Source organism: Lycium barbarum, chromosome 10 (genome assembly GCF_019175385.1).
Source record: "Lycium barbarum isolate Lr01 chromosome 10, ASM1917538v2, whole genome shotgun sequence".
Taxonomy (NCBI): domain Eukaryota; kingdom Viridiplantae; phylum Streptophyta; class Magnoliopsida; order Solanales; family Solanaceae; genus Lycium; species Lycium barbarum.
The window spans coordinates 57,176,778-57,248,866 of NC_083346.1; the positions used below are offsets into that span (position 1 = coordinate 57,176,778).

A 72,089-nucleotide genomic window follows, 5' to 3' on the forward strand; every position below is an offset into this window, starting at 1 on the left:
TCTTTAAGAGTAGGAACTTCTATACATCATTCATTAGTCAATCATATAGTAGGCTTGTGACAATATCATTAAGGAAATATAGAATCATAAGTCATGCATGGAACTAGAGAGTAGAATTTACCCCAAGATTCATATCGTTTCATACTTACGTCTAGGACATGCCAAAAGAAAGAAGGAATAGGCTTTACATACCTTTAGCGTTTAGTTGTATTCTAACTTGTACTTGCTGCCCAAAAACACTTATCCTATATCAAGATATGAAGAGCTATAATTAGTCTACAAGGGAATTCAATACGTATTTTGACGCTCACAATCCCTTTCTAACATTTAAATGACATTCAAACCAACTAGCGCTACAAGCTAACATTGCCAATCGTTCTTTCATGTATCAATCCAAACTTGTTTAAACACTACTTAGGGAACTTGGGCAGTCCATACATCATTCAAAACTGCCCCATACACACGGCTAAACAACACACATAACGTTTTCATTCTCGCTTAGCAATTTTCCAGTTTTAACTTGCAACAACAACAACACGTTTAATGACATTACTTTCATGGTTCTTGGAACTGTTTTAGCATCATCTTCATTCTTACAACAGTCCACAATTCATTTTAGTTTTAACTTGAATCATTGCACTTTACTTTCACTAAACGTTTGCAACAAGAATCAACATTCAACACACACAAATTAACTTCTAGTACCAAAACAGTCCACAGTTTTGGACTGCCTATACACTTCAACATAATTCATTTCTTTAACACCTCAATTCACATATTCAACATGCATACAATACACCACAATGTTCATAACAACAACAATCCAAATGTGACACAAAACAGTCCCTAAATCCCCCCCCAAAACAGTCCACTCACACAGCTACAACACCACTTCAACAACTTCATGATTTTCATCCATTTATCCATACTACAACACATTCAATTCACTTCCAATCCATGTACAAGAAGATTAAGCATGACTTCATTAGAATCAAGGGCACACGGCTCATTTTAATTTCAAGAAAACAGTCCAATATCCAACATGCAACATCACAACCAAACTTCTACAATCTTTGTTCATTTACCTATGTTGATACCTATTCAATTCATCAACAATACATGCAAAATGAAATCAATCATGACTTCACCACACTCACGGCTCACTCTCTACTTCAACCACAACAACAATCCAACAACAACATGCATGAACTATACATTCAAATTATCATGCAACACAAGAACAATAAGCATTCTTACCTTTCAATCTTGTTCTTCACCTTGGCCGAAACTTCAACTCTATTTAGGTGCTACACCTCCTTGTTTCTTTTCCACAACTACTACACGTTCTTGTACACTAGATGAGGAGTAAAATTGGTGAAGAAACTGATTTTTTTGGAGCAAATTTTGGACCTCACTCTCGGCTAGTTCTTGGCCGAGAGCTCCCCTTCTCTCTCTAAGTGTTCTTAGTTTGTAAGTGTTGAAATGAACTTGTGTATTGTTAATGAATCAGATTTGTTTTGTATATATGTTTCCCCCATGATTTGGACATGTGTATCCCACTAACTTGGGTCAAGATTCTTTGACTATTTCACTATAATGCACGGCCAAACATGGCTTAGAATAAAGGACTGATTTTTGTTCCCAATCCCACTTAATAATTTAACCATTGTTAATTTAATCCCATTTTGCTGCCCAAGAAGGCCTTACACATTCCCCCAACTAAGCATGGGCAAAAATCTGATTTTGTCATGTGTTTGTGGGGCCCACACGGCCACTAGTGAAAAATTTGTGAACATTTAAGTCTTAATACTCAGCCCAACTTGCATCGTCCATATCTCCTTATCCCGACATCATTTTGACGAGCGGTTTGTTGCATTGAAAACTAGACTCGATGAAATTTATTTTAGGCTTTTGAAACATCTTAAAACTACTCATATACTAGGAGATATGCCTCCTACAATATAGGCTAAAATCGGGTCTGAGATTTTACTGAAATTGTTCCGATTCATTTCGTTTAACTTCTTATCCTCTTCCAACCTCATGTAACCTCTTATACATACATATACACACTTATATACATCAATAAAAATCCATATACACATCTCGAAGGGTCCGGAGAATCACAATAACCTTAAACATAACTAGAGAACTCACAAAGCTTTGACGAAACTCCAATCGCAAAAGTATATTCATATCTTTTGTCCATCCTCTATATCATTACTAATAATCTCAAATACTTTTAAAAGGTCACTCGCATTACCTCATATACATACTCATAGCGTGATTTCAAATCCTTTAGGTAACCGTGTCACCTTGGGATACTTAAGGAAACCATATATATAACGACATTCTTACTAACTCGATTAACTTTCCTTGAACCTTCTTAACTCATTCTTTCTTGTTTTAATACAAGTAGCACGGATTATTATGGAGTGTAACATTTTGCTCATTGTCGGCCAATCATATCCATAGATGGCACACATATATATGGTGTATACGACATCAAGCTACTGATTGCAGTAGGAATGGATGCCAATGGGTCGATATTCTCTCTTGCTTTCGTAATTGCTGCTAACGAGAGCAACGAGACATGGGAGATGTTTTTGACACATTTGAGGCAGCATATTATTAAGGATCGTATGGGCATATGCGTGCTATCTGATCGACATCAAGGCATAATGCACAACATGTCTACTTTGGAGGGGTGACAGCCTCCCTTTACTTACCATTGCTATTGTTTAAGGCACATCAAGGCAAATTTTCAAACGAAGTTTGGAAACGGCACACTCAACAAATTGATGTGGGCGGCTGCGATGGAGCATCAACAAAAAAAAAATGGCTTGTGAGGATGGAGATGATCAAGGCAGTGAGTCCAGAAGCATATACTTGGTTGAAGAAAATCGAAGTTGAAAAATAGACATTACATGCTGATGAAGGCAGAAGATGGGGGATGCTTACAACAAACAGCTCGGAGTCATTCAATGGTTTGCTAAAATCTGCTCGGGGACTACCCGTTACTGCAATGGTAAGAATGACTTTCATGCAAGTTGTGGAGCGGTTTTTGATAAGAACAAAGCAAGCCAGAGCCATATTAGCAGAGGGAGGGAGATGGATGCCAAAACCTTTAAAAATTATGGAGCATCGCAAGAAAAATTGTCAGCTGCACAAGATGACCGAGTATAGCCTGGCTGAACATGTGTATGAAGTCAGAACAAGTTATTACGAGGGTAGGGGAGGAAACATACATACCGTTTATGAGGGCACGAGAACGTGTAGTTGTGGTAAGAGGCAAACATACCACATGTCGTGTTCTCATGCCATCAAGTGTTTCGAGGCAATGGGAAAAACGGTATCAAGTTATGTGACATCGAAATACAACGTCAAAAGTTACGCTAAAGCATATGCCGGCCACTTCTACCCACTTGGTGATCAAGCTTATTGGCCAAACGAGTCATTTTCAATGGTTGCGAACAAGGAGTATATCCGTAAAATTCGGGTTAACGCACGAACTCGGATTCACAATCAAATGGATGTTAATGATAGGACATACTCTGGCAGGTGCTCTACGTGTAAGGAGTTTGGCCATGATAAGTATTTGTGTAGCCTACGAGGTCGTGGTGGTGCAAGTATGTCTCGTAGTAGAAGAGCCTCTCGTACTTGATGTATTGTTTTAAATACTTTGTTATTGTAAATAATGATGCATTATTTGGTTATTGCAATGAATTATTTTGTACCTCTCGTATTGGGTGAATTATTTTTTAATGTAATATTTTTATTTGTACATTCGAAAAAAAGTAATGCCTTGACTAAAAAATAAAACACTTAAAACAAAATCTTATAAAATAAAAGACTTAAACCTAAAGATATCAACATTCAAACAAACAAAACTTACTTCGGGACACTTTACAACCCCTAAAACGACGATCCAAACGTTTAGATAAACTTGATGTAATGAGCTGACATTATTGTCCGCAAAAATAGATATCAAGTTCTATATAAAATATTAATATTTCAGAATTTTGAAACATGACTAATCTTAGGTCAAAGTATAAAAAAAATGTGATTTTGAAAGCTTTAAAATTGTGTGGAAAACAAATACTACCCTTTGCGCACTAAATTAGTGTGCAATAGGGCTAAACTGCAAAATTACAGTTTGATCCTATTACGCACTAATCTAATGCGCAAAGGGTACTTCGGTCACTTTTTTACTGGAGTATTTTGGTACCTTTGGATACTTTTTGGGTCATTTACGTTGTGGACTCATCTTTTCCTTCTTTTCGAGTCCAAAAAATGCAAAACCTAACTTCTTTAGTCGCCCGTTATTAGCTATAAATTGTCAAATATTTAGTTCACCTTTTTAGGCACCTAGAGCTATAAAATGTCTCTGATATCATTATTCATATCATATGTAAGAAGAAAAAATCGTGTCAGCTACCTCTAGGAGATCAGAATAACAATTATAGATCCCATCGATAAGGCAAAAATTCGATGACACAGAAAAAGAAAAGGTTATTCTCTTTTCACCCCAATTTCACATCGACCATATGCAAAAACCAGTGTGCAAGTACACTGTTTGTACAGAGACAGAAGCTTATCCATGGGAGATTTAAAATACAATCCACAAATATCAGTATCACTACTCATCACTGGTAATGAATAAGGTACCTTTGCAGCAGCCAACAGACTTAATTGCAAGGTAAGAAAACAGATCAGATTGTTTTGCAAATGATTTTTCGCATATGTTTAGGTTGGTTAGAGAAGGTGATTTGACTCGAATAAAACCGGGCAACACGTTTTGGAAAATTTTGCATTACAGCACTCCGGAAAGCATTCCGCTAGCTGGCGCACAGCAAGCAAGAAAGCTCTTAGGCAGAAGTAAAGTTCACAGCATGAGCATTAGGGTAGGCGATGGCCGCTGCATGGTGGAATTAAACAGATTAGCCCCTGATTGAATCGGAGAAGGCACGACTAGCTAGAAGGTGCGGCACCGCAACTTGGGTGATTTTCCATCATAAAGTGAGATGGTCAAAATGAACACCAGACATGAAAACAAATGTCTCAAGACACTTATTGAATTTAAACCTTCTAAAACTAATTCTGTTAGTAGAGCCTGAAAGATAGCGCTTGGCTTGATTCCTACCACGGACGGGTATACATTTCATCCATATTGCCGGCCTCACATGGACCAAGATGCTTAGAAGTGGAAAAAGGTCTGGTATCAATTTCAAAATTTTGATTAATAATCTGATACTCATCTTGATAAACTCTAATTTACAATCTAAACCGCAAAAAAAAATGTCCAATAACTTTTGCTATTCCTGGAAAAAATTAATGAACAACAGTTGATATTACAATAATGGGGTATAGAGAAGATACAAAGAAGCTAATAACCGAAAAGACCTGCCAAGAATTGATGAGCTCAGAAATTGGTTCTCATGCATTAAATAGCTTCCTGAACGGCCCATCCTTGCGATCTTTTGCAGCTTCTGTTAAAGCAAGGAATCTTTTAAAGCCTGTAGTAGCTGCACCTCTTCCAAGAGCAGCTGCTCTTGTCAGCACATCTTCTCTTGAAGTGATGACCCCAGGTGATGATGCGACGTTAGTTATTGCCGGTGCTATTGAGGTGTTTGGAGCAGATGGTACAGCTGAAGCAGACATGATGGTTGGCTGAGAGATGCCTGACCCACGTTTGTTGAAGTCATCCAGTATGCTCTGCTGATCAGCTTTTTTCAGGCCCTGCAACAAAGTGCATTCTAGACATTGTGAGAAGATGAGAAAAGCATGAGGACAATCGATAAACAAAAAGTGAGCAACTAGCGTTTCAGCTCTCATGCCCCAGGATATGAATGAAAATTCAAGATCCTATAAAAGCTAAGTAGTGAACTGATTTGAGTTCTGAGCTTCTTGCAGCAACTTATAGGCTATAATGTCTCTGTATGATTCGCACTAAATTTTGGGTTATAATCTCTTTAAATAATCTCGAGTAGCACTCCATCAAAGTTGAAAGCAAATAGAGTAAGACCAAGCAAAACCATGTCTAGGACCATATGACGTGATTTGTCTGGCATGTTAGGCATCAAAGCTGTTAGTTATTCTCTATAGCAAGAGTTAAATAGCATTACAAACCAAAGTAAACCAGTCAGTCAAACCTGATCATTTAACTTCAAATCTTACTCTTGGTATTATACTAAATGGAAAATAAAAACTTCCAGCAAACTGCTTATCTCTCATAGCAACCTAGGGAATAACATTTTAGATTTAGAAAAGCTGGAGAATAAAATGAATAGCAGAACCTTAAGCTCCAAAAGACGCTGAAACTCTGCGAGTGTTCCCTCTGGCAGCAGCGCACAGTATGTATCCGCCACAGAATCTATTGGAGACAGTATGACCTATTTAAATAAAGCAAACTCAGTATACTATCCAGAGGAAGGAATACAAGAGCATCATTTCAGACTGACATTTATCAATCACTGACCTTCAATAATGCTTCTGCTTTGCTCATCTCACGACTAACAAATTTTGAATAGCTAGCAGCTCCTGCTGTCTGTTCAAAATAGAGAAGTTCAAAAAAGTTTTAAGCCAATGTTCTTGTTTTAAACTATTGTACCAAGGGCATTCAGAGACTTAGCAAAAAGGCTTTTAGTGGAGCCAATAACTTCAAAAAGACGAACTCGGTGCACAAAATAGTAGTGACAATGGAGAAGACTTTGGGCGAAGGATTTAGAAATATTATAACTGCTTTTCTGTAACAGTGTAGTTTCATATTCATGAGGAGACTGAAGAGAGAATAGAGCAACTGTCACCTTTGCCTATTTTGCTTTCTACGACCAATCGCGTTGACAGTTTCAGCTACACTTTATTTCATCAAAATTACACATTCCTTCATGAATAAAGTGCAAATATGTGCTTGCCCCAAAGTATAAACAGACCAAAAAAAAAAAAAAAATGGAACAAACAAACAAAAGAAGGATATCCAAAATTCTGATATGCTGGCAATCTTACTTGTTTTCCGAGAGAAGGAATTTCCAGCAAAATAGTTTTTACCGCTTGCGTATCCAAAAGCATCTGCAATGATGTCGTGCCAGTTATAATAAAACTACATTAAGATGATCACCATTTGCTAAGCTACATGGCACTGACATTGCAACACTTAATAAGCCAGTCAAGCTGCTCCAGTAGTAAGAGAGCCAGCTTGGCTCACAGAGTCAAGATTTATGTTGATGAGAAAAACTGTATAATTGAAGCGATAGTAAATCAAGATTATCAGTACTTGCTGTGCTCCAGTCTCTGATATCTGTTTGCATTTGAAGATGTTGTGATAGAACCGTGGACCAAGAGATGACGCAAGCTGCATAATAGTGAAAACGTGAGTTTAATGTTTGAGAAATGTTGCAGAGATCAAGGTATTTACACAGATAAGGCCTTAAATCTTTTTTTTTTTTTTTAATTGTCTGAAAATAAAACTATAAAAACTATTTTCACCTTATCCAGGAAGAATTGGAAGTAAATGGGAGAGAGAAGGCTTCCGAGCACTGGAATGCTACTGGTAAGGATCAAATTGATGCCATTGACATAGCTGCAGGAAAATTTACAAGATTTGAAAAAATCATCACAAGTATTTCTGTCAGAAGGTGGCATTGTACTAGGTAGTTCACATACTCTGACTGATCACCAACACTTTCGAGAGTACTCCATGGAACCCGGGTCATTGCTAGCATTTCAGAGTCAAACTTTGTTTCTATTCCATGCACTAATGTAATCAATGATTTTGTGATAACTGCTGAAAATTCATCCTGAAAATGGATTCAAATGCTAAAGCAATGACACAACCTAAGAAAGTTTATGAATCTAACCAATAGAGCATGTTCTACCTGTACTTCAGACATATCCACTCTATCTGCAAATTGAGCATCAATCAGCTTCGACACATTATCCGCTAACTCTCCGCACTGCTAACACGATAAATTGGAGTTTGGCATGAGTTTGAGGAGACAGCAAAAAAATAAATGATATTTTTGGGAAATATTCTGTGAATTTCTATGGCAACTGTTTCTCATCACCTTATGTTGTAGTGTAAATTTCTTTAACCTTTACGAACTCAAAAATGCACTAAAGAAGTGACATAGTTCTGTACCTTTTCCCATCATTGGTTAAAGGAATTCCAATTTAGTACACAGAACTGGATATGTTATTAAATTTAATACCTAAATCACCCATAAAGGAGAGAACTGACCGTTCTGTGACAATACTCTGCAGTATTTACTATATAGCAGATAACCCTTTCATCCTTGTCCGAAGTCTGGAGAAAATATTTCATTGGTAGAAAGTGGAGAATTTAGTAGCAGAAAAAGATAGCCGCGCTTCCAGGTAACAATTGACACTATACCTTTATCTGTCCTTCGATTCCCGTGGCAGCTGCAACAATTCCTGTACCGCCCTTTGGCAATCTAGCGAAAAGCTTTGTAGCATAAGCTTTAAGAACTTTTTGAAATGCCTATTACAAAGAGATCAAGAGTGTTAGTTAAAGTAGACCCTTGGCCTAGCTCATTGATCCGGAAGTGTAAAGCCTCTGTACTCATAGATCAGTTTTGGATCATCATTACATGCATGAATATATTCTAGAGGTCTTGTAAATTTCTGCCAGTGAATTAAATAAGGTGTCATTTCAAATTTAGAAAGGCTAGGGTTCTAATCCTTTGTTACCAAGGTGAGTCACTGTCGAACACTGCCATATGACATTTCATTTGTATGTCAAAATGGATCAACTCTCCTCATCAAAACCATAAATTATACCTATTCCTTTTTTCCTCTTGTTCTCTTTTTTTTATTCCCGCTTTTGTGAGCTTATAAACGAAGATAGGTTCTTGTCAGCTCTAAAATTATTACAATCTTCTTTTATCAACTTTCACAAACTCAAGAAAGTATACTACGCCAAGAAACAAACTTATCATATAATCTAGCAAAAGCACCTTAAAGAGATTAAATAATGTCTGGTTTTTCGTCAAAGCACTGCATCGCTTCAAGCTCCTCCTGATTATTACAAAGACCTTAAGGAAACAAAAGGCAACAAGTCAGTGCAAGCAGAAGGGACGAGATAAAATCTAATTACCATATAGTTCACACTACAATTTTTAAGCATCTCCTCAAACTGAATATCAGAGCCTTAGAATATCATGTTCATCTGGCATGACTTGTTCCTCTTGTTGATATAATTTAGAAGTGATTAAAGAGTTGACTCTTAAGGCATCAAACCTCAGTCATGTTAGATAAAACCCATGATATATCCATGTAAACTGCTTATAGCATAAGGGGATAAATTGTCTAACAAATGACAGAACAGAGTAGAGAAATGGTGGGAATACAAAAGAGAGATAAAACACCGACACAGCAACCAAAAGCAACATCCTCACACTATCAAATGATGAAACGTCGCGGTGAACAGAAAAATCATATAACAGAGGGTTACCCAAAAATGGTACTCCCTCCGTCCCAATTTAAGTGTCTTACTTTCTTTTTGGTCCGTCCCAAAAAGAGTGTCTCTTTCTATATTTAGCAAGTTTTTCAATTCCAACATTTTAAATGGCAAGTTCAACACCACAAGATTAAAGGAGTACACTCATCTTTAATTTAAGACCACAAGCTTCAAAAGTCTCTCTTTATTTCTCAAACTCCGTGCCCAATCAGACTAAGACACTTAAATTGGGACGGAGGGAGTATAATGTACCATTTATGCAATCATATTGTTTCTGTAGATATGCCGTACCATTTATGCAATCATATTGTCTCTGTAGATATGCAATGTTTCTGCAATCATATCTGCTCTACAGATGATGCAGCATTTGATGATATAGAAGCTCAATTTAATATAAAAATAATCCCAAAAAACTGTTCGAAATTTCCTGGTGGGTGGGCCCCTGATGCGGAATTACAAAAAGTACTGAATACTTTACCTTAATACTGCTAGACAAAATATTAGTCTGACTTCCCTCATCAATTTCCCATGTCTCTTCCTAAGTATGAGACACAAAATTTTTAATCAGTAGGGGATATCTACTTGAGAAGAATTAACACAATGAACAGTTACTGGTATTAACGCTTGTACCAGCATTTCTTTCTCCAAACTATCCATAAGAGTCTTCTCTTCCAGCTCTATATAAACTGACAAGTGAGGTTCAAAGCACGACGAGATGATCCCTCGGAAATTGAACTGACATGCAACAAAACATAATATCATTCACCTGCTTGAAATCCGTAGAAAAACTAGACTGAAAGGATAATGTTTAATGTCTAGAAAGCAGAACAAGAAAACTTTGGCCAGACTATTAAGTGACCATGCTATTTTTAGCAGAGCCCCAAGTGGCGTTCCATAATGATATGTCAATATAAATGTAAGTTTAGAGATCTCTGCATGGACTATGAGAGCGAGTCTGCCTTCAATTCATCACAGCAACTTGTAGGCAGTAAAGACTATCAAGTTTATTAAATTCTGACTAAAAGAATGTGTTCAGGAAAATTATCGAAAATCTTGTGCAGAATGCAAATATGATTAGTGAAAGGAAAGATTCCGCAACAACATATCAAAACTCTACAGTAATGATCCAAGAAGTTCATCCCTCTCATAAGTCATGAGGAATGTGATGGAAGATAGAGATGGAGATAATCATGCATCTGAGTCTAACAAAATCCTAGTTTCGCATGACTACAAGACCATTTGTTACACCACCAACAACCAATATTTAGAAACTAGAAATACATACACCAGCTCCCGGCACTAATGTATCTTTTTGTCCATCTTGTTCCTGACAAGAAACACAAGCCAGTATAAGCGATTGTACAATATAGCATTATCAGATCCACCTTGGCATGATGTTACAACTAAAAGATAGAATCTCAGACACATACTTCATGTTGACTGCCATCATGAGCAGCAAGCTTTTTCTCATACTTTTTCCTAATGTCTGAAACTGTCTGACTCTTGTTTCCACTCCTTTCTGTTTCTTCATTGTCATCTACAGCATCTTTGCTGCGGGTTCCACCACCAAATTTCTCGGCTAACTCCTCCTCAAATTCCAAAGTGCGCTGCAGAGCCTAGAAGCGCCCACAAGAGTTTTCAAACAATACAAGCGAAAATCAATATAAGAACAAATTTTGATGTAAATTAATATGAAAAAGACAAAACAGTCAAGTTGCTTTTTCAGCTTCCAAAATCAGCATAAAGACAGATATTGATGTATAAATAATATGCAAAAGCTAAAACAGTCAAGTTGCTTTTTCAGCTTCCAAAATCAGCATAAAGACAGATATTGATGTATAAATAATATGCAAAAGCTAAAACAGTCAAGTTCTTTTTCAGCTTCCAATCCAAATTTATTTTCTTCTGATGTCTGATTTGTGATATAAGTCTCTGCAAAAAATGGAGGAAAAGAGAACTTTCCAAAAGGGAGGAGAAACAGGTATCGGGGTTTGTACTTTATACTTCTGTTTCGTGAATGGGTGAGCGAATTGTTGTAAAGTATATATCCACGGAGATTTCTCATGAACTATCATCCTCTAGTTTTGCTGAAGGCTCGGTAGAGTGTAGGAGCAATGATTAGTCCATTTAGTAAAAAGAGTCAAAAGCTTGTTTATCTCAAGCATCACATTAAATAACCAAGAAGCATTGAAAAATACAAGAGAATTCAGAAGTGACGAAGGCAATCAAAAAAAGCCATAGGCGAGATGTTTAAACGACTTGTATCAACAGCTAGGGATGCGGGAAAGGGACGAGAAAAAGTATAAACTATACTAAAAGCAAGATTTTCATACTTCCATATACAAGCTTAGCAAAAAAAAAAAAATGATTTAGGAAAGATTTTTTTTATTTATTACCTTAAAAGAATTATAGGATTTCGCTAAAGAAAGGCCACAATTTTATCTCATCCACACTGTCATGAAAAGAGAAAAGTTCAAAACAATTAAGCCAAAAGTTGAAAGAAACTTACTGTTAACAAGGTTGCTACATCTGGCTTTTCTTTCATACTAACAAGGATTTCCACAAGTTGAGACCTAGAATGAAAATAAGAGAGTGAGCCAAAAGAGACATCGAGACAGTAGGAGGAAAGCAAAGAAGACATCTTTTTTTTTTATGACAAGGGAACCAGCAGCCGCTACCCTTTGGATGCGCACTGGGTAAACCCAGCTCCTGTGCAATAGCCCGCATACCACATAGGAGAGGTGACCTGCACTAGGCAAGCCCGTGCGACGAGCTCGACCCAGAAGGCAAATCCCCTATGTAGGTAGGGGGTTTCGAACCTGAGACCTCCATTGTGGAAGTCTCATGCTCAACCAACTGAGCCCTCCTTGCGGGTGCAAAGAAGATAACATCTTACCAGTTAAAACGAAAGAATATGCAAATAAAAATCTTTTGAAAGAAAAATTACTGCAGTTAAACGTTCATCGTAGATTCTTTACTCTTGTATTTTTCAAACCTGTTTTGAAAAACGTTTTTCTTGAGCCAAGGGTCTATTGCAAACAGCCACTCTACCCCACAAAGGTAGGGATAAGGTCTGCGTACACCCCAACCTCTCAAACCCCACTTGTGGGATCACAATGGGTATGTTGTTGAGAAAGGGCATTGTTAGATAGGACAGGCAAAGTTAGTCTCCTCTTGGAATCAATGTCAGAGACTGTGTGTTTTTACTAGTAATAACCATGATGATACCATTGAAAATTCTTCTGAAAGATAGAGGAAGCAATGCAATTTGAGAAAAAAATTCCAGGACCATGTGAGCTTCAGGTATATAAGACGCTGGGGAGGAATCCCCACAGAAGAATTCGTTTCAACATGGTATATCCCACTACTGCTTAGATTCATCAAAGTAATCATGTTTTCTTCAGACAGCCGGAAAAAAGGTGAAAAGAAACCAAATATCAAACCTTGTCAACTTGCAGAACTGGATGCAGAGCAAATAATCAACGTGCCATGAACGAGGGAAAATTTTCCAAATCTCCTCATTTGTTCTTAGCCGACGCTTGATCCAAGCATATCTTCTTTCAGTTTTGTCCAATTTAGCTAGTTCTGTAGTTACAAATGCGATAGGCAGTTAGGAACGACAGACATCCAAATATCATATAGACTAATTAAACTTGGCAGTAACCAAGGATATAGTCAGTTGGACAAACCTGCTCCTTCAAATATCTGCTGGTAAGAGGTGAGCTCTCTATTACAAAAATTCTTCACCAACTCTTCTCTAACAGAAGGCTCGAGAGCATCAACAACTAAGCATGCGTCTGATAACTGCTGTAAAAGATTACTTTCTTCTGTCTCCTTCCCTGTGCCTAAACTGTAAGTAATGAAAGAAAGTTGAGAAAAATGATGGAAACAAGAAAGAACAAAGATGTGAAATATAGGTATTATTTATGTGTATATATATGCAGAGTATGTATATATGCATGCATGCTTATGTTTTATGATGCAAGTGTTACTTTGATTTTGGCATGCTTTAGCGAGTGAACTCATCTAGTTCAAGGAAGTAAAGCATTAGGAAAAAAAAAATCATTAAAGAAGAAACATCCAGTGAAGTTTAAAGTCCAAACTGAAACCTTCACTTTACTCATTTACTGAAAAATTATCGGAATAAAACTGTATCTTTGGTAATCATCTATACTATATTAAAAGTGGGAAGTCCCAAAGTAGAAAGTTGAATTACCATAATGCTGTTTGAAAATTAAAAGAACATTTTATCCTTCACGCAAATACTGTTCCTTTAATATTTTGTACCAAAAAAGTAAATAAAGTTCCCAATAACTGATAAAGTTGTACTAGATTGTCTCTTCAACAATAGTTGTTAAAAATTAAATTGCAATTGTGTTTGGGATTTTAATGTATATATGGAAAATTTAATTAATTTAATATAATTATGTATCCAAAAATTTATACAATTTTCGAGATTAACCCTTTAAATTCTTATGCTAATGAACTAGTAGTATAATTGATGGATTGTTTTAAAATTCATAAGAAAACATGGTAAATTATTGTTGATAAAAGGAGCAAAATTTCACTTAAGTTTTGCAATGATGGATGGACTTATTCAGCAACACGCTTTGGAGCAAAATGCAATTCAGATGTTGGTTAATTAAATAAGTTCAGTAGTTCAATATTCATTATTTTCAAGAATCTATAATTTTTTCTTTAAATTTTTTAAAAGATATCTTTTAATATTATTGATGTGATTTTTTTTAAAATATATTTATCGACTCAGGATACATGTCCATCGCGTGTGCGCAAAGACTAGTCGTTTATAAATATCTCTTGTAATTAATATCCCCTAGCCAATATTTAAACAGAACCACTTCTTTGACAAGGTGCTTCACAAACTCGGCAAGAAAGGAACTTGTGTGATTGTGCCACCCTACTAAAGAACAAGAAGCACAAAATTAAGAAGTTGGAAATCTTAATCAGCTCTTATTACTTTAATTTGGATAAAAGAATTCCAGAAACTTTGGTCAACGTTTCTTATACAATGTGTTTCACAAACCTGGCAAGACTGGAATGTGAAAAGACGTGTTAGTACTCGAAAACAAGAAGAATAAAATAAAGAAGTTGGGAATGTGTTACGAGTTCTATTACTTTGATTTCTAAAAAGAATACTAGACATGCTTTAACTCAAAGAGACGGTTTAAAGAAATAACAACTTGCACATTATCGTATCAGTGTCGTACTACCTGAATTTGTCAACAGAAAATTCCATGAGTTCTATGCATACTAGATAACCACAGATATACGTTCACTAATTATACTAGAGATGGAATGGAAAATTGATTGTTAGGTAATTACAGTAACTTTCTGGTGGACAGGGATAGAGTTGGGGATACTTAAGCCAGCAAGACACATGCCAACAGAGCAACTCAGACCCTTCATTTATATATGATTCCTATGGCACAAGAAGCAGTTCACTCATGCATAGAGGAAAGGTACTTCTAGCAAACAAGTCATAATCATAATGAGTGCTAAATAGAGAACTTAGAAATAATTTCAATGTGCTTGAAATCAAAAGTAAGAATCTTCTTCGGTCTTTTCTTATATCTAAGAGCTCTTATTCAGAACCTATCACAGCAACTTTTGAGAGAAGACAAGAACAGAATGTTGATTCTTGTACATCCGAGCTACCATGGGCGGTTAATTGAAGCCAATCCAATAGGATGCAATATTGTATTTTCTAAGATATACTTGCCAATCATGTCCGATAGTAATTTTACCAGAGTTTCTAGTACACACCTGGAAAAGTCAGAGAACACATGTGACTTGAGGACCTGTTTGATGCTCTTAAACTTTTCTCTAAGTTCTGTAATCTTAGGAATATCCCTATAGGCTTCAAAATGACTACAGAGCTGGTTTACAGCCTGAAACATCAGAAGACAGAAATTAGAAGCATATCCAACCTATTTGCGGAGAGCAACAGCATTAGTATATTAAAGAAGAAAGTGTGCGTTTGTTGGTTGCTTAAGGCATTTAGTGTGATATGTATAACTTCATATAATTGTTTCAGCCAATACAAATTACAACGAGATAAGCTATATCTAAGAGAGATAGCTAACATTTGCTAATAAATCAGTATTCAAGAAACCTACTGCATACAGACAACATAAATTCACCTCAGAAAAGAGGGAAGAGAAAGGGGAGGCACACAAGAACAAGTGTAGTTTCAACTGAAATAAGTCAAGTATAGAAGTAATTCTTCTCAAGAAAAACATATTTTAGAAATATATATTATTGTATAATTGTATTTCTAGGAATAATTATATTAGAGTTCCAACTTGTTACAGAGCAAAAATAAAGTTTGAGAGTAGAAACATATCATTTTAATTAAGCCACCAGATCCCAAGATTTGGTGGGAGTAAGGTCTGCGTACATTATACCCTCCCCAGACCCCAAGATTTGGGATTTCACTGGGCTGTTGTTGTTGTATCCAGAAGAAGTCTTAGGCTAAGTGAAGCCTATAATCATACCCCACCATATGACACTGACCACATAAATAGTAAATTCATGAGCCAAAAAAGTAATAAAATGAAATAAAGACTCCTTTCATACACCAATATTGTAAGAATAATGGGTCAACCCAGAACTTTTCTTATAGAATCCAGCTCCTCTGGTTTAGCAAGCATCTTGCAACAACAGAAGTTTCAATTATAACTAAACCTAGTGCACAACATGCATGGTTGTACAAGAAATAAATATAGTAGCAAGTTGGCACGCATCGGTGAATGTTAAACAATGAAAAGTTTTTACTGTGGAAGAGCAATAGTCAAATACCTCAAGCTGTGCAGCTGCCTCTTTATAGTGACGTTTGGAAGCCATTACTTGAAGTTGCTCTACTGCAGATACTGTTATAGGACAAAAGAATCGCATTGAAATGATCTCTTTTTTTATAAGGAGAAACGCGTTGAGATGATGAATCTTTTGGGCTAAACTAACCATGCACAGATGCGCTTTTGTTGATAATTCATATCACATAACTTCAATTATTAATAAAAGTAGAAAAGAATAAATATATTTTTCCTTTTCTCATTATCCATGATCACTTTTGAGAGGAAACGTGTGCTAGTATCCATGTTGGGTACAACACTTATGTCCTTCACTAAACATACATTTGAATTTCTACGGCCTTTCATAGCTAGTAATGTATCTGACGTCGATTCATCCAAAAAAAAAAAAAGTAAAGTATCTGATGCCGGGAACATGATATCATGGAACATAGACAAGATCTTTGTGCAGCATGAACCATCAGTAAACAGTCTTTAAGGTTCCCATTCATTTCAGTTATGTATTTACACCTACAAACCTTACCTCTGTGGAAGGGGAGCCTTGGCGTAACTGGTAAAGTTACTGCCATGTGACCAGGAGATCACGGGTTCGAGTCGAGGAAACAGCCTCTTGCAGAAATGCAAGGTAAGGCTGCGTACAATAGACCCTTGTGGTCCGGCCCTTCCCCGGACCCCGCGCATCGCGGGAGCTTAGTGCACCGGGCTGCCCTTTTTTTTTTTTTTTAAACCTTACCTCTGTGAACTTTTATTTTTCAACCAACCATTTGACAAAAGTAAATAGCTTTTAAAATCATACAAGGTGATTCAAATGCATCCAAGCGCTAGATGAGCCGCATCAAGCAGTGCTTCAAATGGAATCAGATCGTTATGTCATATGGGTAAAAGGATAAGACTCATTCAAGATAAGATAGATCTGAAATTAGAAAATTTGCATTACCTGCAAATCCATAGGACATAACTTGACTTTGAAGGAGCTAATAGATCTTCTGGATACAAGAGAAGGAGGGAAAGAGAGAGGAAGGGTAACCTTTTTTGTTTTGGATTGAATTTTAAAGAGAAAAAGGTAGAGGGTAAAAAGGGAGGGATAAGGTCATGAACTAAATGTTAAGCATTTCTAGCATTTCTATCTGCGAAAGAATCTGAGCATCCAATCCAAAACCTTAAGGCAACAACAACAACATACCCAGTGAAATCCCACAGTATGGGGTCTGCGAAGGGTAAAATGTACGCAGACCTTAGCCCCATCTCGGAAGATAGAGAGGTTGTTTCCGAAAGACCCTCGGCTCAAGAGAAAACATGACGAGAAAAGGTTAGATAAGCACAAACAGTTCAAAGCAATACGAAAATGAAACTAACGAAAGCGAAAAATCCCTTACACGACTGATGAAGAATAGGTGATATATCTCTAACACTCCCGAATGTGTAACCTGAATCTAATGATTAAACATGGACTAGAGACTTTTCTCTTTTTTTTCTTCTTTTTTGTCTCTCTTTTTCTTGGTTCTTTTTTTACTTTTACCGAGGACATGACCTTAGATAGGAGGTTATGGAGGACGCAGATTAGGGTAGAAGGCTAGTAGGTAGTCCCTCTTACCCTTTTGTACAAGTAGTCGTAGTTTTGACCTATAGTTTCTTGTCATTTGTTTTATGCTACTATCTGTTGTTCCTTGTACATCGATGATTTTATTTATATGTGGTAGCTACCGCTCATTTTCTCAGACTGTTTTATCATGATTTTCCGCTTTCGTTATTTCATTTCCAAACTGCTTTGAATTGCTTGTCCTTATCTAACCTTATTTTTGCCATGCTTTCTCTTGAGCAGGAAGTCTTTCGGAAACAGCCTCTTTACCTTCCGAGGTAAGGGTAAGGTCTACGTACACTTTACCCTCTCCAGACCCCACATTGTGGGATTTCACTGGGTATGTTGTTGTTGTTGTTGTTGTTTATTTTATAATTTATTTGGGTTGAGGAAGTAGGAGTGGCTTGACAGGCTGCACAAAGGATTGGAGTAGAGAGATAAGAGTAGCAGAAACAAGCTAAAGAGTGAGAGCATGCAACAGATAGATAGAGACTAGGCTAATGGGCCAAGGAGTGGGCTTCGAGTAGAGTTAGTTGCTTAGCATGCTGAATTGAGATAAAGAATCCCACAATAGCTCGATGGACAGAGATGCCCATCGCAATAGAATATGTAGAGAGACAACAGTTGTTAAATGAACTTACCAAAGTTTGGCTCTGATACCCTATGAAAGAATCTAGGTCTTCAATCCAAAAGCTTAAAACAACGGGTGGAATAACTCGAGAACATTAAACCTTTACACACCTGATGAGCAAGATGTATCAAAACCAGTGTTTACAAAGAGCCTTTTTAATCTGTTTAGAGATATGTACGTCGGGATCTTACTAAAAATGGTCCCTAGGTTATATCAGAGAATGAAGAGAGTTTTGGGGGATGGAACAATATGAAAAGGTCAGTCTTTTTAGTTTCCCAGTCACGATTCTCGAGGCAATGCCCTAGAAGGGTTTTTTGATTGGTGCTTACCACTCTGGTGATCCTTCTGATCACCGGAAAACACCCCTTTTCTCTCATCTTTTCCTCTTCTCTCTCTCTTTGTCTCTCAACCTTTCCTTCTCTCTCTTTTCTTTTTCTCTTTCCTCCTCCTCCCTCGTAATGGAGCAAAAAGCTTTTTTTTATCTCAAGGGATAAATCTTTTGAATTGATTAGCAATGGGGGCTCACAGATCAGATGGTATACTCTCATCGAAAGGAGCAGTCGATTTACTAGCAGAATTAATGTCAATGAAAAAAACTTAAGATGGATGTGCAGTGCTTTGAAGCAAGCTCCAAGGGGAACAAGGGATATGTACAGAAGACGGGGAAGAACTCAACAACAGTATCATTACAGGATTTATCAAAATTACAACATCTATGGTAGATTCATAAGACTGGAAGTGCGTCAAGGTGAAAGGAAATCAGCTATGATCGTTCCGGAGGTGGATTTCAACAGTGGTTGGGGAGATATTGCAGACAAAATTCTTTGATTCGTGGGAAAGCCCACCATTAATGGCCCATTCTGTCCAGCTTCTCCTCTGAGGAAAACCTTCTACGAAGCTGCAAAAATTGGAAAGTAGCCGGAAAAATCGACATTTACCCCGTAGACCATAATTGCTTTCTCTTTGAATTTCCATCTAGGCATGAGGCTATGAGAACATTAGTAGGGGATTGGTTCTGGAAAGGCAGACACCTTGCTCTTCAATGGTGGACTACAGATTTTGGCACAATCTCAGAGTCCAACAGGCCGGAAAATATTTGGGTTAAACCTTTTGGAGTTCCTCTCAATGCGTGGACATCGAAAACCTTCAAATCCATTGGGGATCAGTGCGGTGGGTACATCGGAGAAGATGAGAACACAAAAAACAGGAACCATCTTTTATGGGCTCGAAATTGCATCAGAAACACAGGCAAAAAAATTCCGGCAACAGTTAGAGTTGTCTGGGGGATTTGAAATTTGAAATTGTTGTTATTTCGGAGTTTTGGTCCAACCGGATATCCATTGGTCCCTACGGGCATTCGGTGATTTCAGAAGTGCCAGAAAGTTCACGTGCTGCTACAGTTGGCAGACAATTGAAGGGGTATTGGGCTCTTTTAATAGTTATTATTCGAAAGGCCCACACCAGAGGAGACAAAAGAAAAAGCCCGACTTTATCCCATCATGGAAAGCTAAAAGAAACACAGCCGACCCATGTTTACAGAGGTGTTCCTCCTTCGAACGGTGGAATTCCTTCGACCCTCTAGCAGCAAATCTCCATACGAACAATATTATGGATACTGAAGAAAGAGCAGAACCTTCCTTCAACCGCTCCGGCGCAGATGATGAATCGGAACAGACATCACACATGCCTCACCAGGTTGTTTCTAATATGGAATCAGAATTTTCCTTGAATTATTTCAATGAATTTCTTCCTCTTCTATGGCATGATAGAGAAGAGCTTTGCATGCAAGTGGTGGACAAGCCTTCAGTAATAGAAACATCGAGATGGTCAAAAATTACAATGGTCAAAGCTTCCAAAGCTTTTGGGATCAATGAAACAGGCTTCGAACATGATATCTTTCGATATTGTTTTAAGAATGGATGAGAGGCGAAAGACCCAATTACTGGCTCAACAACAACAGGAGGCTAGGAGTAGTGCAAAGTCCAAGTTCTAAAAAAGGGAGGAGTAAAGGGAATCAAAACTTAAAAAATTGGCTTGGGGACTTCAAGACAACAATGAAAGGAAAGGTAGGGGCAAGTTTCAAAACTCGTACCCCAAATGAAGGTAAAAAAGAATGTACAGGGCCTCAATGATAGGAATAAAAGGAGAATGGTGAAGTCTCTAATTCGAAATTGGAGAGTTGATTTTGTATGCCTACAAGAAATCAAAATTGGGGATTGGAATAATTCTTTGTCAAGTCAAATATGGGGAAGCAGATGGGCTTCAGGGGCTGAACTTAAGGCTAATGGGAGCAAAAAGGGGAATTATTGTACTGTAGGATAGGAGGATGTGGAATTGTGTAGATACTCAACAGGGGATTTTTTCAATCACTTGCAGATTTGAAAGCTTAACTGAAGAGTTCTGATGGGCATTCATAAGGGTGTATGGTCCACATACAAATCCTGAAAGACATGAATTTTGGCATGAACTTGCAGCTGTCAGAGGTTTATGGTCGGATCAATGGGTAATTACTGGTGATTACAGCGTTTGTAGATATGAAAGCGAAAGACTTAACTCCTCTAGGAGGTCCAAGGCAAAGGTGATTTCTCAAACATCATTCAGAAGCTGGAACTAATTGATCCTCCCTTAAATGGAGCTCAATTTACTTGGTCCAGGGGTGAGAACCACACTCAAGCCTCAAGAATTGATAGATTCTTATACTCAAATGACTGGAGTGATGTGGTCAAAGATGTGAAGCAGGTAGCAATGCCTAGGGCAGTCTCAGACCACAAACCAATTATCCTGGAATGTGGTGCTTGGGTACCAAATCCTTCTTATTTTAAATTTGAAAACATGAGGCTCAAGTATGAAGGGTTTATGGAAATGGTAAAGGAATGGCGGCAATCCTATACTATTTCTAGTTCTCCTGACTTCATTTTTATTCAGAAGCTTAGGTCCCTAAAGGAGGACATATCAACATGGAATAGGGAAGTGTATGGCATGCTGGCTAAAAACCCAAGGCTCTGGATGATCTCAAGATATTGGATCAGATAGCTGACCAGAGAGTACAAACAACTGATGAGAAGTTCAAAGCTTTTAATTTGAAACTAGAGCTCCACCAAATTGCTCTAGCAGAAGAGATATCTTGGAGGCAAAAAATCCAAGTGTTCTTGGCTTAAAGAAGGGAATAGGAACACCAAGTACTTTCAGAGAATTGCAAACTCTCAAAGAAGGTACAACTGCATTGACAGACTCTTGGTGAGGCAAGAACTTATGGAGGACAAGGATCAGATAAAGGGGGGAATTTTGAATTATTATCAGTCTCTATATACAGAAAAGGAGCCATAGAGACCGACAACAGCTTTTGAGAATGTGACCTCTCTAACAGCAGAAGAGAGCAAGGGTCTGGAGTTGCCTTTTGAAGAGGCAGAAATTTTGGCAAAACTAAATTCTTGTGTTCCTGATAAGGCGCCAGGGCCTGATGGGTTTACCATGGCCATTTTCCAAAAGGCGTGGAACTTTATCAAATCAGATCTAATGGGGGCTATCAACCACTTCCACCTCAATTGCCACATGGAGAGGTCCTTTTTTTTTAGACTGGTAACATGTATGTTTATATATATATATTAAACCTGCACCATAACAGTGCAGCCATACTTACAAAAACCCCACCATGCTGAGGACTACTGCTTCACAAGGAACCTATCATATCAACTAGTGATTCAGCCTCCTCTACATAATTTTCTTTACACCAAAAGTGAAACAAAATGACACAATTCATCTTGATTTTCTGCACAGAGTTGCATTTGTCTTCAAAAACTCTATTGTTCCTCTCCTTCCAAATTATCCACCAGATAACTGCTGGGACAAGTTTCCACCAACTCTTTTGTCTTACTGCTCACCCATTATAGTTCCAGCACTTCAATAGCTCACAACTGTTTGCCGGCATGGTCCAACTTAGTCCTACCATGTTCAAGAAAAATTGCCACAATTGTATAGTGAAAGGACAATGTATAAATAAATGGGAGTTACTTTCTCTGGCTGCATCACACAGAACACATCTAGTACATAGATGAAAACCCCTTCTCCTTAAGTTTTCCTGGGTGAGACATGCTTCTCTTGCTACCAGCCAAGAGAAACATGAAACCTTATACGGGGCCTTAGTCTTCCAAATGGATTTCCATGGCCACTGATCGGATTGTGTATATTGATTGCCTAAGCTGATAATTGTATGCTGATTTGACAGTAAAAACACCATTATTGCCATGGTTCCAGTACAAAGAATCCTCAGATTCTTTAAAACCTTGAAATTGTTCCAAGGTCTTGAATAATTCCACAGCTCTTTCTAATTCCCAGTCAACCACATGGAGAGGTCCTGTAATGCCTCTTTCATTGCCCTCATCCCTAAAAAGAAAGGGGCGATAGAGCTAAGGGACTATAGACCTATTAGCCTAATAGGAAGTGTGTACAAGATTGTGGCCAAAGCAATAGCAGAGAGTTTTCAGGTGGGCTGTAATCCAAATGACTCAATCAATATCTCACATCTGCTATATGCAGATGACACATTGAAATTCTGTGGTGCTGAAAGATCCCAAGTTACCAATCTCAACCTCATTTTGCTCCTTTATGAAGCTTTAACAGGCTTGCACATAAACATGCTCAAGAGCACTATATTTCCAGTCAATGAGGTTCAGAACTTGGATGAATTGGCAGAGATTCTTTGTTGCAGAATTGGTTCCTTCCCCACCACCTAGCTTGGGTTGCCTCTGGGTGCCAAATTCAAATCCAGTGGAATATGGAATGGTGTGGTAGAAAGAGTGGAGAAAAGGCTTGCAACATGGCAAATGCGGTACCTCTCTATGGGAGGCAGGCTGACTCTGATTAGTAGTGTGCTTGACAGCATCCCAACCTACACCACATGTCACTATATCCTATGCCAGTCTCTGTCCTAAAACAATTAAACAGATTAAGGAGGAATTTCTTATGGGAAGGAAGCAGTGAGACACACAAATTCTCTCTGGTGAAATGGCCTATAGTCACTCAGCCAAAAGCTAATGGTGGACTAGGCATCAGGAATCTAAAACTACATAATCAGAGTTTGTTAATGAAATGGCTGTGGAGGCATGGTCAACCAGAAGCAGGTTACTGGAAAAAGATAATTATTGCCAACTATGGAGCTCAGAATCATTGGAGTCCTAAGGATAGCACATTTCCACATAGGGTTGGCCCCTGGAAACATATCAGCAGCTTCCATCAAGCCCTCTTTCAGAACATATCCTATAAAGTGGGCAATGGTTTGAATGTGAAATTCTGGAAAGATAGCTGGATTGGAAATGAATTACTAAAGGACTCTTATCCTAGCATATTCCTTATTGCCAGCGACAAGGATTCTTTTATTGCTCAAAACAGAGAGCACAACACTTGGAGACCCTCATTAAGAAGGAACCTAAATGACTGGGAGATCAATGATTTGATTGCTCTCCTAGCCACACAGGGGGGTTTCATCTTCACTGATCAGGAACCAGACAGAATCTTATGGGGAAGTTCAAAGGAAAAGAAGTTCACAGTCAAAGAAGGATACAATGTTTTGTGCTCTCATAATGGTGTGCTTGAGGATTGGCCCTGGAAGCATGTTTAGAGAACAAAAATCCTGTTAATAGCATTGACAGTTTTATGGACTCTGTTAGCTCCATGGTATTAGTATAGCTTTAATGTAATGGAGACTAACATGTTTTTGCTTCAAAGGCCTGAAGGCTAACATGTTTTTGCTTCAAAGGCCTGAAGGCTAACATGTTTTTGCTTCAAAGGCCTGAAGGCTTTTGCTTCTGTAATATGGCACCTTCCAGTTGCCCTATATCAATGACAGCATCTTACTTCATCAAAAAAAAAAAAAAAAAAAAAGAAAGACAGATGAGCAAGAGGTAATAATGCTTCTAACACCATCTATAAGTGGCGCCACCCGTTTCGATGAATTTTTGTGATTTAAGCTTATTAACAAGAGTATTTTCCGTAACAATGGAAAATACTTCATTAAGGGTGCTAAAGTCGAATTACGCAATTACTTTCTTTTTATTTTACATAAAAACTCCTCTCTCGGCGCATGATAAGTGAGCTAACGTGCACCCTAGCCAGATATGGCGAAAGGAAGGCAGAGAAAGACCGGAAATAAAGCCGGTGGGAAGGCGGTGACAGGTACTGCAGCTAATACAAAGAAATCATGAGAAATTTCAATTGATTTGAACCCAGATTCAGTGGAACAATGGCCAGGTTTGCCGGATAATAAAACCCCAATAATGAATGCTCAAATTCCAACTCCAATTGATGCTGCTATGAAGGAAAAGGCGCAGGTGACTCAATCTCGTGCCGAGACACCACGCGAAATCAACTAGGACTGAGCTGTTCCCAGAACTAACTACAGCAGTTACAGGGGAAACCGAGAAATAGAAACGGGCGACTCTTTTCAAAAGTAACAGGTTGGAAGCACAAGGGATGACTTTGCGATATGTAGCTCCAACCATTGTTAATGGCGAAACAGTGGTTAAATTGTGCAAAGAGGAAGTTGAATTTGAGACTCTACGGTGGAAACATGCCCTGATAATGTACGTTGTCAGAGTTGAGCCCACCATAGCAGCAGTTGAGAGGTATGTTGTGGCAAAGTGGAAAGATATAGCTAATCCAAAGGTATATTATCATAAGGATGGATATTTTCTTGTCAAATGCAATAGTTTGGATGATAGGGATGAAGTACTTTATTCAGGGCCCCATATGATGAATAATAAGCTGATTATAGTGAAAGTTTGGTCATCTGAGTTCGACCTAAGTAAGGAAGTAATGCAGACTATCCCTGTTTGGGACAAATTTCCAAAACTCCCTTTGAATTGTTGGGGTGCTCAGTCCTTGGGAAACAATGGGAGTGGGTTGGGGATCCCCCTCTATGCAGATGAATGTACAACACAACACAGATTGATAGGGTCTCCTATGCTAGAATGCTTATAGAAATGGCTATTACAAGGACCGTGCCCACTGAGATTAAGGTTGAGGATCCAAATGGAAGAGTGTTCCCACAGAAGATAGAATATGAATGGGTGCCAATGTATTGTCCCACATGCTTAATCATAGGACATAAATGTAAACCAAAAGAGGAAGCTAAGCCTAAGGCAAAGTATGGCAAACAGAAACAGGAGTGGCACCATAGAGCAAATGAGGCTGAACCAGCAGGCAAGGTGAATATGAATGTTCCCAATATCCCTGAACCAGCAGGCAAGGTGAATGCTGAGCCTGAACCTAGTGGTACTAAGGATAGTGGTACTGCAGGGATTGTCCATACTTCTTCAAGGCCAGTGAAGAGTGTGAGACAGGTCAGTTTAATTCCTAAAGTTGGGGATATAATGCCACTAGCAACTCAGATTACTACTAAACCAGTGCAAGCAGATGGTATTGGTATTACTGAGATCACTATCAATCAACTCCCTAGTCAGCAGGAGCAGGTTGAAATATGGACAGAAGTGAGGTAAATCAGCAACAAAAGGTGTGCAGAAGCAAGCTTTGGCCAAACCCCAGCTCAAAACAACAAATGACTTTAATATACTACATATCATGCTACAAGACATGTGACAGGAGCAGGGAAGGGACACGCTGGAGCAGTGAAGGGGGGTGGTAGGGGTCCTGATTTGCCTCAATCTCAATGAAACTAGTCACCTGGAACATTAGGGTTTGAATAAAGTTCATAAGAAGAAGGAAGCAGCACTGTTTATTAGAACTAATCAAGTTAGTATTATAGCTATCTTAGAACACAAAATAAAAGAACATCATGCACCACAAGTGTTGAAGAAGATTGCACCTGGATGGTCATGTTTAAATAACTATGCTTATAGTGCCAGAGGAGAATATGGATACTATGGGATCCACAGATCATTACTTGCAGTTTACTTGATGCTTCTAAACAGTATATCCACTCAACAGTGAGGATTACTGCTTTGAACAGTAGTTTTAATTTTACTGCTATCTATGGATTACACACTATTGAAGATAGAAAAAGTATGTGTTGGGACTTAGGCAGCTCAGTAGTGCTCAACAGGGGCCTTGGCTATCCATGGAAGATTATAATGCTATCCCTAGAGCTGAGGATAGACTGATAGGATCCACTGTTACTGGAGCTGAAGTAATGGATTTTAAGACTTTTTTGGAGGATAATGGCATGACTATCTTGAAGTACAGTGGAAGGGAGGGAGTATACCTGGACAAATGGCCATACTTATAGTTGTATTGACTGAGCTCTGGTTAATGCTAGATGGATGTTGGATTTGCAATTGATGGAACTGTTGATAATGGATCCAGGGTGCTCTCACCACTCACCCTTGAGTATTAGGCTGAGGCAGAAGGAACAGAGAAGACCAAGGCCATTCAAGTTTCTAAACCACATAGCTGCTCATGAGAATTTTCAAGAGGTAGTTAAGGAAGCATGGCAACAGAGACAAAGGGCCTGTAGACTGTCAGGTACGTGGCAAAAACTTAAAGATGTGAAACTAGCTGTGAAGCAACTTAATATTTCTAAGTTCCCAGGTGTGGAGGATAGGATCAAAATCTATAGACAGAAGTTGCAAGATCTCCAAAGCTCCAGGAGACAGCCTGGGCAACCTCAAATCTTCATTAATACAGAGAAGGAGATTAAGGTGCAGCTGGAGAAATGGTTGACAATTGAAGAAAGTATTACAATAACAACAACATACCCAGTGTAATCCCACAAGTGGGGTTTGGGGAGGGTAAGATGGAAATACAGCTTGCTTCCATGCTAGTCTGAGGAGTAGGATAGCACAAAATAAAATAACTATCCTAATAACTGCTGCTGGGACAATTGCTAGTACCCTGCCTTCCACAAGTTTATAGGCAATTTTCTGAAGCCATGTTGCTAATTATTACTATAGGACAAAAGTATGACTACAAACTTTGGGTGGGGCTGATTATATTTTTTGGGTAGGGGCGGGTCAACTTTTGGGATATGGATATTTTTAATTAAATAGTTAATTTTAGCTGAATTAGGAATTTTCATCTTCTTAAGGGTACAAGTGAACACTTTATTAATGGGAGAGGTATATTTGATCACTTTCGCTAGCGGTGGCTATATTTGACCTTCGAAAAATGGCCAAATATACCCCTGAACTATCGAAAAAAGGGTCAAATATACCCCTCGTTATACTTTGGGTTCAATTATACCCCTACCGTTATACTATTGGATCAAATATATCCCTCATCCGTTAAGTTTGTCCAAGGTGGACATTTAATCCAACGTGGCACTAACATTTTGATGAGATAGATGCCACATGACATGCCACCTCAGCGCTAAATAACTGATGCTGTACTGGATTTCTTTAAAACAGGTTTACTCAATAAAGCTATTAATTGCACTACTGTGACTTTGATCCCCAAGACTGACCACCCCACTAAAATCTCTGAATATAGGCCAATTTCATGTTGTACTCTGTTATATAAAATTATTTCCAAAGTGATTACCAACAGACTACAAACAGTAATGGATGGATTGATAGACAAGAATCAATCTGCTTTTGTCCCAGGAAGATTGATTAATGATAATATCATTTTGAGTAATGAACTGGATAAGGGCTATGGTAGGAAGAATGTGTCCCCTAGATGTATGCTAAAGGTGGATATGAAGAAGGCTTATGATTCTGTTGAGTGGGCTTATCTCAAACAGATTCTAGTTCATTTGCAATTCCCAGCTAGATTTGTAGAGTGGATTTACCAGTGTATTAGCACAATGTCATACTCCATTCTTATCAATGGTCAGCCTAGTGTTCCATTCCAAGCTAAGAAAGGATTGAGACAAGGTGATCCAATGTCTCCTTTTTTATTTGCATTGGCAATGAAATATCTTACAAGAAACTGAGACATATTCCTGATTTTAACTATCATCCTAAGTGTGAAAGGATGCATACTATCATCCTAAGTGTGAAAGGATGCATACAGTTCAATTGAGTTTTGCAGATGATCTACTATTGTTTAGTAGAGGAGACACTGGTTCTGTAAAACTTTTACATGGGCTATTCTTGGAGTTCTCAGTAGCTTCTGGCTTGGTTGCTAAATGACAAGAGTTCCATTTATTTTGGAGGTGTCCCTAGTGAAGTACAAGAGGAAATTCTGCAAGAGTTGGGATTCTCGCAGGGGTATTTACCTTTCAGATACTTAGGTGTGCCCTTAGTACTAAAAGAGTGTCAATACTACAGTTCCAACCCTTGATTGATAAAATTATGGGCAGAATACAAAGCTGGACTTCTGGATTTCTTTCCTATGCAGGAGGAACTCAGCTCATCAAAAGTGTGCTATTCTCAGTCCAAGTTTTCTGGTCTCAAGTGTTCATATTGCCCAAGAAAGTTATCAAATGTATTGAAAGTCTATGTAGAAGATTTCTATGGTCAGGAGGAGTGGATACATCAAAAAAAGCTTTGATCTCATGGGAACAATTATGCACTCCTAGAATAGCAGGGGTCTAAATTTCTTGGACGTTCAGACTTGGAATAGGGCTGCCATATGCAAGTTATTGTGGAACCTGAGTAAAAAAAAAGGATAAGATGTGGGTGCAGTGGATTCATATGTACTATGGGAAACAAGGAACAACATGGGGTGTTATAGCACCTCAAGCATCCTGGATGATCAGGAAAATACTCCAAGCTTCTAAATACTTTGAAACTGCTGGATGGACTGAGAACAACGTCCAGCAAATTAATAAGTTCTCAATCAAACAACTGTATTTAAAGCTTAGGGGTGACTATCAGAAGGTTGAATGGAGGAAATTGATTTGTAATAATGCTGCTTGCCCTAAGTGGATCACTGGATCTTCATCTTATATCTGGCACCTCATAATAGGCTACTCACAAAGGATAGACTGGCTGGATGGGGCTGTGTGATAATGTTGAACATGTGCTATGTGCATCAGAGGGAGAGAGCATCATTCATCTGTTTTTTAGCTGTTCTTACTCAAATCAGATCTGGCAAAAGGTCTTACTTTGGCTCACGATAAATAGACAAGCATGCAGATGGGAGGATGAAACAAATTGGGCTGTAAAACACTGTAAAGGGAAGCAACCACATGCTGAGGTATATAGAATGGCCCTTGCTTCAACTGTGTATCACATATGGAAGGAGAGAAACAACAGGATTTTTCAAGAAAAGACTAGAGAAGGCTCAGTGTTGCTAAGCATGATTGTCCAGGGAGTTCATCTCTGGGGCGGAATGAGGCCAAAACTGGCTATGTTAATGTCCAACTTAAACTTCTATCCTTTGTAATAGCTAGTTTTTTCTTGTGCTTAGTAGTAGTTGTAGCTACAGAGCTGGGGGCTGCCCAGTTCTGTCTTTTTCTGATCTGTAACTCTCACTTTGGTAATAAAATCAATTTATTTACCAACAAAAAAAAAAAAAAAAACACCTCCAAAAACAAAAAATAATAATAATAATAATAATAATTTTTTTAAAAAAACTACCACTTATCTCCTCTCCTCCCTTTTCTTTTCTTAGAGTTCCATTTCTATCTTTATAAGGTTTTTTCTTGGTGCAGCACAACACAAACATGAATAAGTTGTGATCCACCTACTCGCAAACAAGCACTTAAAAGGATATAGAGTCTAAAGGAGGGAAAAACGCTTAGATAACACCCAATGGATCTCTCCTAATTCCTGCGAAAATATGGACAAGATTTGATTTTACATACTCTTGGGAAAAATGAAGGCTTAAGTCTCAAAACTCCTCCGCACCATTTCATTATTCCACAGCATCCACCTTGCTTAAAAGGTGTCAAACCGCATGCTCAAATTTGAAATTTTCCTGAATCCAGATACAGCCTAGCATCTAACAAAAAAACTTGTGCAGGTAGCGGATTCGTGTTCTATACATAAGAATGTCACCACTTTCCAAGGATAGCAAAGTGCATAGTATATGAAATAATAAGAGATTTATCGGTTTCATCAACAATGTATTTGTAAGCATGAAGAAGGAAGCGATCAGTCTGAAATCTTCTTACAAGCACAAAACAAAAACAAAAAAATCAAAAGAACCTTAACAGTGAAAGATGAGACCAACCTAGCATGGTTAGGCGGTGAAGGGCAGTAATTGTTGTTGTTATGTGCTTCTTTGCAAAATCCAATTTCTTAATATCGCGACATATTTCTTGAACCATTGTTTCACTTTGCTCTGCTTTGGTTTTAATTTCTCGAATCTTATTCATGAGTTCCTGGTTTAAAAAAGTCAAATAGTGAATACTAAGCCACGAAATATCTCACATAAATAGAAATTTCAGAATATTTTGCTGTATCTAGAGCTAATAGATTTATTCTTCACACATATTAAGCTTCTGCCATACAACAGAGAAGAGTGCAAGTCTAATGACATACCTGCACAGCACTCGTAGCTGCAGCAAGATCTTCTCTGGCTTTGGTTCCAGAGTTACTCTGAAATATGAAAAAGCGAAAGGCCAGAAAAACATAGTTCTGATTATGAAACTAAAAACGAATAAATATCATGAAGCTTCATTGATCAGGACAAATATTAGCAGCAATTACTTAAATAAGGTGATCTTGATGAATTTAACATTCTAGGTTTCTCATCTCTCCTCCCTCTCTTCTTCTTTTTCTCTACAGAGGGAAAGTCAAAATTGATGTATTTCTTACCTTCAAAATTCACCAAATAAAAAAAAATAAGTAAGAAGAAAGGAAAAGCATAACAAAATATGGTGCAGAAGGCTGTTAAGTTTACCTTATTGAAGAATTCCTAACAAACTCTTCAATGAGGTAAATTCCTAGCAAAATGTAAATAATTCAGATATTTAGGCACGTTGCTCCAGGAGAATGAAATGATAGATGAAGAATCACTCATAGAATTAAAAACGGATGGTTGAAATGGAGAAGTGTTAATGGGGTGTCATGTGATAGGACGATACCTACCAAAGTGAAAGGTGTGTTCTACAGAACAGTTATAAGACTAAATGTTATATGTTAGTGAATTTTAGGCCACTAAAGTGCAACAAACCCACTAGATGAGTGTTGCAGAGATGCGGATGCTAATATAATATGAATATGTAGTCATACAAGATTAGATATGATTACAAATGACCACATTCGTCAGAACGTGCAAGCAGCACGTACTGAAAATAAAATGGGAGAAAGTCATTTGAGATGGTTTAATCATGTCGTGTGTCAACCTCCAGAATCCAGATGCACCAGTACGTAGATGTGAAATTATGATGAGTGAAGGTGCTAAAGGAGACGAGCAAGACCTTATTACATGGAAGGAAGCTGTCTCAAAAGACCTATAATCTCTTGGAATTCATATAGACTTAGCTAAAGATAGGGCACAATGGAAGAAAAAGATCTATATAAAGGATATCAATTTTTTTATGATCGAGAAATCCGTCTGGAGCCAACACTTTGGGCCAACCACAGCCTTCCTAGGGGATTATGAGCCTGCTCTCTATCGTCTCTAATTAAATACTGAACTTAGTTCACTTGGCACAACGCTCGAACTTGTGACCTAAGACACAAGTCTTTCAGCCTTTGCCAATTGAACTAACCCTTGGGACTTAATGTATTTGGTATCAACTAGTTAGAAATATGCTTTAGTCATGTTAGTACTTTTATTTAGGTTCGATGATTTTCTAGGAGTATTTTAGATTTATTTGCCAGTAAAAAAGATAGAGAACTTCTAAATATCAGGGGCAATCTTTTCTTATAATCTTTTTATACTTGAGAAAATCAAAAGGTGAATATAAAGTACCTTTTTTTTAATACAAAGTACTGAATACATGATCTTCAAGGTCTTTTTTGTCTTAGCCTTGTCATTTGGGCTAGGCCTTGTTAGCAATAGTGGGCAATCATAATAACCACAAATCGCATTTAAACACCTCAAATCAACGCAAATAGTTCTTTATAATCTATCTGACAGTTGTGGAAAATTCTCATCTAGCTTTCGTCATTTATTGAAACATTAATCAATGAATATCAATTTTCCATTTGATAATTCCAGACATGATCAGAAACAAAAATGGAACCACATTATGGATTTTTTTTTCTTTTTCTTTTGAGATATAACATATGATGGACGTTCAGAATAACTTATCACCTTTTCCCCATTATCATTTATCCCAATATGGTTTGAATTGCGGAATAGAGTGGAAAAGATATAGAAGTTGCCCACACCAACTTGTTAGAATTAAGGCATAGATGATTGATTCATCACTTACTCCAATATGATAAAGAATTTTTTTATCTTATGCTTTTACATGGTGTAACACTAGAGAGTAGTTTTAAAAAAAAAATTAGAATAATCAAGATTTTATCAATTAATTGAGTAAAAAGTATAAGAACAGTGGAATTTTGGTGTCTGTTTACACTAAGCTTTCTCCTTGAATCATCAGCACTTACAGCCTAAAGGTTATAATCCGCAGTCATATAACACGACGTAATTGTATGTAAATATTTGTACTTGAAGAAAGCTAGGCAAAGAGTAGAAAATGAGAAAGGAGAGACAAAAAATTCACCTGTTGCCGAACAGCAGTCAATATTTCGGCATCAACACGACGAATTTCACTATGTATCTTCTGCATAAGGGGCTCAACACCAGATAGAGATGCTTCTGCACAACAACCATGTGTCAACTGATTATTCAAAACGGGACAAAATTGACTAAGATCAGCATGCCTAAGCTAAAGCATGACAATGACCCCAGGTCTTAATTATATTCGAGACATATGCTAATGAATAATTTTAGTAACAACTACACCTATCTAAAATTTTGAAGGTTATAAGCCTTACTTAGTATCCATTGATAAAATAAAGAAAACTAAAATAACTTATGTTCCTTCCAAGCTCTAGTATCCATTGATCTAACTGAGGGAGAAACTCTTTGATCTTTTTCACATAAAACCTGAAAATCATTTGCAATTTCTCTACTCTGGTCTTTCTAGGCAGATAATTTTTCTATTCTCATCAACCTAACTAACTCAATAATATTATATCTCATCATCCTCTTTAGAAATTTTGGTTGAACCGAAGAGAAAGAATACCAAAACTTTTAAGGGTTTAAAAAATCCAAAGTTAAGCACTCCATTCTGTTCCAAATTAATATGTGGTGTAAAAGAATAACCTGTATTGTGTAGAATATAGATTGTTGTTGTGAATCTATACTTTGTAATGCGAAATCAACCAGAAAATAAAAATACAATAAAATAAAGTAGCTCATGCTTAATCAGTCAATAGTGCAAGCCAAGGTTATATGTCCCAGCTACAAATCAAGCCCTTCTAAAATTTAATTCATATGCCACCATTTGATACTAAGGATCATCTAAAGTGAGACTTCATAGATATCAGTGTGATATAGCTAACGTAATTGTCTCAGATTAACGTGATTCCGTTATTCCTTATCTGTACATTGAACATACACTTGTTTAATCAACAACAATAAAGTTGGGGGATTGATTATTATGCAGTCCACTTCAGTTACACCAAGGCACGCTTGCTTCTATTACATTCCTAACAAACTTTCCTCCAACCATTTCGACAAGAAGAAAACACTCGTCTCTTCCTCAAAATTTTCACAGTACACACAGTTGTTGCCAAGAACAAGAAAAGTATAACAACAATTTTTCAGACTCAGACAGGGGCGAATTTATGTGCAAATTTTGGGGCACATGAACCCATGGTCTTTCCGTAAAACTAGATATTTTATGTACATATTAAAATTGATCTAATATGATGGTACCCATTGCTATAAAAAGGCTCAATGGTGCACTTGGTTATAAGCTTAGTTATTCAACAAGAGGAACAAGGATCAAGGTTATAAGCTTAGTCATCCAAGCATTCGATCAAACAGTTGGTGGGCAAGCTTTGAAGCTGCATTGTGGCAACGAAGGAATTTCTTTTTTTATAGGGATTTTCTATAAAGACAAGCATTTGGGAATCCCACATGTGTTTGTGCCAGATTAACAATTACTAGCAATCAAAGAAATTAATTTCCTGGAATTGAAGGCGAAATCTGAACCAAAAGCAGTAAATTCATAATTTCATTGTAATTAAGAAATTAACTACATCAGTAGCATAGGTTTTTGAAATGTAAATTCAGTAGTAAAAGAGAGAGACCTGTAGGAAACATCTGGTTGATGTAATCCAATGTATTCTGCTTTTCGGATGTCGCCATGATAATTACACTCCCAAGGAGAGATCACAAGAATGATTTGAGAATTTTCTGCAGAGAAAAAAGATCAGTAGTCCTGTCATTCCCAATTTATCAAGCTGTGCCTTTTAATACTATCAATTATATGAGACAAAAGAATTTTCAAGGAATTTGTACCTGATCCCTAGTCCAAATGGTGTTCCATTAACGAAAGAAGAAGAACCCAAAATCAAAGATCCTGAGCTATCAAGTATGGACTATTCTCACTATACCATCTTCTACCAAGATCCAACCGGAGTCGTAACCCATTTCTTTTTCTTCTTTTTTTCCTATTTTCTTTTAGTTAACTTTTTAGGACGGAATGACATGTTTTGCCCTCTTATAATTTAAATAAAAGAAAATAATTTTTTCAGATTTCTTATGTTTAAAAAATAAAAAATAAAAAATTATAAAAATATCATAAAATAAAAAAAAGAATAAAACAATTGTAAAGGGCTATAAAACTATGAACCCATTTGGCTTAGCTGATAAGCATTAAGTATTGATAAGTATTTTTAAATATTGAAACTGATTTGATAAATAAGCAATTATGTATTTGAATTGAAGTGTTGAAACTTATAATAAGTAGTTGAAGTGTTTGACAGAAAAAATGCTGATAATCAGGCTTTCTGTTAAAATGACTTATTGTCCTTAAAGTTGTTTTCACTAATACGAGCATTATTTTTACAAGATTATAAATTCCAAATTATTCAAAATGCAAAATAATTTATGCCTCATTTTTATTTTCAATACAAAATTAACTAGATAAGATTGTTTTATAAATATAAATTATTTTATTATAAGTTAAAATACAATCATAAGCTATAATTAAAATACAATCATAAGCTATAATGAAATAATTAGTAATTTGAAAACTCTCAAATGGTACACAAAAATATTTGAATGGAACAAACATGCAATTTATTTATTTTAATATCTAGCTATTGTTGAAAACATATATGTTCAACCTATATGTTAGTTCCTCTTAGACCAATTACTGTCTTGCTTAACATTAATTAAAGAACTGCTAGTTTACATGGATTTCGTAGCAACTACTTATTGGACGGACATCTTCATCTAATATTGATACCATCTGTCGTCTACATATCTATTCAAAACTACCGCAACGTGGAGATAAAAGTTTGTCACCGAAATCAATTCGTGCAATTGCTTTTACGTAGAAGAGCTTCAGAATCTTGTTATATGCTGATGAAACCGACAGGAGTTGTTGTATTTGCGGAGATGTCTTGAACATGGTGAGAGATTGACTTGATGAGGGTTAGGATTTTTTTATTTAAGTAAGGTATTCTAGGAATTACAAAATAATATTAGGGATAGAATAGTAAATTTTTTTGGTCAAACTAAGAGTACTTATAAGCTGAAAAACAATAAGTTTGGGAAGACCAATTTATAACTTATGGCTTATTTTAGCTTATAAGCATTTTTATTTTTACCAAACGCAGAGATAGATGAAAAATGCTTATAGGCTAGTTTGACCAGCTTATAAGCTTAGCCAAACACTCTCTATTTCTTCCAATTCAATGGGAGAAATGGTTTTTAAGCCCTTTATAAAAAAAAAAATAGTTTTATGGCCCTTTTACGAGAGATGTTTATTTTTTACAAATAAATGATTCGAAAGAAAATACATAAGAGATTTGTAAAAGTCATTTTTTCCTATTTAAATTGCAAGAGGACAAAATATCTTATTAACTTCAATTTAATCATACTACCCACAAGTGCTGTTTTTAGCATAAAATTTCGAGAGCCTCTAAATTTGCCATTATTATTCAGTGCATATTTAAACAATTTTTATTTTTATTTTAAGTACTCCTTATATTTAACTAGTAACTAGTAATTTGATAGTCTTCATCCCTCTGGACGATCTCAGGTGCTGTGATGTACTCGCCGCTATGTGAATATTTTTGTCCACGTGATATTGTACAAATAAAATATATCTTTTGACCCTCTTTAAGCCATTAATTTGTTTGGATATTTTTTATGGCTAAATTTGTAAAAATATATATTTAGAACTCTATTATTTAGGCTAAATATTTTTATTCGACTAAACATTAGAGTTTAATCCAATTTTTTTAACAGTTTGGCACGAAAAGAAAGAAATTAACAGTTAAACTAAATCCGCATTGTATCTAAAGATGAAATAAAAGGAATAGTTGAAATTTTATTATTTTGGCAAAAATAATTGTTAAAAATAATGGAGCTCTAGCAAATTTTGCCAGAAAAAAAAAGGCACAGTTAGAATAAATAGTCGTTGCTTCTAAATAAGTAATAAAAAGAAAATTCACAGTTGGGACTCTATTATATTGGCTTAAGCTTTTCATTTGGCTAAAAATAATGGAGTTCTAGCTAAGTATTTTTTTTCAAATTTGGCCCGAAAGGATACACATTTAGAATAATATTTATTGCATATAAAGAAAAGTTAAAATAAAAATACACACCTGACACTCCATTATTTTAGCTAATAGAATTATCTCGCTAAAATTAGTGGAATTTCAGTCAAGTCATTTTTTACAAAGTTAGCCGAAAAATAAAAATACACATTTAGAACAAATAGTCAATGCTCCTAAAAAATACGAAATTGAGATAATATGTGTAGTATATTACGAAGGAGTAAGAATAAATACACAACTGAAACAAATAAACTATTGTATATGGCTAAGTTAATGATTGAAAATCCCGCTTGGAAGTTGATTTTCGATTTTCTACTCTAACGCACCTAAAAGAGAGTGTATCCACACTATTTGTCATGTTAGCGTCAAGGGGGTGAAGGCTATCAAATTGTCAAGTTCAAGGGAGTAATTAGGATTAAAAAATAATTTAATTGTGCATCGATAAATGAGGCCAAATCCAGAGGTCTCGAAGTATTATACTATTTTCCTTAATTGCATTAAGGGATCAAGTAATAGGGAATGAAGGAAACATGTACTAAGAGGAAAGAACGATGTCACGATGAAGGGAGGGGGGAGGGGTGCACAAATAGCCGCTTCAGAACTCCTATTTAAAGAATAGTCGAAGTTTATAAATTTTTGTAAATTTAACCGTTTCAAAATCAATTTCGGACTCGTGCGTCTGAAGTCTCAAAAGCTTTAGACATATTTTAAACAGTTGTATATGTCTAAAGCTAGCATATAGCTTGAGCAGTCTGAATCACAAACATTTATGTTTGAAGGTAAGCCTAATAGTCATCAACTTCATACATACATGTCTGAAGTTCGAACTACGGAACCTATATTCTTTCATTTGAGTTTGAGATTTTTGTCTATCCTTCCGCTTGCCTGCAAACATTATTCATGTTAAGTCCCTGATGATCATGCACTGTAACGACCCGTTTGATCGTTATTGCGATTTCAGCCCTTTTAACCCTTTTCCGGAGCTTGGTTAGCTCCCTTTTGACCCGAGGGGATCGTTTACACGCTTCCCGAGGTGTTTAGATTTGGTTCGGGCAACTTTTTGTGAAGTTTGAGCTTAAGTGAAAAAAAGTTGACTAAAAGTTGACTTTTGGGTAAACGGACATTTTTCGGAAATTCGTCGATTCCGAGAGGTCCGGATGGTCGTTTAGAAATTTGTGCGTATATCTGGTTCGGTTCCGAATGCACTCGGATGCATTTTGAGACTTGGGTTGGGAAATTGGAATTAAGGTATCGGAGGTTGACTCGATCAATGAGACCTCTGTTGGGAATTCCGAGGCCACGAGCACGTTCGTAGCGTGTTTTTATGTGTATCTATGTATGTGGTATGTGAGCATATGGCCTCGGGAATTAGTCGGAAAATCGGATTGTGATGTGAAAACTTGGTATAGTTTCTAGTGTCTGGTGCCCGCTTTGGCGGCCCGCTTTGGCGGCACCAGCACCGCGGCAGCAGTACCGCTGGAGCGGCCACCTGCCGCTGGAGTGGTCCTGGCCATTTCGGCTTGACCGCTATAGCGCTCAAGGCACTGCTGGGGCGGCGCCACTGAAGCAGTCTGAGTGATCGCGGGAGCGGTGATCGGGCAGTGACTGGTGTATTTAAATGATATAAAACTCTGAGTCTTTTCATTCATTGTTATTCCGAAAGCGGTTCATATTGGGAGCATTTCTAAAGGATTATTGGTCAAGATTATTGGTGGTAAGCTCTCCTAATTAATGTTCTTACTATTTTATTATTCCTAATCATCTTAAGGATTCCTCTTTCCTTGTTAGCCCTTAGATTTGGAAGATTGGAAGTGGGTTTTGATAGATTTTATATCTAGGTTTATTAATGATGAAATTGATGGGTTTATGGTAGATTATGATGTATCTAAGGTTATTAATCATATATCTTCCATTATTAGTGTTGAATCCTTGAATCTAAGAGTTAGGGTTTATACCCAAAATTGGAGGTTTTTCTTGAAATTCGAAATTGGATGAATCCTTGAGTTAATTTAGCAAATGGTTGATGGGTTTTGATCACCTAGTGTTTAATTTGATATTTTACCCCCGAGTTTCCCGTTTTGCCCTTGTGGGGCCCGTTTCCCCAAATTCTAGGGTTGATTTTGACCTAAATTGAATGACAGCAATATTAGTATCGATCATCATGATTTCTAATCTAGAATTCGAATATGCCTAGATTTCTTGATCTTGAGGCTCAGCCGAAGGGCAAGGCTATAGAGTGATTGTTGATGTTGTTGTTCGGCCATCCAGGTAGGTTATGGCTTACCCTTGGTGAGACTTCATGTAGCGAAGCACATATTTAGATGATATTGTCGGAGAAAACATGTAAACCTTCGGGTATGAAGTTGGGTTGGATATTGTCTTAGGTTGGGCTCTGTTGCGTGATTGGGGCTAGCCACCCCTTTGTGTTGTGACTTGATTGTTCTATTATGTTGGCTTGATGCCACGTGTTGTTAGTAGATATTGAAATCTGTTGTTCCATCTTGATTGTGATATTGTAGTATCTTACGGGTTGATGTTGATAAGAGGATAAAGTTCTATATAACTTGTGTAGTCTTTCCTGATATTGTTGGCGTACCCATGTTGGTACTTGTGATACTGATATTGTTGGCGTACCCATGTTAGTACTTGTGACACTAATATTGTTGGCGTACCCATGTTGGTACTTGTGACATTGATATGTTGTTAGCGTACCCATGTTGGTACTTGTGATATTGATCAGATTATTAATGTTGACACATGCATTGCACGCATTCTCATCTATTCATGATACACTGTTGATACCTTGATGATACTTGATGAAACAATGTGATGAGTTAGGCTCAGTTTTTACTTGAGTGACGTGAGAGTCCGATATCCGATGTTCGTTCCGGAATCGTGGATTGAGTGAGTTGATACTTGATGAAACACTGTGATGAGCTGGGCTCGGTTTTTACTTGAGTGACGTGAGAGTCCGATATCCGATGTTCGTTCCAGAATCGTGGATTGAGTGAGTGCATGGACTCTGCGGGTCCCCCAGGGTGATGCCGGTGAGAACCCCCGTGGGCAAGATCCGAGTCTCGTCTGTCTGTTGGGCAAAGATCCAGGACGAGTGGCATTAGACTTCGCGAGTCACCTTGGGTTGTGCTACCGAGATGTCGATACTTCCGTCCGGAGTACATATGTACACAACATTGTATTGCATTCATACATTAGTGCATTGCATTGCATCATGACTTATATTGGGATGATTTGGTGTTTTACTTGTGATGTTGGTTTCGGATTGGACATATTGAGACGCGACACATTTGGGTTTAGATGCTCTACTTAGGCGATGACGTGTACTTGGTTTCGATTATGTTTGACTTATACTTGTTGATTTATTCGCCTATCTTGCTTTATTGTCTGAATTATGTTAGCTATACTTAGTTGGCGGATGATACCTACCAGTACTGTAGTTTTGTACTGACCTGCACTTGCTGCATTCCTTTATGAATGCAGAGTTCCATGTTGGGTCTGCTTCTAATCTCCCATGGCCGATAGTCGCCACCAGCATAGCATCGAGTTTCTAGCGTGAGCACGAGTCGTTTGCTGCCTTGAAGACTCCTCTTATTATTATATCTTACTTTCTACTCTGAGACATAGACAAATTGACGTATTATTATATTCCAGACTTGTATAATTTCACTTAGATGCTCTTGTATGGCTTAGACCAGACCCTGGAGGTATTTTCCTTATTTCCGCACTATTTCTATTTATATATTAATGTGAGACTTACGTAATTATTCTTTTTTGCTTGATTTATTTATGTCTTTACTTATCGTTGGGTTGAGGGTTCGCTTACCGAGGTGGGAAAGGTAAATGCCCACACAACTTAGTCAAAATGGGTCGTGACATGCACCTGATGGGTGTGAAGCATGGCAATAGTAGGTGAGGCAGAGTGTCAAAGCCCGCTTAAAATTTGCAAAAATTATAGTTTAGGTAACTGCATTTTAAAATTTTCGTCAAGTCCTAACGTGGTGAAAGTTGAGAACTATTTGAATCAACTCTAATATAAAATGAGGTATCTTTAAAGCAAATTCAATCAAGATACCAATGGATATCGTAAGAATCCAACCCATCATTTTATGTATTTGCGTTTCAATTTATATTTTGGGCACTTATACAAGTTAATATTACTACCTGGGCTTGTAAAAATGCTTTAGATTAAAAGTTTCGACACATTTCAAAACTAAGAACATCTGCATTTTTTTGTTGTCATATGGTTTATTGCGATTTTAAAGCTAAGCTTGTGATCGCAAAGAAGTTGACAAGATTTTGGTTACACAAATGCGGAAGAGGGAGTCGCGAAGGAAAAGTGTGCTTGGTTGACCAAATATAATTGAACTCCATGAAAGCGAGGTCCAACTTACAAATGCGTTTTGAGTTGACCGGTCAACTCCCACGAACACGAGGGAAGGGCTAGTTTTAATTGACAAAAATTTCATGTTTTTTTGTATCTTTATGTCCCATGTCTTGTGTGATTTGATAAAGATGTCATGGTTATTGGATGGATTTCACTCAATACATGCTTTTCTAATGTAGGAATCAGTTTAGGTGATAATGGTTGAAAATGAGGTGGTTTGGAGTGAAACAAGACAAAGAAACGAGAAAAGAAAAGAAAAGAGAAGCTAGCTTGTCTAAGCTCCTGCATTGCAAGAGAGGTGCACGAGCTAAGGGACCTACAGTATAACAAAACAATGCAGTCTTGCGAAGGCTACAAGCGCACATCTGTTGAACCCTGGCGAGGAGGTGCTCATCAACCTCTTCGCATCATAAGCCCATATGTGATATCTATTTTTCCAGTCCAACTTTGGATGGACTTGAACAATCTCGTACAAAACCTAGGTCATATATACCCCCCAACAAACGTCTTTTTGAACGGTTACACACCGCTTTTGGAGGCAAGAACACGCAAGGAGCGGAAGCGATGAGAACTCGTCTTAGAGTTTCGATTTCTTCCATTCTTTTACTTGTTCATTATGTAATTCTATGATATGTTGTTAAAAAATATTACCAGTAGTTAGATTTCTTTTCTAGGATTTTGATGGAATCATTTGTTGGATAAATTCGTGATTGTGTTTAAATATAAACAACTTCTTCTTCTTCTTCTTCTTCTTCTTCTATTTGTTCAACTATGTGTTTATTGTTGTTAATTGAAAGGTCCTCGATTAATGGTGCCACTATATCTTGTTGGGATCGAAATAATCAAGGCGTCATACGGAAGCTTATAATTGATAACCTTGACGGTAATAAATCAGACAATAAAGAACTATACTAAAAAAGCATAATATTATAATATGATTTAGTCAAGTGACCTACATATTGAAAAAACCAATATAGAAAATCATAACCTATTGAGAAAATAATATCCCCCTAAACAAGACTCTTTTAAGAACTACATTATGGATACTATTGTGTTTTTGTTTGAAGGGAATAACTTATATTTATAGAAGTGCAAAACTTCTCCTCTAAGAAAAGAAATAAATATGGTAGAGTCCTTTACACAAAGGAAAGCTTTTCTTCCAAGAAATCATTTTTAAAGTAAAGCACAATTATGGTAAATTTCAAATAAGATAGGAAATTCAGGGCAAACTGTAATAAATCTCCCATTGGCCTGAATTTTCTAGAAAAATGATCTTGACTCCCGATCTTCATATAATCTTCATCACTGTTGCTTGTCATTGTTAAAAGTAGGTATGGTTGAAAATTTGAGCTTTGTGCTTTAAAAGTGAGCACAGGTTGAAACTGGAGCTCATGCGTTAAAAGTGAACATGGGTTGAAATTGCCTCAAGCGTTTAAAGTAAGCAAGGGTTGAAAATTTGAGCTTATACGTTAAAAGTAAGGATGAGTTGAAAGTTGGAGCTCATGCATTAAAGTAAGCATGAGTTAAAAAATATTTTTATTTTAAAAATATGCAGCACATGATTGTTGAAAATATGATTAAAAATTGTCTCCACATGTAGTACTCCAGATATATTTGTTTTGGGTCAAAATCTTCAATATCGTCGAGTTGGTTGCAACTTGAACTGATCCACCTTGAACCTGTCTTCAACCTCGTTGAACTATTGGCTCTGATACCACTTGTTGGGATCAAAATAATCAGAGAGCCATGCGGAAGCTTATAATTGCAAACATTGACAGCAATAAATCAGACAATAAAGAACTATACTAAAAAAAATAATATTATAATATGATTTGGTCAAGTGACCTGCATATTGGAAAAACTAATAAAGAAAATCATAACCTATTGAGAGAATAATGTCCCCCTAAACAAGATTCTTTTAAGAAATACATTGTGGATACTGTTGTATTTTTTTGAAGGGAATATCTTATATTTATAGAAGTACAAAACTTCTCCTCTAAGAAAAGGGATAACTATGGTAGAGTCCTTTCCACAAAGGAAACGTTTTCTACCAAGAAATACTTTTTAAAATAAAACACAATTATGGTAAAATTTAAATAAGGTAGAAAATTCAGGGCAAACCCTAATATATCTTACATTACTTGAGAAAGATCCAAGAAAGAATAGGTGAACTAAGTTCAATTGCACATCTTAAATAATCATTGTCATATTTATACATGAGTTCATAGCTGAAAAACCTAAAGAAAATGTGTAAAATAAGTCAAATATTATTCCAACACTTATAGCCTAAAAATGTGCAATAGATAAATTAAATTTCGCACAATATTGCAATATTATTTATTTGAACTTAATCCTAGTTTGTTTAGCTATATTTTAAATTACAACAGAAAATGCAACTAATCTCCAGCTTTTGAGGCACTAGTTTCAACAGTAACGAACTTCAATTCATATCTCTCGACCTGGTTTCATCTAAATCTAAATGAGAAGAATGATAAAATTAGGGAGAGAAAATTTAGAGAAAAGAGAAGGGAATCATGGAATGATGAGGAAGAAGAGAGTGTAGGCTAGGAGTGAGAAGATACCAGATATAATTCACACTTCCGACTAAGTAGGCATTTCGCCATGCGATATGAAATCATGATTTCATATTTTGATTTCAAATCTGCGTTTGTTTATATAATTTGCACAAAAGTTCAGCTTCAACTTCAGATTATGATTTCAAATCCCAAATTCTCCAAAAAGGTGTGATTTGAGATTCCAAATCATGATTTTAATTTTTTTTAAATGTAAAACTTGACCCATAAGTTGGTAGGTATATTTACCAACCATTTATGTGAAATATTAAAAGATCCGATCAGGAAATGAATGCTCGACGTGAGGAGATTGTTCATACCATGTGGGAGGATTATATTAAAGAGTAGTTACACTACAACTCGTGTTCAATTTTCCTTTTACTGAACTAAAGTTAGATCAATTGATGTTGTATTTTTTTAAAAGGTCTTCTAGTAGTGTATAATTTGTTATGAATTATTATTTTCTCATTTGGTAAGATTGTATAAGAATTGAGAAAATTTTGATGGTATTCATAACTTGTGGGTTTTTTATATCTATTGGAAAAAAATATAACTTAAGAAATCCAATTTGCATGTCCAAACAGCTCCCAAAACAATATTTTGGGAAGATTTCAAAGACCTTCCTTAGGTTAGGTACCATAACACTAAGGCTGAAGTGGCTAAAATACCCAAAACTTGGCACGGATTATTAATTTAGTCCCCAAACTATGCCTAGTCTTAAAACACCCCCAAGCTTGGCTAAGAGAATTTAAAATATAGAAGTAATAGGAAAGAAGGATACAGGTACTAACAGGAAAGAATGATGTCACGAGGGAGAAGGGAGTGGGTTAGTGCACAAATAGCCGCTTGAGAACTCCTATTTAAAGAATGGTCAAAGTTTATAAATTGTTGTATGTTTAATCGGTTCAAAATCAACTTCAGACTCGTGCCTCTGAAGTTTCAAAAGCTTCAGGCATACTTTAAACACATGTACATGTCTGAAGTTGGCATATAGCTTGTGTAATCTAAATCTCAAACATTTATGTTTGAAGTTAAGACTAATAGTCCTCAACTTCGTACGTACATGTCTGAAGTTCGAAAGACAAAACCTATATTCTTTCATTTGAGTTTGAGATCTTTGTCTGTCCTTCTTTTTTTGCAAAAAATATAATTTAGGTCAGTGTATTTTAAAATATTCATCAAGTCCTAACATGGTGAAAGTTGAGAAACTATTCTAAATCAACTATGATAGAAAACGAGGTATATTTAAAGCACATTCAATTAAGATACCAATGCATATCGTAAAAATCCAACCTATCATTGTGCGTATTTGCATCCTAATTTATAGTTTGGGTTTGTACAAGTTACTATTACTATGTGGGACTGGTTGAAATGGTTTAGTTAAAGCCCGAGGGGCTGATATGAGTTTCGACACATTCCAAAGCTAAGAACAACTTTATTTTTTTGTTGTTATTTGGTGCATTGCAATAGTACAACTAGGCTTGTGATCACAAAGAAGTAGGCAAGATTTGGCTACACGAACACGGGGAGGGAGTCGCGAACAAACAAGTGTGTTTGGTTGACCAAATATAGTTGACCTCCGCGAAAGCAAGGTCCGACTTACAAATGTATTGGGGGTTGATCGGTCAACTCCCACAAACACGAGGGAAGGGCTAGTTTATAATTGGCAAAAAGTACATGTTTTTGTGTGTCTTAATGTCCCATGTCTTGTGTGATTTGATAAAGATGTCATGGTTATTGGATGAGTTCCACTCAATACATGCTTTTCTTGTCTAGGTATGAGTTCAGATGATAATAGATCAAAATGAGGTGATTTGGAGTGTAACAAGACAAAGAAAAAGAAAATAAAAGAAATGCTAGCTTATCTAAGCTTGTGCATCATGAGAGAGGTGCACGAGCTAAGGGACCTGGCAGTTTGACGAAACAATAAAGTCTTACAAAGGCTACCGCCATAGCACACATCTGTTGAACCTTAGCAAGGAGGTGCTCATCTACCTCCTCGCATCGCGAGCCCACAGGCACTTCAGTTTTTCCAATCCAACTTTGGATAGGCTTGAACGATCTCCTACACTGCCTAGCTATGTCGTGGATATATATATATATATACACACACACACACAGACTGATGGAATCCATGCATGCAAACAGCGGAAGCAAATAGCCAAGATCAAACTTACATGTAATCTAGACAACATAAATCATAAACCAGATTGGAATACTAACCTCTTGAAGCTTTTACGCAAATCTTCCACTGCACGCTATTTCCGCAGTCTTCTGCTATGTATCCTAAGTATTCTATAAACAAGAATACTCGAGTGGCTAGTATTATGGCTAGGTAAGGTGTATATCTTAGGGCTGAAAAGCCTTGTATATATAGCCATGCTTTGGGTGTAAAACCCTAGCAAAACCATGTGAGCTTTTCCTTCCCCACAAGAATATTGTTTTTCCAGTTCTAGAATATTCAGGCATAACAGGGACCACATATTTAATAACGAGGCTCCATACTGTGGTATTAATTCGGAATATGAATGATTTAATCCTACCACAATAAATTAAAATTTATTCCACTAAAAAATTGTAATTGCACTCCTCAATTTAATTTCGAAATCTTTCACTTAAACTTATTTAACTCCCTGTGTTAAGATTACAGATATCAATCAATTAAATTAAATTACTGACAATTTAATTTATTGACTAATTAATCCTTTGTACTTCGGCTTAACTTATTTCATGTGATGGATACAAAATCCACTCTCTTAACTTAGGCCGATAAGGCCTACCTGCAATACCAACAAGACGGCGAGGCCGCAATCTGGATATATATATATATATATATATATATATATATATATATATATATATATATATATATATATATATATATAAACACAGGCTATCACACAGACACACTATATACAGGACTCGTCTACAAGACTCTAAGAAAAGTATGACTGCACCTTGATCGGGACAAGGCCCCGGCCTGCTCATCCAATCTCTAGTAAAAAAGGAGAGGCTCCAAAAGACCTGGCAACTCTGAACAAAAAGGGAGCTCACCAATCAGCTTATAACAGATCCTGCCTTCTGGGGAGGTCTATCAATCTGTCTATCTGTACCTGCAGGCATGAATGTAGCGCCCCCAGGAAAAGAGACATCAGTACGAATAATGTACCGAGTATATAACGCAATAGATATTGAAACTGAAATACAATTGAATCTGAAATACATAAATCTGTTGAAATAAACAAGGATTTGAGAAACCTGAGAAGTACATCTATATGCCTCTACTCAACTCACAAGTAAACCGTATTATCGAGTCTACCCGGCCACATCTGAGGCTCGGTGCAAACAACCCGCCATGCGTGGCTTGGTACATCTCTACCCGGCCATAATTGGCTCGGTGCAATCTCTACTCAGCTGTCGGAGGCTCGGTGCATCTTTACCAGGCCATAGATGGCTCGGTGCAATCTCTACCTGGCCGTTGGAGGCTCGGTGGCGTTCTTAAATAACAACCCAACATGCTATCAACAACATCTATACCAAACTATCATTATTCCATTACACAATCACGAGAGCTAACATTGAAAATACTCCTGACAAGGGACCAATCTGATAATGGCAATATAATTCTAAAGTAATGGAAGTGGAATTCTTTTGGAAATCAAGTTCTTTTGCTAGTCGTTTTTTATTCGAAACATGTCAAGTATAAAATGAGATACGTGAAGACGACAACATGTCTCCTTATACCTTTCTCTAGGATCATGAACACAAGAAGCTAATAATAGTCTTTCGGAAATACAACACAACACTAGTGAGGTTATAAGCCTCTAAGACAAGCTCTAGTCGATAATATCGCTTTAAGAAGTTCGTTAAGCTCTTACTTTATAAAAACTCACTAACCATAAGGCCAGACAAATCTGTCTCACTGACCCGTAGACCAGGCATATTTGTCTTACTGACTAAGTGGCCAGGCATATCTATCTCACTGACCAAGTGGCCAGGCTAAAGAAAATGTATGCATATCATCCACGTGCTTACAAAAACTGATACTGTAACATGTCTCTTTTGTCTATCTATAAGCTCAAGGACATAGTGAGGGGGTATGGACCTCAGAAAGACTAACATAACACTTGGAAGCTATGTAACAATAGGACAATCTCTACTTTGACAAATCTCTATTCATAAGGTTTGTTACGCTCTTTTTATATATGGAATCATGCCAAGAAAAGAAGAAACAACCTTAACATACCTTGCTGCTAGTCTACCTTCCGAGCCTGCAAACACAAACAATACCAACCGGCCAAGAAGGCCACAATCTGGATAAACATAAACACTTGGTACACACACCCAAAACATACACACACACACACACACACACACACACACACACACACACATATATATATATATATATATATATATATATATATATATATGTAACTGAGCAAGCCGACGAGGCTCATATGATTGTACAAAACCAATAATATCGAAATAGGTATATACAAGTCGGCAATGCTATCACACTGCACACTATATATAGGACTCATCTACAAGCCTCTAGAGAAGCATAATTAAATCATGGACTGGACAGGATAGAGTCCCGGCTCACCCGTCATGTCTATAAACACAAAAAAAAAGACTCTACATAGACCTGGCAACTCCGAACAAGGGGGAGCTCACCAATCAACTAATATCAAGTCCTGTCTTCTGAGGAGGTCTGTTAGTCTGTACCTGCAGGCATGAATGCAGCGCCCCCCGGCAAAAAGGGCGTCAGTACGAAATAATGTACCGAGTATGTAAGGCAATAGATAACTGAAACTGAATTATAACTGAATCTTAAGAGCCTGTTTGGATGGGCTTATGCCTATAAGCTGCAAACAGCTTATAAGCTAAAAAAAATAAGTTAGGGTAGTCTAACTTATTTTTTTTTTGGCTTATAAGCTGCTTTAGCTAAGCTAAGTCAAATGGGCCCAATTATTTTTTTGAGCTTATTTTAAGCACAAAATGACTTTAAGCTGGCCAGCCAAACACTCAAAAACGCTGAAAACAGCTTATAAGCAACTTATAAGCCAATCCAAACGGGCTCTAAATACATAAATCTGCTGAAATAAATAAGGATTAGAGAAACCTGAGAAGTACATCTATCTGCCTATACTCAACTCACAAGCAAACTGTACTATCGAGTCTACCCAGCCATATCTGAGGCTCGGTGCTGACTACCCAGCCATGCGTGGCTCGGTGCATCTCTACCCGGCAATATATAGCTCGGTGCAATCTCTACCCGGCCGTTAGAGGCTTGGTGCGCTGTCTACCCGGCTGTACAGACTCGGTGCTTTTCTCTTATAACAACCCAACATGCTATCAACAACATCTATACCAAACTATGATAATTCTATTACACAACCACGAGATCTAACACTGAACGTACTCCCAACAAGGGACTTAGATAATAGGAATATAATTCTAAAGAAATATAAGTGGAATTCTTTTAGAAAGTAAGTTCTTTTGCTAGTCATTTCTGATTCGAAACATGTCAAGTATAAACTGAGATACGCGAAGACAACAACATGTCTCTTTATACCTTTCTCTAGGATCATGAAAACGAGAAGCTGATAAGAGTCTTTCGGGAACACAACACAACACTAGTGAGTCTATAAGCCTTTAAGACATGCTCTTGCCGATAATCTCGCTTTAAAAAGTTCGTTAAGCTCTTACTTTACAAAATTTCACTGACCATAAAGCCAGAAAAATCTGTCTCACTGACCCGTAGGCCAGGCATATCTGTCTCTTTGAATAAGTGGCCAGGCTAAAGAAAATATATGTATATATATCATGCTGAATATCATGCATATGCTGAAAAATACTGATACTGTAACATGTCTCTTTTGTTTCTCTATAAAATCAAGGACATAAGGAGGGGATACGACCCCTCAGAAGAAAAACATAACAGTCGAAAGCTATGCAACAATATGACAAGCTCGACTTGACAAATCTCTAGTCACAAGGTTCGTTACGCTCTTACTATATATGGAATCATGCCAAGAAAAGAAGGAACCACCTTAACATACCTTGCTTCTTACTTAGCCACTTAAAGTGTACCTTCCGAGCCTGCAAATCTACATCCAAGATGATTCATACAACAATCAAGCCATATGAATACTTATACACTATAACTTAGCTATAATAAGTTAACGGAATTCGGACAGCATTTCCCCTATATCATCTACTTCCTCCAAATTCCAAAACAACTCCCAAACATCATTAAAAAAATCAAAAATAACATAATCAAGATACTACATGACAAACAAATCCGTCCAAGACTTCATTCGAAAATCAGCCCATAAGCTAACAACGTCAATATATCGAACTGCGACCTTTATACTATGTTTTCCTTCACTTTAAACCATTAAAATCCTCCAAAAATAACTCAATATCAAAGTCAAGATGAAGAACATACCTTATACTTAAAGAACTTAAACTCACACAACTTGTTTGAAGACCAAACTCACCACAACTTCAAGTAGAAGCAAGAGCAATCACTTTTCAGTATTTTTCAGCATATGCATAATATACTGCATGATATACATATATTTTCTTTAGCCGGGCCACTTGGTCAGTGAGACAGATATGCCTGGCCTACGAATCAGTGAGATAAGATTTGCCTGGCCTTATCGTTAGTGAGATTTTATAAAGAAAGAGTTTAACGAACTTCTTAAAGCGAGATTATCGACTAGAGCTTGTCTTAGAGGCGTATAGCCTCCTTAGTGTTGTATTGTATTTCCGAAAGACTCTTATCAGCTTCTTGTGTTCATGATCCTAGAGAAAGGTAACATGTTCTCGTCTTCACGAATCTCTGTTTATACTTGACATGTTTCGAATCAGAAACGACTAGCAGAAGAACTTGCATTCCAAAAGAATTCCACTTCTATTTCGTTAGAATTATATTGCTATTATCTGATTTGTCCCTTGTCGGGAGTACTTTCAGTGTTAGATCTCGTGGTTGTGTAATAGAATTATGATAGTTTGGTATAGAAGTTGTTGATAGCATGTTGGGTTGTTATAAGAAAACGACACCGAGCCTGTACTGCAGGGTTGACAGAGCACCGAGACTCCGATGGCCGGGTATAGATGCACCGAGTTATCTATGGGCGAGTAGAGATGCACCGAGCCAAGCATAGTCGGGTAGTTAGCACCGAGCCTCAGATATGGCCGGGTAGACTCGATAGTACAATTTGCTTGTGATTTGAGTCGAGGCAGATGGATGTACTTCTCAGGTTTCTCTAATCCTTATTTATTTCAGCAGATTTATGTATTTCATATTCAGATGTATTTCGGTTTCAGTTATCTATTGCTAGACATACTCAGTACATTATTTCGTACAGACGTTCCTTTTGTCGGGGGGCGCTGCATTCATTCTTGTAGGTACAGATAGACAGATTGATAGACCTCCCTATTAATCAGGATCTGATATGAACTGATTAGTGAGCTCCCTTTCGTTCGGGGTTTGTAGGACTTTTGAAGTCTCTCATATTTTACTACAGATTGGATGGGCAGGCCGGGGCCCTGTCTCGACCATAGTATAGTCATACTTTCCTTAGAGGCTTGTAGATGAGTCCTGTATATAGTATGTCTATGTGATAGCCTTGCCGACTTGTTGTTACACCTCATAGTTTTGTACGTTACGACTCGTTAGGTGTTAGTTGTGTAATTGTGGATACTGGAGTACCTTCTAGGATATATGAGATTATATTAGCCTACCTTATGATTATAAGGATTTACGTTCATATAATAAGCTAGGGAAGGATTGGAGGGCAAGTGGATTAAGGAAATTAACTTGTTGGAACTTTGGGAAAAAGATGAGTGACAATTTTGGTCCAACTTGGAGAAAGAATATCTTTTAGCATATGAGGAGTTTTGAGGTAAAGTAAAATCCTAAATTGAAGTCCAGGATGTCTAGTTTCCAACGCAACGATCCGCGCGTCAACCCGACATCAGAATTAAACGTTATGAGCATTTTAAGACAGACTGCCACGACAGGGAATAAACCTGCCCGAATGCGCCGGAGAGTGGCGCGAACGCGTAGAGGAGCAGGCAGCAACTTAGTGCGAATGCGCCCCAAGGTGGCGCGAATGCGCTTAGCAAATTCTAGGTCAGTACAACTCGACTCTAGAACATTATAAAAGGGGCTTACCCCCTCATTTCTCATCAAAACACCCCCAAACCTCCTCCAAATATTTTGGAAATTTTCCCTAACTTCCAATCATTAATTTTGAATGCGAATTAAGTATAAACTCCGGATTTAGGATCGGACAGTGTATAGTTGCTATTATAATATCATATTATGGTGAATCTGGGCTTGGATACAAGGTGAGAGGTGAAGATATTGTGGTTCCAGCGGAAGTAAGGTATGAATCTTCCCTTATTAATATTGGTTTAGGTTTATTTACAGAAGTAGAGCTATTAAATGGTCATATAACAAATTTGTTGGTTGAGAAATTGGATAAACATCATGTGGGATGTTTTATGGAATATTTTGGTGTTGATGATAATGTTATTGGCGTTAGTGTTGTTGTTGTTGTGTTGGTTATTGGTCTTGTGATTTCGGGCTAGGGAGATAAACAACGGAGATGCTGCCCGAATTTTTGCAGATTCTAAAGGAGTTAAATTTGAAGATTTGAGATAGGCATATGACGATAAGCCTAATAGTAGTATGAATCATTTTGAATGTAGATTTACAAGCTTGGGAGGTTAACGTTAAGTAGTAGGAGACCGAACAGGTATGTTAAGGCTATTCCTTCTTTTCATTGGCATGATTCCTACTATTGAGACATTCTTGACTACTCGTACAAAGATGTGCTATTCGCGAAGATTATTCTTGGGTTACCATAACCCTGTTGTAGTACTCCTCTCTAGTTAAGAACGAGTATAAAAATGGTTGAGTTATATAAGATGATCGAATGTCAGAAGGTATAAATAGTGTATATGTTGCCTATGGACTATTATGTTGCCTGGCCTACGGGTCATGGAGTTGTTGCCTGGCCTACGCTTCATGGAGTTGTTGCCTGGCCTACCGGTCATGGAGTTGTTACCTGATCTATGGGTCATAGAGTTTATTATACCTGGCGTATGATTCATGGAGTTATCTATGCCTGACCCTCGGATCGCGGAGTTATATCTATAGAGTTATGTTATCTTGCCTCAGATGAAAGGAAGCCTAGGTAGAGTACCTCCAGATGCTTTCTTGAAATATCCAGAGTATAGCTTGTTACTTTATTTTAGCGGTTACCTTGCCTTATATATTCAGTATATTATTCGTACTGACGTCCCTTTGTCTGGAGGTGCTGCATTTATGCCTGCAGGTACTGATCGACAGACTGATAGACCTCCCGAGTAGGCAGAATTGGGTATCAGCTGATTGGTGAGCTCCCTTTTTGTTCAGAGTTGCCAGGTCCTTGGAGTCTCTCCTTTTGATTACTGACTATATGGTATAGTCATATATTTCCTAGAGGCTTGTAGACGGGTCATATATATATAGTGTGACTGTGTGATAGTCTTGTCGGCTTGTATATGCATGTTTGGACACTGTTGGCTTTGTACGATCATAGCAGCCTCGTCGGCTTGCTCAGTTGTATATATACATGTTTTGTGTGTGTATGCCCAGTTTAGACGAGATAGTCAGTATCTATTTATATATATCCAGATTGCGGTTTGCGGGTATTGTCTGTGTACAGGTAGGCCTTGCCAGTTCAATCTGGGGGATTACTCCCCCAGAGTTCCAGATGTAGAGTGGTTCGCTCGGGCCTGGTTTGGCTTCAGTTGCTGGTCACGCCGCTCTGGAATTGGGGTGTGACAAACTTGGTATTAGAGCAGGTCTGTCCTTGGGAGTCTACAAGTCGTGTCTAGTAGAGTCTTGTTTATAGATGTGTTGTGCACCACCTCATATAAACAGGAAGCTACAGGGTATTTAGGGATTGGTTACCCTTCTTCCAAATCTAAATCGTGCTGTAGAGCCAAGTCATAGGAGATTTGAGTGAAACTTACCCTTTCATATTTGTGTGCAGCTATGCCAGTGACTAGGAAGACTGTAGCTAACCGAAGAGGTGATGCGGCAGCTGGCGAAGGGAGTAGTATGGCACATCGGACAGCTGAGGCCCAGGGTATGATCTTATCCCAGCCATCATCGACGACTCCACCGCTCGAGGAGCTCCCGAGGGAGACAGTACCTCCAGTACTCCCTCCTGCACAGACAAACCAGGATCTGAGGAGAGCGATGCACTTATTGACCTAGATTGTGACGACACAAAGACCACCGAGAGCACCTACTGGAGCAGTAACCGCTTATGTGTCCCACAGTTTGAGGGTTCGTGAGTTTTTAGCACTTGACCCTCCCAAGCAATCAGGTGTTAAGCGGGACGAGGATCCGCAGAACTTCGTTGATAAGCTTCAGCGTATATTCAGGGTCATGCATGCTACCGATAACGAGGCAGCAGAGCTAGCGTCTTTCAGGCTTCGTGATATAGTGGTCTTATAATATGAGTGGTGGAAGCATGCCAAATATTCTCAAGCACCTTGAGCGCATTGGTCTGAGTTTTCAGAGGCTTTTCTTGATCATTATTTACCCTTGGAGGTACAAGAGGCGAGGTTAGATCAGTTCTTGACTGTGCAGCAAAGTAGTTCCAGCGTACGAGATTATTTCTTCTGATTTGATTCCTTGGCCGGATATGCTCCATCTTTGATTCTTCGAGGGCCATGATTCACAGGTTCATAGCGGGTTTGCATCCCGACTATGTTGAGGCTTGTACCACTGCGGCGGTGAATGATAATATGGACCTTGCTCGTATCCAGGCATTCGCACAAAACTGCAAGGATCGTAGACTTCTGCGGCGGGCGACTAAGAGCATGGACAGGGAGTATCATAAGAGGGCTAGGACTACTAGTCAGCGAGGTGAGAGTAGTGGGAGTTTCAGACCCGAGCACCAGGGTAGGCCATTTAGGCCACCATCAACTCAAACTCAGGGATATAAGTCAGGGTATTATATTCCATCTGGACCAGGTGAAAGCTCCTGTATGTCAGGGTCACAGCAGAAGAGGAGTTCAGGACAGATCAGACATGTGGTAATTCTGGTAGAGCGCATTGCGGACGTTGTCAGTTTGGGTCAAATGTCTTCTTTGGCTGTAGTAGCCCGGATCACTTTGTACAGGACTGTCTGCAGAAGGGACTGGGTGGTATGGCTCAACCGACAGGTTATATAGCAGGGTCATCCACATCCGTGCGTCCCTCTGGGCGCGACCCTCAGTCTTCAGCCGGTAGAGGCAGAGGTAGGGGAGGAGCTTCTGGTGCATGCGGTGCTCAGAATCGCATTTATGCTTTAGCAGGTCGTCAGGACTTAGAATCCTCACCAGACATTGTAACAGGTACGTTGACAGTCTGTTCATATAACGTTTACGCGTTAATAGATCCGGGGTCCAATTTGTCCTATGTCACTCCACTTATCGTGGGAAAATTCGGTATAGCGCCAAAATTGTTAAATGAGCCATTTTCTGTGTCTGCACCTGTTGATGAACCTGTTATTGTTAGGAAGATTTATCGTGGTTGTTCTGTAGTTGTTTGTGGTCGTCAGACCATAGCAGATCTCATAGAATTGCAGATGGTCGATTTTGACATTATTATGGGAATGGATTAGTTAGCTTCTGTTTATGCTAATGTGGGGTGTTGGACGAAGACTGTCACATTTCACGTCCCGGGAGAACCAGTGTTAGAATGGAAAGGTAATACGGCTTCGCCGCGAGGTAGGTTTATTTCCTATCTCAAGGCAAAGAAGATGATTTCGAAGGGATGTATCTATCATGTAGTTCGAGTTCGAGATACAGAAGCAAAACTGCTAACTCTTCAGTCCATTCCTGTAGTTAACGAGTTCCCAGATGTGTTCCTAGACAAGCTTCCAAGTCTCCTGCCAGAACGAGAAATTGACTTCGCTATAGATGTACTACCGGGTACTCAGTCAATATCCATCCCTCTTTATAGGATGACCCCTGCTGAGCTGAAGGATTTGAGGAATAATTGAAGGATTTATTAGAGAAGGGCTTTATCAGGCCTAGTACGTTACCATGGGGAGCTCCAGCATTGTTTGTCAAGGACAGTTTGCTACGGATGTGTATCGACTATAGGCAGTTGAATAAGGTGATGATTAAGAATAAGTATCCACTTCCGACGATATATGATTTATTTGATCAGTTGCAAGGTGCTTGATATTTCTCGAAGATAGACTTGAGATCAGGTTATCACCAGGTTAGGATCAGAGGGGAGGACATTCCAAAGACAACATTTAGGACTAGATATGGTCATTTTGAGTTCCTTGTTATGTCTTTTGAGTTGACTAATGCTCCATATGTATTCATGGACCTAATGAACTGTGTGTTTAGACCCTTCCCAGACCTGTTCGTGATTGTGTTTATAGATGACATTTTGAGTTATTCCCGATCGGAGACTGAGCATGCAAACCATTTGCGTGCGGTACTCAGAGTCCTGAAGGACCAGAAGTTGTATGCGAAATTCTCCAAATGTGAATTCTGGCTAAACTCCATGGCTTTCTTAGGCCATATTATTTCAGATAAGGGCATCATAGTGGATACTCAGAAGATAGAAGCTGTGAAGACTTGGCCTCGACCTACGACGCTGACGGAGGTTCGTAGTTTTCTGGGTTTAGCAGGGTATTATAGAAGGTTTGTAGAGGGCTTCTCTTCTGTTTCTGCCCCATTAACGAAGTTGACTCAGAAGGCAGCTAAGTTCCAATGGATAGATGCTTGCGAGCGGAGTTTTCAAGAATTGAAGGATAGGTTGACTTCAGCACCAGTTCTATCATTTCCAAAGGGATCCGAGGGTTATGCTATCTATTGTGACGCTTCAAGGGTCAGATTGGGTTGTGTATTGATGCAGCACAGCAAGGTGATTGCTTACGCTTCTAGACAACTCAGGAAGCAAGAGAAGAACTATCTGATTCACGACCTAGAGTTAGCAGTTGTGATTCATGCACTTAAAATCTGGAGACATTACTTATATGGCGTTTATGTCGATATCTATACAGATCATAAGAGTCTTCAGTACATCTTCAAGCAGAAGGAGCTAAACTTGTGGCAAAGGCGGTAGTTAGAATTGCTGAAGGACTACGATGTTAATATTTTTTACCACCCAGGGAAGGAGAATGTGGTAGTAGATGCCCTCAGCCACAAATTTATGAGTAGTTTTGCATACATGCGGGCTGGAAAAAGGGAGCTGGTTCATGAGCTTTTTCAACTAGCCAATTTGGGGGTCAGAGTGATACATTCAGGAGATGCCAGAGTTACTATTCAGACTACAGCAACGTCATCCTTAGTAGCCGAGGTGAAACGGCGTCAGTATGAAGACCCTTCATTGACCCATTACAAGGATACAAGTCGAAAAAAAAAAAAAATCACCATTCGAAATTTCTGGAGATGGAGTCCTCTGATATCGAGATAGGTTGTGTGTTCCCAATGTTGTGGGGTTACGTCAGAAGGTTATGGCGGAGGCTCATTGCTCCCACTATTCCATTCGTCCAGGGTCCACAAAGATGTACCGCGACATCAAAGAGGTTTATTGGTGTGATGGAATGAACAAGGATATAGCGGAATTCGTAGCCTAGTGTCCTAAATTCCAATAGGTAAAGATTGAACATCAGAAGCCAGGCGGACTATTGCAGGCTATGGAAATCTCGACCTGGAAGTGGGAAGTAGTTAATATGGATTTCATCTCAGGCTTACCCCGATCTCAACGTAGGTTTAACTCTATATGGGTAATTGTTGATAGACTGACAAAATCAGCACATTTTCTGCCTGTCAAGACTACTTACACTGCCGAGGATTATGCGAAGCTTTATATTAAGGAGATAGTATGACTTCATGGTGTACCTGTATCCATTATCTCCGACAGGGGTGCGCAGTTTGCGGCTAAATTTTGGAGATCTTTTCAGGAGGGTTTAGGGACTCAGGTGAATCTTAGCACAACATTTTACCCCCAGACAGACGGTCAGGCTGAGCGTACTATTCAGACCCTTGAAGATATGTTAAGGGCATGTGTGCTCGACTTTAGAGGTAATTGGGATGACCATCTGCCACTTATTGAGTTTGCGCACAATAATAGTTACCATACTAGTATTCAGATGGCCCCGTATGAAGCTTTATATTGTCGAAAATGTAGATCACCAATTGGATGGTTTGAAGTGGGAGAGACAAAATTAGTAGGGCTAGATTTAATCCAGCAAGCGGTAGAGAAAGTTAAGCTTATTCAGGATCGATTATTAACAGCCCAAAGTCGACAAAAATCTTAAGCGGATAATCGCTGACGAGACTTGGAGTTCCAAGTTAGTGATTGGGTATTCCTAAAGGTGTCGCCAATGAAAGGCGTTATGAGATTTGGTAAAAAGGGTAAGCTTAGCCCTCGATATATTGGACCTTATAGGATTATTCGTATAGTGGAAATGTAGCTTATGAGTTGGATCTACCTTCCAACTTAGAGTCCGTACACCCAGTTTTCCATGTATCCATGCTCCGTAAGTGTGTTAGAGATCCTGCGAGAGTTGTGCCCATCGATGATGTTCAGGTTACCAAGCAACTATCATATGAAGAGGTTCCCATTGCAATCCTGGATAGACAAGTTCGAAGTCTGAGAACTAAAGATGTAGCCTCAGTAAAAGTTCTTTGGAGAAACAATAATAGGGAAGAAATGACTTGGGAGGCTGAGTTAAATATGAAGTCCAGGTATCTACATTTGTTTCCCCTCCTGGAAGAAGTTCAAACAGAGACGTCATTGTCTTTAGGTGCATAACGCTTTCCTTCTTATAGTTCCGTGGTAGTGTGGGGCCATTATTGTCGTTTTTGTTGTAGCCCTGTGAAGCACTGTATATTTTGGGTTGTTGTGACAAGATGGTAGTGGTATAGTTACAGGGAAAACTCTTATTAAATTCTCGTAGAATTCTTAAAGAGTTTAACATTCAAGGGCGAATGTTTCTAAGGGGGGAGGAATGTTACACTTCATAGTTTTGTATGTTAGGACTCGTTAGGTGTTAGCTGTGTAATTGTGGCTACTGGAGTATCTTTTAGGATACATGAGATTATATGTGCCTACCTTATGATTATAAGGGTTTAAGTTCATATAATAAGCTAGGGAAGGATTGGAGGACAAATGGAGTAAGGAAATTATGTTGTTGGAACTTTGGGGAAACGATAGGGGACAATTTTGGTCCAACTTGGAGAAAGAATATCTTTTAGCATATGAGGAGTTTTGAGGTAAAGCAAAATCCTAAATTGAAGTTCAGGAAGTCTAGTTTCCAACGCAACAAACCGCGCATCAACTCGACATCGGAATCAAACGTTATGAGAATTTTAAGACAGACTGCCAGGGTAGGGAATAACCCTACGCGAACGCGAAGAGGAGTAGGCAGCAACTCAGTGAGAACACGCCCCAAGGTAGCGCGAACGCGCTAAGAAAATTCTAGGTCGGTGCAACCCGACTCTAGAACATTATAAAAGGGGGCTTACCGCCTCATTTCTCATCAAAACACCCCCAAACCTCCTCCAAATATTCCGAAAATTTCCCCCAACTTCCAATCATCAATTTTTAACGCAAATTAAGTATAAAATCTGGATTTAGGTTCGGACAGCGTATAGTTGCGATTATAATATGATATTGTGGTGAATCTGGGCTTGGGTACAAGGCGAAAGGTCAAGATATTGCGGTTCCAGTGGAAGTAAAGTATGGATCTTCCCTTATTAATATTTATTTAGGTTTATTTATGGATATAACTATTAAATGGTCGTATAACAAATTTGTTGGTTGAGAAATTGGATAAACATCGTGTGGGATGTTTTATGGAATATTTTGGTGCTGATGATGATATTATTGGCATTGGTGGTGTTGTTGTGTTGGTTATTGCTATTGTGATTTTGGGCTAGGGAGATAAACAGGGGAGATGTTGCCCGAATTTTGGCATATTCTAAAGGAGTTAAATTTGAAGATTTGAGATAGGCATATGATGATAAGCTTAATAGTAGTATGAATCCTTTTAAATGTAGATTTATAAGATTGGGAGGATAAGCTTTAAGTAGTATAAGATCGAACAGGTATGTTAAGGCTATGCCTTTTTTTTATTGGCATAATTCCTACTATTGCGACATCCTTGACTACTAGCACAAAGATGTGCTATTCACGAAGATTATTCTTGGGTTACCATAACCCTATTGTAGTACTTCTCTCTAGTTAAGAGCGAGTCTAAGAATGGTTGAGTTATATAAGATGATCGAATGTCAGAAGGTATAATTAGTGTATATGTCGCCTATAGGCTATTATGTTACCTGGCCTACGGGTCATGGAGTTGTTGCCTGGCCTACGAGTCATAGAGTTGTTGCCTGCCCTACGGGTCATGGAGTTGTTGCCTGGCCTACGGGTCATGGAGTTATTACCTGACCTACGAGTCATAGAGTTGATTATACCTAGCCTATGAGTCATGGAGTTATCTATGCCTGACCCTCAAGTCACGGAGTTATATATATAGAGTTATGTTATCTAGCCTCAGATGAAAGGCAACCTAGGTAGAGTACCTCCAGATGCTTTCTTGAAATATCCAGAGTATAGCTTGTTACTTTATTTCAGCCGTTACCTTGCCTTACGTATTTAGTACATTATTTGTACTTACATCCCTTTGTCTGGGGGAGTTGCATTCATGCCTGCAGGTACTGATCGACAGAATGATAGACCTCCCGAGTACGCAGAATTGGATAGCAGCTGTTTGGTGAGCTCCTTTTTTGTTCGGAGTTGCCAGGTCCTTGGAGTCTCTCCTTTTGATTACTGACTATATGGTTCAGTTACATATTTCCTAGAGGCTTGTAGACGAGTCATATATATATATATATATATATATATATAGTGTGTGTCTGTGTGATAGCCTTGCCAGCTTGTATATGTATGTTTGGACACTGTTGGCTTTGTACGATCACAACAGTCTCGTCGGCTTGCTCAGTTGTATATATACACGTTTTGTGTGTGTATGCCCAGTTCAGACGAGATAGTCAGTAGCTATATATATATATATCCAGATTGCATTTTGCGGGTATTTTCTGTGTGCAGGTAGGCCTTGCCAGTTTAACTTGGGGATTACTCCCCCAGAGTTCCAGATGTAGAGTGGTTAGCTCGGGCCTAGTTTGGCTTCGGGTGCCGATCACGCCACTCCAGAATTGGGGCATGACAGGTGTATATGTCGGCTTGGGTACCGTTGGCTTTGTACGATCATAGCAGCGTATACGTGTTTTGGGTATGTGTGCTCAGTTCAGATGAGATAGCATATATATATATATATATATATATATATATATATATATATATATCCAGATTGCGGCCTCGCTGGCTTGTTGGTATTATTTGTGTACAGGTAGGCCTTATCGGCCTAAGTTAGGGGTTACTCCTCTAGAGTTATAGATTTAGAGTGGTTCGCTCGGGCCTAATATGGCATCGAGTGCCTATCACGCCTCTCCAGATTTAGGGCTCGCGAGAGCTAACACTGAAAATACTCCTGACAAGGGACCATACTGGTAATGGCAATATAGTTCTAAAGAAATGGAAATTGAATTCTTTTGGAAAACAAGTTCTTTTGCTAGTCGTTTCTGATTCAGAACATGTCAAGTATGAACTGAGATATGTGAAGACAACAATAGGTCTCTTTATGCCTTCCTCTAGGATCATGAACACAAGAAGCTGATAAAAGTCTCTCGGAAATACGACAAAACACTAGAGAGGCTCTATGCTTCTAAGACATGCTCTAGTCGATAATCTCACTTTAAGAAGTTCGTTAAGCTCCTACTTTATAAAATCTCATTGACCATAAGGCCAGGCAAATCTGTCTCACTGACCTGTAGGCCAGACATATCTGTCTCTCTGACTAAGTGGCCAGGCTAAGAAAATATATGTATATCATGCAGTATATTTTGCATATGCTGAAAAATACTGATTATGTAACATGTCTCTTCTGTTTCTCTATAAACTCAAACACATAGGGAGGGGATATGAGCCCTCACAAAGAATAAAATAACACTCAGAAGCTATGCCATAATTGGAACCTTATGAATAGGGAATTGTCAAAGTAGAGTTTGTCCTATTATTGTATAGCTTCCGAGTGTTATGTTAGTCCTTTTGAGGGTCCATACCCCTCACTATGTCCTTGAGTTTATATAGAGACAGAAGAGACATGTTACAGTATCAGGTTTTGTCAGCATATGCATATATTTTCTTTAGCCTGGCCATTTGGTCAGAGAGACAAATATGTCTGGCCTACGAGTCAGTGAGCCAGATTTGCCTGGCCTTATGTTCAGTGAGATTTTATAAAGTAAGAGCTTACCGAACTTCATAAAGTGAGATTATCGACTAGAGCTTGTCTTCGAAGCATATGGCCTCCCTAGTGTTGTGTCGTATTTAGGAGAGACTCTTATCAACTTCTTGTGTTTATGATCCTAGAGAAAGGTATAAAGAGACCTGTTGTCGTCTTTAAATATCTCAGTTCATACTTGACATGTTCCGAATCAGAAACGACTAGCAAAAGAACTTGTTTTCCAAAAGAATTCCACTTCTATTTCTTTAGAATTATATTGCCATTGTCAGATTTGTCCCTTGTCAGGAGTATTTTCAATGTTAGCTCTCGTGATTGTGTAATGAAATTATGATAGTTTGGTATAGATTTTGTTGATAGCATGTTGGGTTGTTATTAAAGAACGACACCGAGCCTCCGACGGCCGGGTAGAGATTGCACCGAGCCATCTATGGCCGGGTAGAGATGCACCGAGCCTCCGACGGTCGGGTAGAGATTGCATCGAGCCATCTATTGCCGGGTAGAGATGCACCGAGCCACGCATGGTCGGATAGTTTGGACCGAGCCTCAGATGTGGCCGGATAGACTCGAAGTACAGTTTGCTTGTGAGTTGAGTAGTGGTAGATAGATGGACTTCTTAGGTTTTTGTAATTCTTGTTTATTTCAGCAGATTTACATATTTCAGATTCAGTTATAATTCAGTTTCAGTTATCTATTGCCTTACATACTCAGTACATTATTTCGCACTGACATCCCTTTTTCCGGGGGCGCTACATTCATGCCTGCAGGTACAAATAGACAGACTGACAGACCTCCTCAGTAGACAGAACTTGATATCAGCTGATTGGTGAGCTCCCCCTTGTTCGGAGTTGCCAGGTCTATGTGGCGTCTTCCTTTTGTGTTTATAGACATAGTGGGTGGGCCGGGGCCCTGTCCCATCCATGATTCAATTATGCTTCTCTAGAGGCTTGTAGACGAGTCCTGTGTAAAGTGTGCAGTGTGATAGCCTTGCCGACTTGTATATACCTATTTCGGTATTGTTGGTTTTGTACAACCATAGCAGCCTCGTCGGCTTGCTCAGTTATATATATATATATATATATATATATATATATATATATATATATATATATATATATATATATATATATATGTTTAGGGTGTGTATGCCTAGTTCAGACGAGATAGCCAGTGTTTACGTATATCCAGATTGTGGCCTTGCCAGCTTGTACCGACTTTCAAAGGATATAAATACCCTATTATGCCCCTTTTTTCATCCTTACATTTCTTTTGATCTCTAGAAACATCCATATGGTTCTCCTAAACACTTATAGCCCCTTGGATCAAGAATTCAACAAGATTACACTAAACTAGTTCATAAAAAGTGATTGTTCTTGCTTCTACTTTATGTTGTGGTGAGTTTGGTCTTGTAGAAAGTTGGTGTGGATAAAGTTCTTCAAGTATAAGATTTGCAATCTTGGGTGGATAGACATCGAGTGATTCAGTAGACGACAATGTATGTAATGACTATCCTTTCTTTTCTTGGCATGATCCGTAGATAATAAGCGTTTATCGAATCTTAAAGAAAGAGAACTATTGTTTAGAGCTGTCATAGAGGTGTAATGATTTCGGTGTGATATTGTATGTTCTGATAGATTTTCTTTCCGCTCCTTAGTTCATTGTTAATAGAAAAGTCAGAAAGAGACATGTTGACATCCCCAGACATTTTAGTTTATACATGATATGCAGCATGTTATACATATATTTTATTTAGCCTGGCCACTTGGTCAGTGAGACATTTTCTTTAGCCTGGTCACTTGGTCAGTGAGATAGATATGCCTGGCCACTTGGTCAGTGAGACATATATGCCTGGCCTACGGGTCAGCGAGACAGATTGGCCTGGCCTTATGGTCAGTGAGATTTTATAAAGTAAGAGCTTAACGAACTTCTTAAAGCAAGATTATCGACTAGAGCTTGTCTTTGAGGCTTATAACCTTACTAGTGTTGTGTTGTATTTCCGAAAGACTCTTATCAACTTCTTGTGTTCATGATCCTAGAGAAAGGTATAAAGAGACATGTTGTCGTCTTCACGTATCTCAGTTTATACTTGACATGTTTCGAATTAGAAACGACTAGCGCTTTCCAAAAGAATTCCACTTCTATTTCTTTAGAATTATATTGCTATTATCTAAATGTCCCTTGTCAGGAGTACTTTCAGTGTTAGATCTTGTGGCTGTGTAATAGAATTATGAAAGTTTGGTATTGATGTTGTTGATAGCATGTTAGGTTGCTATAAGAAAACGACACAGAGCTTGTACGACCCGATAGACAGAGCACCGAGCCTCCGACGGCCGGGTAGAGATTGCACTGAGCCATCTATGTTATACCCCATATTTTTATACGTCGAATTATTCGCAGGCTAATCGACTTAAGTTAAAGACGGGGTTATTTTCGGACATGAAATATGGGCTTCTAATTTTCAATTTTAATTAGTACACAAATTGTTTATAAATTTTATTTAGTGAGAAATATTATTGGAAATTAGGTACTAATTAATTGTGATTAGATTATTAAGTAAGGATTAATGATTTATTAAAATTAATTAATTTAATTAATAGAAGTGGGCCCCACCCGAAAATAAATTTAAAAAAATAATAAAACATAATCAAATGGATAAGTCATTGGAGTGGGCACGTGTAGGGGTATTAAGCTCCCTATAAAGGATATTTGGTGACTAAGAATAGTCATTTACACATTTCCATTTTCAACTAAGCAACTTAAGAGAAAGGCAAAGCTTAATTAGAGGAAAAAAGGGGTTCGGCCATGGTTGCTTTCGGCCATGGCAGTCCATTATTTAAAAAAAAAACGTTTTTGCTTTCTTAGATTAATTCCAAGGTGATTTACAAGTTCAAGGAGGTGATAGCAACATTGGATGTTGAATTGAGGAAGAAGAAATTGTGAAATTGGAGCAATTGAGTGCAGAAATTCCTCCAAGAAAATTTAGGTAAGATTTTCTTATTTTGTGGTGTAATTGTATTAATAGTGTTGTAATGGAAGGATTAAAATTGGATTGGATGAAATTGGAAGTAAGAAATTTCATGAAATCGTTGTTATACGAAATTGTGGGTTGAAAAGGATTAAAAAGGGTTATTGGATTGTTAGAGTTGTTTATGGGATGAATTGTAAGGATTCTATATGAATATTGCTATTGCTGTCATTGTTGGTATTTCTGTAATAACAAGAGGATAATTGAAAATTCGGGTTAGGCGAATATATGGGGGAAATGTTGCCCGATTTCCGTTAAGTCCTTAACTAAAGAAAAACCCTAATCAAGAAAGTATAAGTTAAAGAATGAGTTCTATAAGTGATGGGCTACAAATTTACGAACTAGAAAGTATAGTTTACTAACGATAGCGTTACTTCGATATTAAATAGGCCAAAGGGGCGACGAAGCGAACGAGATTACGATTAGTCTTTAACATGTATGTAAAGTTGTCCTTTTTTTCTTTTGGCATGTCTTAGATATAAGTGATGTATGATATGAGCGTTGGGGTAATTCTATTCATAAGTTCGAATATGATTCATGATTCTTATTCACTTCTTGATGTTAGAACTCTTAAAATAATGGAGCTTGCCTCTCAAGTTTTCTATACGTTGGATGGTAGTTAGTATATATAAGCTCCCATTCTCAGAAACTCTACGACGACTATTGTCCTTGACTTCTATAAGCTATTTCATATTATCTTGATGCATGTCTATGATTCTTACGGCTCTATTGATATAGTCTATAATGACATTTAAAGGATACTCAACATGACTACCGCCTTTGATACTCGAGTGTTAGATATTCTACTTATTATATCGAGTCTCAGATGATGATTTAGTTGCATATGGTTGCTCATGATATTCTACTCGTGCATACTGTTACTGTATCATTCACCGAGTCCCGGGCCGGGTATGTTTTCGTGCACAGTTTCACTACATTATTCACCGAGTCCCTCATTAGAGGGTCTGGTACGTTATATGATGATATGATGATATGATGATGTGACGACACGATGATATGATTATGGCATCGAGTCCCATGATGGGCCGGGTACGGTATACGTGTACACGACTTTATTCACCGAGTCCCTCACTAGAGGGCCGGGTACGGTATATGTATATGATGATATGATGATATGATTGTGGCACCGAGTCCCATAATGGGCCGGGTATGGTATATGATAATGATATGCATGATTTTGTTTCGTAAGGCACAGGTACAGTGATTTCTTGATTATTATACTTGTTTCTGGTAATCTCTACTTCAGTTATGATCCTTCTTATTGTATTTCATGCTTTATATACTCAGTACATATTCCGTACTGACCCCCTTTCTTCGGGGGGCTGCATTTCATGCCCGCAGGTACAGAAAGTCGGTTTGGTGACCCCTCAGCATAGGACTTCTACTCAGCTGTTTTGGAGAGCTCCGTTGTTCCGGAGTCTAGACTTTTGGTTCAGATCTTATGATGTATATGTATATGTTTATCCAGGGGTACGGCAGGGCCCTGTCCCGTCATATGTTACTGTTGATACTCTTAGAGGTCTGTAGACATATGTGTGGGTTGTATATAGATGTTGTTCGGTTGTGTTAGCATGACTTGCATTTTGGGACGTTCCCATTCGTAGTGGCAGCCTTGTCGGCTTGCATATATACATATTTTGGGATGTTGTATGTAGTGGCAGCCTTGTCGGCTTGCGTATGTATAGTTGGGATGTTCCCATACATTATGACAGCCTTGTCGGCTTGTGTACTATGTTATCTTTTGATGGTTGTGACTCCTCAGGAGACAGGTTGCCTTGATATATGTATGTGATGTTCTGAGATAACGTTATGTTTTCGCAAGCTTCCAGATTATGTTTAGTTTCAGTTTGACTATGTCTAACAGATATGTATACGAGTGCCCAGCTCGGGCACTAGTCACGGCCTACGGGGTTGGGTCGTGACAATCTATGATCGGGTAGAGATGCACTGGGCCATCTATGGCTTGGTAGAGATACATCGATCCACGCATGGCCGGGTAGTTAGCACCGAGCCTCAGATATGGCCGAGTAGACTCGATAGTACAGTTTTCTTATGAGTTGAGTAGAGGCAGATAGATGTACTTCTCAAGTTTCTGTAATCCTTGTTTATTTCAGTAGATTTATGTATTTCAGATTCAGTTGTATTTCAGTTTCAATTATCTATTGCCTTACATACTTGCCACATTATTTCGTGCTGACGTCCCTTTTGTCGGGGTCGCTGTATTCATGCCTGCAGGTACAGATAGACAGATTCATAGACCTCCCTAGTAAGCAGGATCTAATATTAGCTGATTAGTGAGCTCCTTTTTGTTCGGGGTTTCCAGGTCTTTTGGAGTCTCTTCTTTTTTACTACAGATTAAATGGGCAGGCTGGGGCCCTGTCCAGATCATGGTGCAGACATACTTTCCTTAGAGGCTTGTAGACGAGTCCTATATATAGCGTGTCTGTGTGATAGCCTTGCCGAATTGTATATGTCGGGTTGGGTACCGTTGGCTTTGTACGATTATACGTGTTTTGGGTATGTGCGCACAGTTCAGATGAGATAGCTAGTATTTATATATATATATATATATATATATATATATAAATTGCGTCCTCGCCGGCTTGTTGGTATTGTCTGTGTGAAGGTAGGCCTTATCGGCATAAGTTGGGGGTTACTCCTCCAGAGTTATATATTTCGAGTGGTTCGCTCGGGCCTAGTATGGCATTGAGTACCAACCGACTTTCAAAGGGTATAAATACCCCATTATCCTTTTTTCCCCATCATTTCCACTTCTTATGAGCTCTAGAAACATCCATATACTTCTCTTAAACACTTATAATCCCTTAGATCAAGAATTCAACAAGATTACACTAAACTAATTCATGAAAAGTAATTTTTCTTTATTATACTTGAGGTTCTGATGAGTTTGGTCTTGAAGCAAGTTGTATGAGTTGAAGTTCTTCAAGTATAAGGTATGTTCTTCATCTTGACTTTTATATTGAGTTTTTTTCAGAGGATTTTAATGGTTTAAAGTGAAAGAAAACATAGTATAAAAGTCGTAGTTTGATATGTTGATGTTGTTGGCTTATGGGCTGATTTTCGAAGGAAGTCTTGGACGGATTTGTATATGTTTGTCATGTAGTATCTTGATTATGTTATTGTTGATGTTGTTATTGATATTTGAGAGCTGTTTTGGAATTGGTTGGAGTGGATAATATAGGGGAAATGCTGTCCCAATTCCGTTAACTTATTCACTAGCTAAGTTTGAGAGTGTAAGTGTTCCTATGGCCTGATTGTTGTATGAATCATACTGGATGTAGCTTTGTAGGCTCGGAAGGTAGACTTTGAGTGGCTAAGTAAGTAGCAAGGTATGTTAAGGCTGTTCCTTATTTTCTTGGCATGATTCCATATATAGTAACAGCGTAACGAACCTTATGAATAGATATTTGTCAAAGTAGAGTTTGTCCTATTGTTGCATAGCTTCCAAGTGTTATGATAGTCTTTCTAAGGGTCCATACCCCCTCACAATGTCCTTGAGTTTATAGAGAGACAGAAGAGACATGTTACAGAATCAGTATTTTTCGGCATATGCATGATACACATATATTTGCTTTTGCCTGGCTTACGGGTCAGTGAGATAGATTTGCCTGGCGTTATGGTCAGTGAGATTTTATAAAGTAAGAGCGTACCGAACTTCATAAAGCGAGATTATCGACTAGAGCTTGTCTTAAAGGCATATAGTCTCCCTAGTGTTGTGTCGTATTTCCGAGAGACTCTTATCAGCTTCTTATGTTCATGATCCTAGAGAAAGGTATAAAGAGACCTGTTGTCGTCTTCACATATCTCAGTTCATACTTGACATGTTCAAAATCATAAACGACTAGCAAAAGAACTTGTTTTCCAAAAGAATTCCACTTCCATTTCTTTAGAATTATATTGCCATTGTCAGATTTGTCCCTTGTCAGGAGTATTTTCAATGTTAGCTCTCGTGATTGTGTAATGGAATTATGATAGTTTGGTATAGATGTTGTTGATAGCATGTTGGGTTGTTATTAAAGAACGGCACCGAGCCTCCAACGGCCCGGTAGATATTGCACCGAGCCATCTATGGACGGGTAGATATGTACCGAGCCTCCGACGGCCGGGTAGAGATTGCATCGAGCTATCTATGGCTGGGTAGAGATGCAGCGAGCCACGCATGGCCGGGTAGTTCGCAACGAGCCTCAGGTGTGGCGGGGTAGACTCGATAGTATAGTTTGCTTGTGAGTTGAGTAAAGGCAGATAGATGTACTTCTCAGGTTTCTCGAATCCTTCTTTATTTTAGCAGATTTATGTATTTCAGATTAAGCTGTATTTCAGTTTATGTATCTATTGCCTTACATACTCGGTACATTATTCGTACTGACGTCCCTTTTGTCGGGGGCGCTGCATTCATGCCTGCAGGTACAGATAAACAGATTGATAGACCTCCTAGTAGGCAGGATCTGTTATCAGCTGATTGGTGAGCTCCCTTTTTGTTCGGAGTTGCCAGGTCTTTTGGAGTCTCTCCTTTTGACTACAGATTGGATGGGCAGGCCGGGGCCCTGTCCCGACCATGATACAGTTATGCTTTCTCTAGAGGCTTGTAGATGAGTCCTGTACACAGTGTGCCAGTGTGATAGCCAGTGTTTATATATCTATCCAGATTGCGGCCTAGCCGGCTTGTTGGTATTGTGTGTGTGCAGGTAGGCCCTATCGGCCTAAGTTGAGGATTACTCCTCCAGAGTTACAGATTTAGAGTGGTTTGCTTGAGCCTACTATGGCATCGAGTGACGATCACGCCTCTCCCGATTGGGGGCGTGACAAGGGCTTTCATATGAAAACATATAAGCATCCATGAAGGGGTGTCATCAATCTCAAAGTTGACATACAAATTCTATCAACTAATTATTATTTCAGAAATGTTATCTGCCACCATCCAACTTATCAGGAATACATTGACTCACAATTGAGTCGTACTTTTGAGAAATCAAAATAATGAACAACTCACACTGATTATAATAATCATATCAATATTAAGAATATAAGTACATTTAATGAGCTAGAGAGGTTGTTTTATATGTTCAATACAAAAACACTTATCTCTACTTGGTTCGTTCAATACATACAAAATGTACTAGCACAAGAAATGGGAATAAGGCCACCTCCATAATCAAGATAAATTATATTTTTATCTTGTGCTATAATCATGAAGATATTTTGTCCAGTTTCATCTTTGATTGTGAACATAATATTATAACTTATAAAAAACGACACTTTAATATTCCGCGCATGAGCTAAAGCTCCATACACTAAATCGTCTACTATATAAGTAAAGAACACACATGTGAACAAATGTTCTATTTAAAATAAGACTTTATTGAATTGAATAAATAAATAAGAAATTGTTCTATAAAGAAAAAAACATAATACAATAATTAAACCACATGGTTAATAGTATATCCTAACATATACCCCAACAAACGTCTTTTGAAGGATTACACACCACTTTTGGAGGCAACACAAGGAGAGGAAGCGACGAGAATTGGTTTTAGAGTTTCAATTTCTTCCATTCTTTTACTTGTTCCTGATGGAATTCTATGCCATGTTCTAAAACAATATTATGAGTAGCTAGATTTCTTTTCTAGGCTTTTGATGGAACCATTTGTTGGATAAATTCGTGATTGTGCTTAATTATAATCGACCTATTTGTTCTTCTTTTCTATTTGTTCAACTACGTGTTCATTGTTGTTAATTGAAGGCCCCTCGATTGACGGTACCGTTATATCTTGCATTACTTGAGAAAGATTGTGATACTAGGTTTTAGTTAACAAAGAGGAATTAGGTTCAGCTGCGCAACTTATAATCAGTGTCATACTTATACATGAATTCATAACTCAAAAACCTAAAGCAAAAGAGTAAAATATGTTGAATATTATCTCCAACAGTTATAGCCTAAAAAATCTGCAACAGAAAAATCAAATTTCGCACAATATTGCAGCTTATTTATTTGAACTTAATCCTACTTTTGAGCTATATTTTGAATTACAACAGGAAGTGCAATTAATCTCCAGCTTTTGAGGCGTAGTTTCAACAGTAACAAACTCCAATTCATATCTCTTGGCCTGATTTCATCTAAATGAAGAACAAAAGAATGACGAAACTAGGGAGGACTAAATTTAGAGAAAAGAGAAGGAAATCATGGAATGAAGAGAAAGAAGAAAGACGGAAAAAGAGTACAGAGGAAGAAAGAGAGTGCAGGCCACAAGTGAGAAAATACCACATACTGTTCACACGTCCCACACTACTAAATAATAATCAGGGAAGATTTCAAAGACCACCCTTATGTTAGGTACCTTAACACTAACCTCCCTTTGTCAAACCACAGGGATTGTAAATGTATTTGGCGCTAAATTCATAGATCTTGTCAACTTCACATGCAAAAAGAAAAAAAGAAAATCTAAGAAGAAACTAGAGAAAAAAATGTCTCTTTCGTATCAAGGGACAGTTTTTTTTTTCCACCAGGGTCGAGAAGTGGAAAACTTGGATTTACAAGACAATTATTCCA

At 38.0% G+C, this 72,089-nt stretch overlaps 1 protein-coding gene across 1 annotated transcript; it reads right to left on the reverse strand.

Moving 5' to 3' along the window:
* Positions 1 to 5,213: 5,213 nt before the first annotated feature.
* Positions 5,214 to 35,018, reverse strand: LOC132616119 (vacuolar protein sorting-associated protein 53 A). Its single transcript, XM_060330715.1, has 25 exons — positions 34,842 to 35,018; positions 34,631 to 34,736; positions 33,034 to 33,128; positions 30,893 to 30,949; positions 30,582 to 30,732; positions 16,292 to 16,362; positions 15,257 to 15,381; positions 13,162 to 13,322; positions 12,916 to 13,057; positions 11,982 to 12,045; positions 10,903 to 11,088; positions 10,758 to 10,799; positions 10,103 to 10,207; positions 9,951 to 10,010; positions 8,970 to 9,047; positions 8,387 to 8,494; positions 8,234 to 8,299; positions 7,872 to 7,949; positions 7,660 to 7,793; positions 7,483 to 7,576; positions 7,271 to 7,348; positions 7,003 to 7,065; positions 6,476 to 6,544; positions 6,294 to 6,389; positions 5,214 to 5,736 (listed from the first exon to the last, which is right to left on the reverse strand). Exons 2-25 carry the CDS (start codon positions 34,686 to 34,688, stop codon positions 5,434 to 5,436), a joined length of 2,484 nt encoding a protein of 827 aa, XP_060186698.1. The 5' UTR covers positions 34,689 to 34,736; positions 34,842 to 35,018; the 3' UTR covers positions 5,214 to 5,433.
* Positions 35,019 to 72,089: the final 37,071 nt, after the last annotated feature.

Excerpts from the sequence above, each read along its gene's own strand:
- LOC132616119 (XM_060330715.1), bottom strand. The coding sequence starts at position 34,688 with ATGGCGACATCCGAAAAGCAGAATACATTGGATTACATCAACCAGATG. Across the intron at positions 11,089-11,981 it reads ATGTAGCAACCTTGTTAACA|GCTCTGCAGCGCACTTTGGA; the intron begins GTAAGTTTCTTT and ends GGGCGCTTCTAG. Across the intron at positions 7,349-7,482 it reads TCCAATTCTTCCTGGATAAG|CTTGCGTCATCTCTTGGTCC; the intron begins GTGAAAATAGTT and ends ACTATTATGCAG.